At 43.6% G+C, this 72,089-nt stretch overlaps 1 protein-coding gene across 1 annotated transcript; it reads left to right on the top strand.

The window, feature by feature from the left end:
• Nucleotides 1-2,544: 2,544 nt before the first annotated feature.
• LOC139386296 (junctophilin-3-like) lies at nucleotides 2,545-33,873 on the top strand. Its single transcript, XM_071131839.1, has 5 exons — nucleotides 2,545-3,904; nucleotides 15,926-16,715; nucleotides 27,696-27,820; nucleotides 31,378-32,387; nucleotides 33,422-33,873. The coding sequence occupies exons 1-5, from the start codon at nucleotides 3,523-3,525 to the stop codon at nucleotides 33,500-33,502; spliced, it is 2,388 nt and encodes a 795-aa protein (XP_070987940.1). The 5' UTR covers nucleotides 2,545-3,522; the 3' UTR covers nucleotides 33,503-33,873.
• The last annotated feature ends 38,216 nt before the right edge of the window (nucleotides 33,874-72,089 follow it).

Consider the following 72,089-nt stretch of genomic DNA (forward strand, 5'->3'; position numbering starts at 1 on the left):
GGAAGCGGTTGTTGTCCTGGTACTAGAGTACTATACCTCTTCTCTATAGGGTGTCTAATCGTCGTCACGGATCAGACCTACCACTGTCGGGTCATCAGCAAACTTAATGATGGTGCTGGAGTCATGTGCAGCCACGCAGAAGTCTGTGAATAGGGAGTACAAGAGGGGACTAAGCGTGCACCTCTGAGGGGCCCCAGTGTTGAGGGTCAGCGTGGCGGATGTGTTGTTGCCTAACCTCACCACATGGAGGTGGTCCGTCAGGAAGTCCAGGATCCAGTTGCAGAGGGAGGCGTTCAGTCCAAGGGTCCTTAGCTTAGCGATGAGCTTGGAGGGCACTATGGTGTTGAACGCTGAGCTGTAGTCAATGAACAGCATTCTCACATAGGTGTTCCTCTTGTCCAGGTGGGAAAAGGCAGTGTGGAGTGCAATAGCGATTGCGTCATCTGTGGATCTGTTGGGGCAGTATGTGAATTGGAGTGGGATCAGGGTATCTGGGAAAAGGGTGTTGATGTGAGCCATGACCAGCTTTTCAAAGTATTTTATGGCTACCGATGTGAGTCCTATGGGGCGATAGTAATTTAGACAGGTTACCTTGGCATTCTTGGGCACAGGGACTATGGGGGTCTACTTGAAACATGTAGGTATTACACACTGGGTCAGAGAGAGGTGAAAATGTGAGTGAAGACACTTGCCAGCTGGTCAGCACATGCTCTGAGTACGCCTCCGGGTAATCCGTCTGGCCCTGTGGCCTTGTGAATGTCAACCTGTTCAAAGGTCTTGCGCACAGTCATCTGGAACAGCTAGTGCTCTCATGCATGGTTCAGTGTTGCTTACCTCAAAGCGAGCATAGAAGGCATTTAGCTCATCTGGTAGGCTCGCGTCACTGGGCAGCTCGTGGGTGTGTTTCCCTTTGTAATCTGTAATACTTTTCAAGCCCTGCCACATTCGACGAGTGTCAGAGCCAGTGTAGTAGGATTCGATCTTAGCCTTGTATTGACACTTTGCCTGTTTGATGGTTCATCAGAGGACATAGCGGTATTTCTTATAAGCATCCGGATAAGTGTCCCACTCCTTAAAAGCGGCAGTTCTAGCCTTTAGTTCAGTGCGGATGTTGCCTGTAATCCATGGTTTCTGGTTGGGATATGTACGTACTGTCACTGTGGGGACAACATCGTTGATGCACTTATTAATGAAGCTAGTGACTGATGTGGTAAACTTTTCAAGGATGAATCCGAGAACATATTCCAGTCTGTGCTAGCGATACAGTCCTGTAGCTTAGCATCCGCTTCTTCGGACCACTTCCACTGGTACATCCTGTTTGAGTTTTTGCTTGTATGCAAGAATCATGAGGATAGCATTATGGTCAGATTTGCCAAATGGAGGGCGATCTTTGTATGCATTTCTGTGTGTGGAGTAAAGGTGATTTAGAGTTTTTTTCGCCTCTAGTTTCACAGGTGACATGTGTCACACCAGCCTTCACTTGGCTCCCCCTCCTGTCCAGCTCTGGCGTTCGGTGTCGCCTGGCCTTCTAGCTGCTGCCGAACCAACTGCTGGTAAACGCCCTTCACTCATCATCCCCGGACTTGTCTCGTCATCATCACACACTCCTGGTTCCAATCCCCACTCTATCACAGTGTATATATACTCCCTCTGCCATTTGTCTTTGTTGGTCGTTGCATATGTTACTTGTTTTCCTGAGAGGAATCTCTCCTACTATTTCCTGAGTACTTTATATTTTGCACTTTGGGTTCACCCTGTGCCTTTCTTCATCTAAATTGAGGTTAGTGATCAATGTTCTGATGTCCAAAAGCTATTTTGGTCATAGGAAACATTGGCAGAAACATTATGTACAAAATATTTGATCAGCGCAAAAAAGCACACAAAATAGCAGAATTGGTCAGGAGCCCGTAAAACGGCTGCTATCCATTGCAGTGCCATTTTGAAAAGGAGAACATGACCTTGTCACTATGCCCTTGTCACTATGACCTTGTCACCTTCACCTTGTCATTACATAGAGATGTTTAACTCAGCATCCTCTTCATCTGTATCTTTCAATAATGTCTTAACTTTGGATGTAAAATGTAAATAATTTAAGTTAGGTATGTCAATGTTATTCCTCTGATATCATGTCAAACTAATGTGCATTACATTATTATTATTACAGTATTAAGAGTGTTTATGGAAGATTACCTAACATAATGATTCAACAGAACTCTGGTAAATAATATCTAATAAACAGATTTACCAGTCTCTATCTATTACCATATAATTATCTTATATAATGATTAAATATATTTTTATGCACAGACCAGCGATGGAGAGGTGAAAAGGCTAAGGCATGCAAATAGAAAAGCAATCTCTGCTCTTCAGGGCTGCAAAAGAGAGATGAGAGAGGCTTGGATGTTATGCTGCCTCTGTCTCTTTAAAAACAGGAGCATGCATGTGAGGGGGAGGGGGTGTTGGCTGCATTGGAACAGTCCTCCTCTAATGAGCAGATTTGAGAGACACCAGAGAGAGAGAGAGAGAGAAAGAGAGAGAGAGAGACCCAACCATAAGGAGAGAAGTAGGGAATAAGACAACAACCGAAAAGGCAGATAGTGATGCATAAAAATTAAGAGCATGGCGCATTAAGAGGAGGAAAAGCAGAGATAAATCTGGATTTCTCACCAGAAAGGGAACAAGAATAAAAGCATCAGCATCGCTCAACCACTTAAGGACGTAGATGAAAAAAGAGAGAGGGAAAGGGAAAAGAGAGGAGGAAAATAATCAGATCACTTGTTTTTTTCTCATGGTCCGTGTGCGCACTTGCTGTTGGTGAGAGTGTACGTATGTGTGTGTGCATATGGGAAGAGACTGCATTGCTGTTCACTAGCAGAGGCATCAGGAGAGAAGCAAGCTGAATCCCTCTTTTTTTCTTTCTCTCTCTCTCTGTTTCTGTATTGCACTGTGCGGCAGGAGCATGTTGGGTGGGTTGGGTACAGACGACAAGCTGAGCCAGCCAGAAGAGATGGATCTGTAAAGCTGGAAATGGTGTCGGATCTGCCCAGCGGCTGACTGTTAGCTGTATTACCTGGGGTTTCTAGGTGGAGCCTGGTGGTGCTCAGCTGCCAGGGAGCGCTAAAGAGCGGCTGGGAGAGTGCCGGTGGTGGGGCCCTGTGTGGAGGGAGGGGGAAAGAACCCAAAACCTGGAGAAGGAGGGTTTTCTGCATTTGTGTCATCAGGGAAGTCACATGGCTGGCATCGGCCTTTTCCTATTTGTGAGCTGCGGCTGTAGGAGATTGGACTGGGAGTGACAGTGAACCACAGCTCCAGGATAATGGTCTGAAGAGGCTCCCGCTGCTCCGGCCTCACAGGAGGGACCTTACACTCTGGGGGCAATTTTTATTTTTCTTCTTTAAGTCAACCCAGGGGATTTGTATGTGTGTCTTCCTCCCCCTCACACCTCATCATCACCAACTCCGACCTCAACTGTGTTTTTTCTTTTTTTGAGATTTGGGGGATTTGCCAAAACCTATTTCATGCATGTCCACTGGGGGCAGGTTCAACTTTGATGATGGGGGGTCATACTGTGGCGGGTGGCAGGAAGGCAAAGCCCACGGCCATGGCATCTGCACTGGGCCGAAGGGCCAAGGCGAGTACTCAGGGTCCTGGAGCCATGGTTTTGAGGTGGTGGGGGTGTACACCTGGCCCAGTGGGAACACCTACCAGGGCACCTGGGCGCAGGGCAAGCGCCATGGGATTGGGGTTGAGAACAAGGGCAAGTGGGTGTACAAGGGGGAGTGGACAAGTGGATTTAAGGGACGCTACGGCCTCAGGGAGAGCACCGGCACCAGCGGGAAGTACGAGGGAACCTGGAACAACGGTCTTCAGGACGGATACGGTACGGAGACCTACTCTGATGGAGGTAAGACCCAGACTGAGCCATGTTATGGCTGAGTAGTACCCTCTGTGTAAGGCATCAACATATGGATGCCTTACACACACACACACACACACACACACACACACACACACACACACACACAAAATTGAACTGTCTCCTGCTTCATTATTCTCCTGTTACTCAGAAACGAAGCTCTCTTTCTCCGTCCATCTGTCATTTAAGTAAGCAGTTCCACTGCTCGAGCGAGAGAGAGAAAGAGATATTCCAGATGACTTGTACAGCCATGAATAGGAAATAAGCAGTCAGGGTGAAGTTCCCATAACCAGACAGAGAAACTCATGGTAAACCTGGCTGGGCAACCTGGTCTCAGAGCATTTTGTATCCTTCTGTACGTAAATCCCAGACGTTCCATTTAGTATGATATGTTACGTTTCATATGGTATGTATTAATTTGTTTATGTCCATCACCCATTTCCTATGATATGTTACAAATTATAATGCTAAAGTTGTCTCAAAGAACTCACAATCTTTGAGTTGCTCGACTTTCGCATTATACGTCACCTATCCACCGCAACCAACAAACCTACTTTCATTTTTTGTAACCATACCAAGTGTAACATATCATACTCATTTGTTGGTCTCAGTGGAAAAGGAGGGCCCAACAGTTCCCCATTAACATCGACGGGACTGAATTGGAGAATTCGAGAGTTTCAAGTTCCTTGGTGTCCACATCACTGACAAACTTTCATGGTCCAAACATACCAAGACAGTCATGAAGAGAACACAACAACACATTTCCCCCCCAGGAGACTGAAAAGATTTGGCATGGGTACCACGTATCCTCAAAAAGTTCTACAGCTGCACCATCGAGAGCATCCTGACCGGTTGCATCACCGCCTGGTATGGCAACTGCTAGGCATTTGACTGTAAGTCGCTACAGAGGGTAGTACGGCCCAGTACATCACTGGTGCCAAGCTTCCTGACATCCAGGACCTATATACTAGGCGGTCAGAGGAAGGCCCAAAAAATTGTCAAAGACTCCAGTCACCCAAGTCATAGACTCTGCTACCATATGGCAAGTGGTACTGGGGTGCCAAGTCTAGGACCAAACTTCATCTTAACAGCTTCTACCATCAAGTCATAAGACTGCTGAACAATTTATTCTCCCTGACTATTTACATTGACCCCGCCCCCCCATTTGTTTTTACACTGATGCTACTTGCTGTTTATTATCAATGCATAGTCACTTTACAAATTACCTCGACTAACCTGTACCCCCGCACATTTACTCAGTACGGGTACTCCCTGTATATAGCTTTGTTATTGTTATGTACATTTATTGTGTTACTGTTTGACTGATACATTTTTCTTAACTTTAATTTATTTAGTAAATATTTTATTAACTATTTTTCTTGAACTGCATTGTTGGTTAAGGGCTCGTAAGTAAACATTTCATGGTAAGGTTGTTGTATTTGAGGCATGTGACAAATACAATTTGATTTGATATACGTTTACTATGTTACGGCTAGTCTATGAGACCAGGCTGGGCTGGGAGAGATCTAGTTCTAAGGCCATAAATGCTCTACACACTTTGAAGATGACAGTGATGAGAGTCTGGAAGTCCTTACTATACCCCAAATATACACATACTCTCTCCTAAGGTGGATTCCAGGTCCATCCAGATATATTCATCAAAACATTTCACATCACAAAACAAAGGTACTAAAACAATCACACAGTTAAAGGACATAACAGTCTGTAGAATAGTTTGAATTATTCTGGTGAAACCTCCTGGTGCAACACCATTGTTAAGCTTATATAACTCTCTAGCACCTTACACAATCATGCACCCAACCAGCAGCCCACCCAACACTGACTGAACGAGGAGAGAGAGCAGGCTAATGGGGACAGAATATGCAGAACAGATATGATACAGTACTATATCCACAATGATAACAGTTACAGTATCCACTCTGAAGAGAGCACTAGGCCTGTGAGGCTTTGTTATAATGAAATGAGTATGAGATGTAATAGAGAGAAATGGATTTGGAGAAGATAAACTGGTAGATAAAGATGTATGAGAATGAGGAATAGTCGATTATTGTCGTATGAGAGACACTCAGATACTTGATATCTACAGTCAGTATTCATTATGTAACACTTCACTGTGTCTATAAATCAGTCAGTGTCTTTAAAAGACACCAGTATACTCCTCGTGTCTGTAAGCTACAGCATGTTTTGCCAAACAACAACGTTAATCAGCTGATTACAGCATCCATCATCATAAATAAGAAATAGTCTTGCATTCTACCCCCCGATCTGTGATCACACATGTTGCATAACCTCCTTATCAAACCACAACTGAAAGGAGGAAAAGGATCTATGCTCTGAGCAGTTGTTTTTCTGTCTCCCTCGTGCCTCACTGCCTCTTGTCTCTGTACAGTAAGTTGCTGTGGAAACGCACAGACACGCAGCAAGTCAGCGTGTCACAGGGGACTCAGTGTTCCTTCCTCTGATTGGCTGGTTGATTTTGCTAATGGGGTTTACTTATTTGGGAACTAATCTGGCTGCTTAATCACAATCACAGTAGACAGTGACAGAGAGGAGGGAGGAGTCAAAGCTACAGAGAGGTTAAAGTAGCATTGTCTTTCCAATGTCTTACCCCTCAGATGGAGTCAGACATTCTATACTGCCAATGGCCATGGAATAAGGGACCCATCCAAGGTATCTATGGAGAACACTTCAACAGACTGTGTTAATAATTGTCATGTAGCTAATTTACAAGTGTTTCTGATGGTTGTTGACGCTCCATTGTACACCATCAGTCACATGATAATGATCAAAGTGATTGCTGATTATCACACACTATGTGATTGGGAGTAAAACACACTCACAAAACTGAAAGCTACAGGAAACTGCCCTGACAGTTGTCTATCTGGATATGAGTCAACCTGTTCAACCTTACAGTACAGTAGCCTTTATAATGTGATCCCTGACCTACATACCAACATGGTTGTTAAGAAGTGGTATGAACCATGTGGAGGGTTCTACGGTTTGTAGATCGTCAGCTGCTTTATGTTGTTATATCATCCTGCATGGTGTGTTATCGCAGTTATTAAAGAACATATCTTGTTGCTGTTGAACCAGATTATGCTATGAGGCCAAATAAATAGCATGCTCAGTTATTCAAAATTATGAGCACGATGTAAATCAATTTTGTGATGTACAGGGCAATTTTGGGAGAATTAGCGTTCAAATGATAAATCAATAGTCTGATGTTTCTATGTGTTAATAATCCTTAAATGGAAAAATCTAAGAAAGGGGCACACCATCACCTCTCTGTGACAGAAAAAGCTCAAAACCAAATCCCGGATAACATCCGTAGTCGATTTAAGCTTACTGAGAGATTTAGCTTTTAACTGCAGCTCATTTTGAATGTTGACGTTTTTGCAACCTTTTTGCTAGCTGTATTCTGTTCTGGATTGCAGTCTGTCCGTGTCTGTTCTAGCCAGAAAGCACTTTATGTCACAAAAACTTTTCCCAACTCTTTCCCTGGCAGCCACTACTCTTGCTCAACTAAAACTGTAATCTGTCTGATCTAAATGTTTTAAGTGACTTCAACAACAAAACGAGGTAAGTTGGTCGAACATTTTGTCATTTAGAAATGGTTCTATATATAATTGAATTAAGTTATCTCTATAAATTGTATATATATATATACACTATATATGCGAAAGTATGTAGACACCCCAACAAATTAGTGGATTCGCTATTTCAGCCACACCCGTTGCTGATAGGTGTATAAAATCGAGCACACAACCATGCACTCTCCATAGACAAACATAGACAGTAGAACCATTAAGTGGCACCTTTCCAACAAGTCAGTTCGTCAAATTTCTGCCCCGATCAACTCTAAGTGCTGTAATTGTGAAGAGGAAACATCTAGGAGCCACAACTGCTCAGCCGTGAAGTGGTAGGCCACATAATCTCACAGAACGGGTCTACCGAGAGCTGAGGCGCATAGCACGTAAAAATTGCCTATCCTCGGTTGCAACACTCACTCCAGAGTTCCAAACTGCCTCTGGAAGATACGTCAGCACAATAACTGTTTTTTTCGGGAGCTTCATGAAATGGGTTTCCAGTGGTGTAAAGCTTGCCGCCATTGGATTCCTGAGCAGTGGAAATGCGTTTTCTGGAGTGATAAATCACGCTTCACCACCTGGCAGTCCGACAGACTAATCTATGTTTAGCGGATGCCATGACAACTGTAAAGTTTGATGGAGGAGGAATAATGGTCTGTGGCTGTTTTTCATGGTTAGACCTATGCACCATAGTTCCAGTGAAGGGAAAACTTAACGCTACAGTATTCAATTACATTCTAGATGATTCTGTGCTTCCAATTTTGTGGCAACAGTTTGGGGAAGGCGCTTTCCTGTTTCAGCATGACAATGCCCCCATGCATAAAGCAAGGTCCATACAGAAATGGTTTGTCGAGATCGGTGTGGAAGAACTTGACTGGCCTGCACAGAGCCCTAACCTCAACCCCTTCGAACACCTTTGGGATCAATTGGAACGCAGACGGCGAGCCAGGTCTGATCGCCCAACATCAGTGCCTGACCTCACTAATGCTCTTGTGGCTGAATGGAAGCAAGTCCCAGCAGCAATGTTCCAACATCTAGTGGAAAGCCTTCCCAGAATAGTGGAGGCCATTATAGCAGCAAAGGGGGGACCAACTCCATATTAATGCCCATGATTTTGGAATGAGATGTTCAACAAGCAGGTGTCCACATACTTCTGGTCATATAGTGTACAATTAGGAGAGCCTAAAGATAAATAATCCACTTGTTTAGAGATCATTTGAAATCCGTTTTTAATAAAGCAGTCAAATTTAAGGTGTGTGTTGCAAGTCAATGGTACCTAAATTAGCATTTTCCAAATCATGTCCAAATCATTTATAAGTAACTTCATTGAGTTAAACAGGCCGTTTTAAGATACATTAGGATGCTTTGGACATGATTTGGCGCAATAATGAAAAGAGGGACATTACATCAAACCCCCATAATAGTGGGGATATTAATAGTGAGATGTGTAATGCCATTTTGTTTCAATATTTATACATTTAATTAAAATAATAAAATCATTTTTTTAAATACTAAAAAATGTACCTGATAGATGGGCAAAATGCCCAATTTCTATTTTCCTTCATAGTTTGTTTGCCTAAGCATAACCATCACCAGATTTTTTATATATATATATATATATATATATATATATACAGTGCCTTGCGAAAGTATTCGGCCCCCTTGAACTTTGCAACCTTTTGCCACATTTCAGGCTTCAAACATAAAGATATAAACCTGTATTTTTTTATGAAGAATCAACAACAAGTGGGACACAATCATGAAGTGGAACGACATTTATTGGATATTTCAAACTTTTTTAACAAATCAAAAACTGAAAAATTGGGCGTGCAAAATGATTCAGCCCCTTTACTTTCAGTGCAGCAAACTCTCTCCAGAAGTTCAGAGGGGATCTCTGAATGATCCAATGTTGACCTAAATGACTAATGATGATAAATACAATCCACCTGTGTGTAATCAAGTCTCCGTATAAATGCACCTGCACTGTGATAGTCTCAGAGGTCCGTTAAAAGCGCAGAGAGCATCATGAAGAACAAGGAACACACCAGGCAGGTCCGAGATACTGTTGTGAAGAAGTTTAAAGCCGGATTTGGATACAAAAAGATTTCCCAAGCTTTAAACATCCCAAGGAGCACTGTGCAAGCGATAATATTGAAATGGAAGGAGTATCAGACCACTGCAAATCTACCAAGACCTGGCCGTCCCTCTAAACTTTCAGCTCAAACAAGGAGAAGACTGATCAGAGATGCAGCCAAGAGGCCCATGATCACTCTGGATGAACTGCAGAGATCTACAGCTGAGGTGGGAGACTCTGTCCATAGGACAACAATCAGTCGTATATTGCACAAATCTGGCCTTTATGGAAGAGTGGCAAGAAGAAAGCCATTTCTTAAAGATATCCATAAAAGTGTTGTTTAAAGTTTGCCACAAGCCACCTGGGAGACACACCAAACATGTGGAAGAAGGTGCTCTGGTCAGATGAAACCAAAATGGAACTTTTTGGCAACAATGCAAAACGTTATGTTTGGCGTAAAAGCAACACAGCTGAACACACCATCCCCACTGTCAAACATGGTGGTGGCGGCATCATGGTTTGGGCCTGCTTTTCTTCAGCAGGGACAGGAAAGATGGTTAAAATTGATGGGAAGATGGATGGAGCCAAATACAGGACCATTCTGGAAGAAAACCTGATGGAGTCTGCAAAAGACCTGAGACTAGGACGGAGATTTGTCTTCCAACAAGACAATGATCCAAAACATAAAGCAAAATCTACAATGGAATGGTTCAAAAATAAACATATCCAGGTGTTAGAATGGCCAAGTCAAAGTCCAGACCTGAATCCAATCGAGAATCTGTGGAAAGAACTGAAAACTGCTGTTCACAAATGCTCTCCATCCAACCTCACTGAGCTCGAGCTGTTTTGCAAGGAGGAATGGGAAACAATTTCAGTCTCTCGATGTGCAAAACTGATAGAGACATACCCCAAGCGACTTACAGCTGTAATCGCAGCAAAAGGTGGCGCTACAAAGTATTAACTTAAGGGGGCTGAATAATTTTGCACGCCCAATTTTTCAGTTTTTGATTTGTTAAAAAAGTTCGAAATATCCAATAAATGTCGTTCCACTTCATGATTGTGTCCCACTTGTTGTTGATTCTTCACAAACATAAATATCTTTATGTTTGAAGCCTGAAATGTGGCAAAAGGTCGCAAAGTTCAAGGGGGCCGAATACTTTCACAAGGCACTGTATATATATATATATTTCACTTTCTCTGTCTGTCTCTTTCACTTTCTCTCTCACACACAAACATACAAGTCTGAAGTGCAAGTGCTGACTTTGTAAAATATGAATAATTCATGAAAGAGACAATCCAAACACACTTTCTGCCATCCTTCTCAATTTCCTGTCATGAATTTAACTCACAATGCGGCCTAAAATATCAAAATGAGATTCATCATTTGATTACAGATTTAGTAGGCCTAAACTTTGAAAAAGACGCGCCATCTCTGTTGGAGTGAATATACAACAGACAAGTTTAACCTAGAAACAGAAGAACACATAACTATCATGGTTGGCGCGTGATCTAATCAGAGTTTCTCTGATGTTTCCGCGTCTTTGATCTTTCCACGTTTAACCATTTCCATGCTGTCCCCTGTACTGCTGTTGCAAAACCCATCTCGCAGCCCTTCAGCGGAAAACCTCCACCGGATTCGTTTTAACATCTGAGTTGCATAGTCCATAGAAAACCAATACGCAAATAAACGACAGAGGATTATTGTAGTCAGGCTACATGCATCACATACTAGGCCGAATCTGAACGCCGGCAGCATGTGACACGTTGTGAATTAAAATATATTTTCAGAAGCCTAGATGTTTTCATAGCTGTGTGGAAATTGAATAATATGCTTGCCTCACTAATTATTAACACGACTGAGAGATGCCTCCACGACGCAGAGTTTTCTACCACAGCCAAATTAACTGATGAAACTAGCTTCGATCTGAATTGAAATAGGCTTTCCGACTTCCTGGTAGAGCTGTAAGGGCACCTACAAGCGTGGGAAACTGTTCAGGCAAACCAATGATGAACGTGCATCCATCCACCCCCACAGAGAGAATGCTATCATTTCAGCACCTTGGAGAGCTCCGATGACAATAGGCCTACACTTTGGGTCACGATGCAGCATATTAAAACATTCCTAAAGTCTATAAGGCTACACAAGGATGACACAACTCAAGTAAGCATGTAATATGTTTTGCTTGATGTGGAATGATTCATGGCATGTGTAATGACAGGATGTTTATGTCAATGTCAAAATTAAGCCAGAAGGAAAATGTCACTGACATTTCAGGAGCACTTGATACTTTGAATTCAATTAACACATATTTGTTAAACGTATATTCAGGTAGACTACTGCATTTTTCTCTGCTAGATGTGGCATTGTATTTATTTTGCCTCATAATTAATGTTAATGTGTGCAAACTTGCATCAGGAATTAGCCTAGCTATGCTTTACTAATGGCTGTAGTGAGATACAAGTAATGGTGAGATGATGATCCCATGACTATGTCAATGGATTGCCAAAGAATCAGAGTTTACGTTCGCTGCTCTCTCATGGGAGAGAGACGTCCCTTCTCAACTCTTTTAAAGCTTCACCTCCTTCACTGAGAAGTGTTCTGCTGTTGCAGGTCGGGGACACACCAGTCTTTATTTGTATTGTTAGTGTTTTTTTTGTGTGTGTGTGGGGGGGAGGGGGGGGGGGTACACACAAGTCTTTCATTATGATCTGATTCTAGCTAATGTGTCTGAAAACTATAATAACAACTTAATATGCTGTGGTCTGATCCAAAATGGACCTAATCAAACTGTCAAGAGAGGATAAGTCACTTCTCTGTGTATATGGACTCTGGTGAAACTAGACATAACCCAAGTTATTTCAGTCTGGACCTTATTTCAGCTGTGTCGCAAAAGCTAACAATTAAAAAAAGAAGAAGAAGCACTCATACATCCTCCCTCCCTCTCTCTCTCTATTTCTGGAGTGTCTGTGCTGGGATCAATTAAATCAAATCAAATCAAGAGCTGGAAAACAGGAAGTGATCCTAGATAGATAGATGTGCCAGAGCAATGCTGGAAGGCCCTAGCTAATTCTCTTTTTTTTTCTCTCTCTCTCTCTCTCTCTCTCTCTCTCTCTCTCTCTCTCTCTCTCTCTCTCTCTCTCTCTCTCTCTCTCTCTCTCTCTCTCTCTCTCTCTCTCTCTCTCTCTCTCTCTCTCTCTCTCTCTCTCTCTCTCTCTCTCTCTCTGTCTATGGGAATATCAGTGTAATCCTATCAATTGAGGCCTGTGTTTGATCCATCATAAGGCACACAGCTGTTGACTGATAGGATCGGGCGGGTGTGCCCAGATGTCGGCCAGCTGTCTCTGTGACGGTCAGACGTATGTGGAACGGGGGGAGGTATGACAATGATTAATACCTCCACATGAGAGATATGTTAGAGCTTGGTCTTAGTCTTGCCCTCTCCCTCTTTCTCTCTTCTCTGTCTACCTATTTCACTCTCCCCCCGCACACACTCAAACGCACAGAAATATTCAATGCCCACCCAGACTGCCAGGCCTGTTTTGAAGAGTAGTAGGTTTCAGTAGGTTTCCATCCTACTGTGGTAGCAGCAGTAGAAGTAGCATCAGTAGCAGCAGTAGAAGTAGCAGCAGTAGAAGTAGCAGCAGCAGCAGTAGCAGCAGTAGAAGTAGCAGCAGTAGCAGCAGTAGAAGTAGCAGCAGTAGGAGTAGCAGCAGAAGCAGCAGTAGAAGTAGCAGCAGTAGCAGCAGTAGAAGTAGCAGCAGTAGAAGTAGCAGCAGTAGCAGCAGTAGAAGTAGCAGCAGTAGCAGCAGTAGAAGGAGCAGCAGTAGCAGCAGTAGAAGGAGCAGCAGTAGGAGTAGCAGCAGTAGCAGCAGTATCAGCAGTAGAAGTATCAGCAGTAGAAGTAGCAGCAGTAGAAGTAGCAGTAGCAGCAGTAGAAGTAGCAGCAGTAGGAGTAGCAGCAGTATCAGCAGTAGAAGTAGCAGCAGTAGAAGTAGCAGCAGTAGCAGCAGTAGAAGTAGCAGCAGTAGGAGTAGCAGCAGCATCAGCAGTAGAAGTAGCAGCAGTAGCAGCAGCAGCAGCAGTAGCAGCAGTAGAAGTAGCAGCAGTAGGAGTAGCAGCAGCATCAGCAGTAGAAGTAGCAGCAGTAGCAGCAGCAGCAGCAGCAGCAGCAGCAGTAGAAGTAGCAGCAGTAGGAGTAGCAGCAGCATCAGCAGTAGAAGTAGCAGCAGTAGCAGCAGCAGCAGCAGCAGCAGCAGTAGAAGTAGCAGCAGCAGTGTGTTGCTGTGGGGGTGGGGATATCCCACACTCTCTCTGCTGTTGCCTCATTGAGCCATCCAACCTTATGCATTTCACTGACACGCCAGCCCAAAGATAGCAATGAAGGCAGAGAGGAAATGGGAGAGTGTATGTGTGTGTGTGTGCGTGTGTGTGTGCATCCTTATATGGGCCTACACAGATGTAGGATCTAAATTTGATCCAGTTTGCTACAGCAGGAAAATAATCATGCAGCAAGAGGAAATATGAATTATTATGAGGATTATAATTCATGGACATTTTTGTAGGGGTTGATACATTTTAGGGGTTGATACATTGATACATTCATAAGGGAAAAATCAAGTCCGAAATGTCAATGTGAAAAATACAAACTTTAGAAGCCTTTTAAAACCTCAAATACACTACAAGTTTTCGGTACAGCTCTCCTGTAACAGGGTGATCCAATTAAGATCCTACATCTGTATGTGTGCTGATTCCACACTTAAGCAGCAAATTCTAGAAAGCTTGCTGCGATGAATCACCGAGCAAAAGAGCTGTTACATCAGAGGGTTTGCTCAGTCATTGGCAGCATGGAAAGGACAGAATATAGATAAGATAGATGAATACTTGTACAGAGATGGCTCCTATAGATCGGGCAATTAGTTCAGCAGGCCTCACAAGGATAGTAAAATACAGAAACATTTTGTCTGTCCCCACAAAGAAAAACGCTATTTTAGGCTTAGTGTTTAGGTTTAGGGTTACAATTAGGGTTAGTGTTACAATTAGGATTAGGGGTTAGAGTTAAGAGATAGGGTTAGATTTGGGGTTAGGTTTGGGGTCAAGGTTAGGGTTAGGAAAAATATGATTTTGAATGGGAATCAATTGTTTGGTCCCCACAAGGATTGTGTGTGTGTGTGTGTGTGTGTGTGTGTGTGTGTGTGTGTGTGCGCGTGCGTGCGTGCGTGCATGCATGTGAGAGAGAGACAGAGAGAGATGCAGTGAATTGTCCTAGATTTCAGCACTACAGAGATATCCAACAGATGGACCAATACTGGAATGGGAAATAGAGAAAAAGAGAGTAAAAATCCTGCGACATCTTTAAAATATAAACTACTAAGGCAGTGTACTGAACAAGTATTGGACCTATTCACAGACAAAATAGACTTAGAGTGTAGTTCACAATAGGAAACAATGCTACCTATCCCTATAGATATGTCATGTATTGCATCGGGCTGAAAATCGGGCTGAAAACCTTTGACATAATATAGCACCACTGAATTGAATTATGGAATCCAGTGCCCAGTGGAGCCTCTCCTTTGACCCTAGCCAGTCAGGGTCAGTCCTTTGATACGCTGTTCAGGTACCTAATGTCCATTTGCTACCTCTATATAGAAGCACACTGAGACATGATCAATCAGAGAGGTTGGCAGACGACATGATGACCAGCTGCCATACTGGACATTTCAGGGAAAAGAACATTACATTATTTTGTTGGCAATATGACCCCTAAATAACAGTGCTGACAGGCAACGGGATTGATATCGTGATAGATAACGGGATGGACATGTTGATAGATGTTATGAGTGCTCTTCACTTACTATCTCGCCACAGTTTCCCTCATACATATATTGATGACTGGGATACAGCCTGGGATGCAGTATTTTTACTTGATATCCTTAGTATAGTAGTGTTGGTACTGGCGGTATTAGTAGTAGTAGTAGTAGTAGTATGTTTGGTTGTTGTTATTATGGTAATACTGCATGGTTTAGTCCCTAATTGAAGCACTTGAACTTAGTGTCTCAGGTAAGATGCAGACAATGCTGGAGGGGAAGAGTGTGTGTTCAGGCAGCGAGGATTACTGTAGTAGGCTGTAATGTCATCAGCTGAGTCCCGACACAGACAAAGAGGCATTTACACATGCTAGACTCTGCAGTATGTTCATTAGCCCCCTTAGGCACATATCTCTATCTCTAGTGTTGTTGTTGTATTGTGAAATATAAAAATGAATAATTTATTGATATGCTGTTATATCATATTGGTATGCATTGTCACCATTGTCTCTCTCTTTGCAGGTACGTACCAGGGCCAGTGGCTGGGGGGGATGCGACAGGGATACGGCCTGCGGCAGAGTGTGCCGTACGGCATGGCAGCCGTCATCCGCTCTCCGCTGCGTACCTCCATAAACTCCTTGCGCTCGGAGCACAGTAACGGGATGGCTCTGCTCCCGGACCGGGCCGGCGTGGCGTGCGTGGGTGGGATGGGCTCTGCTGGCAGTCCGGCCGTGTCGCGGGGGGGCTTCGTGCTCACGGCACCCAGCGAGGCAGAGCTGCTGAAGGGCAAGAAGAAGGGTCTGTTCCGAGGTCGCTCGATCCTCAGTGGACTCAAACTGAGGAAGTCCGAGTCCAGGAGCTCTCTAGCCAGCCAGCGCTCCAAGCAGAGCTCGTTCCGCAGCGAGGCGGGCATGAGCACGGTCAGCTCAGTCAACTCCACCATCAGCCTGGGAGAAGGCGAGGCCGAACTGGCCGCTGCTGAGGATGATGTGGACGCCACGGCAACAGAGACCTACTGCGGTGAGTGGAAGAACGACAAGCGCACAGGCTTTGGCGTGAGCCGGCGGTCGGACGGCCTGCACTATGAGGGGGAGTGGGTGGGAAACAAGCGGCACGGGTACGGCTGCACTACCTTTCCTGACGGGACCAAGGAGGAGGGCAAGTACAAGCAGAATGTCCTGGTGAGCGGCAAGAGAAAGAACCTGATCCCCCTCAGAGCCAGTAAGATCAGAGAGAAGGTGGACCGGGCTGTGGACGCGGCAGAGAAGGCTGCAGACATCGCCAAGCAGAAGGCTGAGATCGCCATGTCCAGGTAAACCCCAGCAACAGGGGTTTGTGATATATGGCCAATATACCACGGCTAAGGGCTGTATGCAGGCACTCCGCGTTGCGTTGTGCTTAAGAACAGCCCTTAGCCGTGGTATATTGGCCATATACCACACCCCTTCGTGCTTTATTTCTTAATGATAGCAGTCTGTGTATAGGAGGCTGGAAGAGGGTCATCTTTGGGTCTGGCTTGATGGATAGAGGGCTTATAGTACCTCCAAATAGCAATTACTAGGGTTTAGTTTGCAGTGGCAAACTGTGACTGTTGGACATACGCCTTCAGTGTACCAAACTCAAAAATTACTATCACCAAAAGTGACAATGATGACACATCAAAGGATGTGATTGTGACTCGCTCATGTTAGTGTGGGCTATAAGCAAATACAAAATAAAAAATAATATGCCATATACCAACTTTTGTTTCAGTGGGCATTGCGCATATTCACTTTTAATTGCCATTGATGTGTATCAAAGTAGTGTAGTGGAGGTATATTATACACCATATCAATTATGTAGTACAATAGAGAAATCATGCACAAAGTGGCCTACGACATCGCAAAGCACAAATATATTGACATGCACGCAACATAGCTTAGTTTCACCAGAATATCATCTCAAGAGCAAGCAGCTCTCAACTCGTTGTTTGCCTACAACCTGTAATCAGGGGTAGACGTAACATAGTAAAATTAAAACCAGGACACTGAAAATAGTATTTTTTTAAAATCTATAATAATTCTTATTTTTTTTAACCTTTATTTAACTAGGCAAGTCAGTTAAGAACATATTCTTATTTACAATGACGGCCTACCCCGGCCAAACCCAGACGATGCCGGGCCAATTGTGCGCCACCCTATGGGACTCCCAATCACAGCCGGATGTGATACAGCCTGGATTCGAACCAGGGACTATAGTGACACCTCTTGCACTGAGCTGCAGTGCCCTAGACCGCTGCGTCACTCAGGAGTATGATCTGTTACGTTTGGTGTGGTATATAATATGTATTAATTTGTGGATGTCCCTCATCCATTTCATATGATATATTACGAATTACAATTTATATGATATGTTACGAATTACAATTCATATGATATGTTATGAATTGCAATTCATATGTTATGAATTGCAATTCATACAATATGTTAGGAATTTGCAATGTTACAAATTCCAATTTGTTGGGGCTAACATTAGCTAGATGGCTAGGTGGCTAACATTAGCTAGGCTGGGGTTAAGGTTTTGGTTAAGGTTAGGGTTAAGGTTAGCTAACATGTAAGTAGTTGCAAAGTAGCTAAAAAGTAGTAAGTAGTTGCAAAGATGCTAATTAGCTAAAATGCTAAAGTTGTCTGTGATGAGTTTCGAACACGCAACCTTTGGGACATTCGCGTGAATGCGTGATATCATGAAGATTTGTATCGGGAGGTCATTTGTTTAGCAAACTCTGCTATCACATGTAGCTTACACTGTAGGCCTACATTGTACAGTAGCATACAGAAACACCATTAGCCAAAAACATAGAGCCACTAGAAAGACAGCAGTCTCACACGGCATGACGTTAAAGGATAAGAAGCTCATTCACTCAGACATAATAAGCCAGTAGGTCCCAATCATAAGAATACAAAAACACAACCATTAGGCTAAGCATTTCTCAATCAAATTGTATAACTATTACTTTTCATCATGTTCACCACACAAAGTAACCAGTGATCAATCTAAAGTTTAAATTGCAACAATGTTTCACACACATACTGTAAGTTATTTTCAGAGACAGCTAACAACAGCAAGCGAGCTGCAATAAAAAAACACTGTTCCATTCACCAGACAATGATCATTTGAAACATAACTTCTTGTTGAAAGTTCATCTTGAAAAGGGCGAAGCCAGAGTAACAATTTAGCAACAACATCCTCTTCGATAACACATGCTGCAGCTGCTACACACTTTTAACAAGCTTACAACAAAAGCTAGCTAGGTAAACCATGGGAAAACTACTGCCTGTCCGCCTTCAAGAAGCTGGAAGTTTTCATACGTTTTTGTAAGAACCGTCCCACCCAAGTCAAAATGTGATTGGTTGATTCCACTGTTACTCCTAAATTATACCCAAATACAGTTGAATGGCAGATGCCTTCTATCTAGCTTCTGAGGGCCTAGCCAATCGCTGACATAGCTAGCTAGATTTATCTCCCCAGAGACCAACAAAGAAAAATCCTGATTGGATCTTTTTTTTGTTTCAGTGTTAAACCTTTCCTTTCCAAAACCACCTGAAGAGTTTCAATCAGAATATCCTTGAGAAGGATAATATAATCAGAATACCATTGACATATTAATATTAAAAAGATTAAATAGAAATTCAACGTGTGTATATTTTAAGTGTATAAGTGTATATTTTAAAACGACAACAATTATTTTATAAATTCTTAGGTCTTCTCTGAAGGTTTAGAAGGCCCTCACGGTTCCCCACTGTTAGTTTGTGTATCCCCTTCTGGACTGAGGAACTGAAAGAATGCAACATTGAGCTACATTAGTTATAAACTAGGGTTGGATTACATAGCTGGTTGCTCTTGAATATCACACATGCATGTGGAACTCTGCATCTCCCACTATACTGAGTTCCTCTTCCTGACCAAACCAGACTGGGGTCTGAATGAGGCTGGTATGGATTGTTTAAACACGTTGCCCGGAACCTTGATGGGTCTATATTGATGGGTGAGCAGTAGAGGCAATCAATGATGTGGGTATACACGGTCATGGTGTCATGGCTATGAACTATTACATCATTATTTGAAAGCATGTATGCATTTGTTCGGGTGTGACGTGTGTGTGGGCGTGCGTGCATGCATATGTGAATGTGTGTCCGTGCATAAGTGCATGTGTGTATGTGTTTTTGTGGTTGACAGAGAGAGATAAAGAGAAAGCCCAATTAGGCCATAAGCTATGATAACAGAATACCTGTGTGATCTGCCTGTTTCTTGACTTTCTTTTGCACTCCTGTGTTGGGCCGTTGAAGCCTTCTCCTGGAGGGAGGTGGGAGAAAGGCATGATGGGAGATAGAGAAAGAAAGAGAGAATATCAGAGATACAGAGAGAAAGAGAGAGAGAGAGCAACAGAGAGAAAGAGAGAGAGCAGAGGCAGGGAGTGATATCTGCATTGGCGGACAGCCTGAGAGAGACAAGGGAAGCTGAACTGGATGCTGGCCGCCACACACACACACACACAATTTGCACATAAATATATGTGCATGCAAACAAATGTTCAAACACCCACGCTTACAACCTTCACACCCAGCACACTCTTCCAAGATCTGCAAAGTCTTAACTATGCATATCAATTAATTATTATATCATAGGATGCAACCCCAAAGGCTATTACTCTAAAAACTATGGACTTAAGTCTTGTTTTACATAGCTGTGTTACGTTTTGTGGGCATCTGTACACTTCCATGTGTGTGTCTGTGTCTGTGTTTCTACACATACATACAGTATATGCAAGGGTATGCATTTGCTATATTTGGTTCTAAAACTCAAATCCTATTTAAGCTCATCAAACTCTTCCAGGCACACTGGCTACAGCTAAGTATCTACACAGGGCGACAGGTAGCCTGGCTGTTAAGAGCACTGGGTCAGTTACCGGAAGGTGGTTTGAATACACGAGACGACTAGGTGACAAATCTGACGATGGGCCCTTGAGAAAGGCACTTAACCCTAATCGCTCCTGTAAGTTTCTCTGGATAAGAGCGTCTGCATATTTTTCTTTTTTTAAGTATAGTAATAGGGCACACTGGCTACAGCTAACTATCTACACAGGAACACTGGCTACAGCTAACTACCTACACAAGGCACACTGGCTACAGCTAACTACCTACACAGGGCACACTGGCTACAGCTAACTACCTACACAAGGCACACTGGCTACAGCAAACTACCTACACAGGGCACATTGGCTACAGCTAACTACCTACACAGGGCACACTGGCTACAGCTAACTACCTACACAGGGCACACTGGCTACAGCTAACTACCTACACAAGGCACACTGGCTACAGCAAACTACCTACACAGGGCACACTGGCTACAGCTAACTACCTACACAGGACACACTGGCTACAGCTAACTTCCTACACAGGACACACTGGCTACAGCTAACTACCTACACAGGACACACTGGCTACAGCTAACTACCTACACAGGGACACTGGCTACAGCTAACTACCTACACAGGGACACTGGCCACAGCTAACTACCTACACAGGAACACTGGCTACAGCTAACTACCTACACAGGACACACTGGCTACAGCTAACTACCTACACAGGGACACTGGCTACAGCTAACTACCTACACAGGGACACTGGCTACAGCTAACTACCCACACAGGGACACTGGCTACAGCTAACTACCTACACAGGGACACTGGCCACAGCTAACTACCTACACAGGAACACTGGCTACAGCTAACTACCTACACAGAGACACTGGTTACAGCTAACTACCTACACAGGAACACTGGCTACAGCTAACTACCTACACAGGGCACACTGGCTACAGCTAACTACCTACACAGGGCACACTGGCTACAGCTAACTACCTACACATGGACACTAGCTACAGCTAACTACCTACACAGGGCACACTGGCTACAGCTAACTACCTACACAGGACACACTGGCTACAGCTAACTACCTACACAGGGACACTCATTATAGATGAGGGCATCTACACCTCGATGCAGCAGGATAATACATTTATCTCAACCCATGTCAACTGATTCAGTGTGGCACTGCTGTAGCACAGAGAGAGGAAAGGATGAGAGCAGGGGTATGGGGGTATCATTTTGTATACAGGAACAATAGCAGCCACTGCTTGACTTTAAAGCTGTCATAAAATACAGTAAGGAGAATGTGGGTAACATAACATAACATGTCTGTGAGGACAGGGATGCACATTTCAAGGAACACCGTGTGAGAAGAGATTGACCTCAACCGTTCTATGCTAAACATGTTAATTGCCTCTAGAGCAGTTCTCTGGTGCAAACAGTACACAGGCTAACCCAGATATTGTGAGAGGAAAGGTATTTTCCTTGTACAACTCCAAGACAAAGGTTACTCTTCGAGGTAAGATACCAAGAAATAATGCATAGTCACAGAACAATATAGGTAAACAACAACAAACACTCACACACACAGAGAGAGAGAGAGAGATAGAGACATACTCACAAACAGAGGCAGAAGGAGACCACAGTAGGACAGAAAGAGACCACAGTAGGACAGAAGGAGACCACAGTAGGACAGAAGGAGACCACAGTAGGACAGAAGGAGACCACAGTAGGACAGAAAGAGACCACAGTAGGACAGAAAGAGACCACAGTAAATCAAATCAAATTGTATTTGTCACATACACATGGTTAGCAGATGTTAATGCGAGTGTAGCAAAAATGCTTGTGCTTCTAGTTCTGACAATGCAGTAATATCCAATGAGTAATCTAACCTAACAATTTCACAACAACTACCTTATACACACAAGTATAAAGGGATGAATAAGAATATGTACATATAAATATATGAATGAGTGATGGTATAGAACGGCATAGGCAAGATGCAGTAGATGGTATAGAGTACAGTATATACATATGAGATGAGTAATGTAGGGTATGTAAACATTATATTAAGTGGCATTGTTTAAAGTGGCTAGTGATACATTTATTACATCAATGTTTCCATTATTAAAGTGGCTGGAGTTGAGTCAGTATGTTGGCAGCAGCCTCTCAATGTTAGTGGTGGCTGTTTAACAGTCTGATGGCCTTGAGATAAAAGCTGTTTTTCAGTCTCTCGGTCCCTGCTTTGATGCAACTGTACTGACCTCGCCTTCTGGATGGTAGCGGGGTGAACAGGCAGTGGCTCGGGTGGTTGTTGTCCTTGATGATCTTTTTGGCCTTCCTGTGACATCGGGTGCTGTAGGTGTCCTGGAGGGCAGGTAGTTTGCCCCTGGTGATGCGTTGTGCAGACCTCACTACCCTCTGGAGAGCCTTGCGGTCGTGGGAGGAGTAGTTGCGCTGCTGCGCCTTCTTCACCACGCTGTCTGTGTGGTTGGACCATTTCAGTTGGTCCATGATGTGTACGCCGAAGAACTTAAAACGTTCTACCCTCTCCACTACTGTCCCGTCAATGTGGATAGGGGGGTGCTCCCTCTGCTGCTTCCTGAAGTCCACAATCATCTCCTTTGTTTTGTTGACTTTGAGTGTGAGGTTATTTTCCTGACACCACACTCCAAGGGCCTTCACCTCCTCCCTGTAGGCCGTCTCGTCGTTGTTGGTAATCAAGCCTACCACTGTAGTGTCGTCTGCAAACTTGATGATTGAGTTGGAGGCGTGCATGGCCATGCAGTCGTGGGTGAACAGGGAGTACAGGAGAGAGCTGAGAACGCAACCTTGTGGGGACCCAGTGTTGAAGATCAGTGGGGTGGAGATGTTGTTACCTACCCTCACCACCTGGGGGCGGCCCGTCAGGAAGTCCAGGACCCAGTTGCACAGGGCGGGGTCGAGACCTAGGGTCTCGAGCTTGATGATGAGTTTGGAGGGTACTATGGTGTTAAATGCTGCGCTGTAGTCGATGAACAGCATTCTCACATAGGTATTCCACTTGTCCAGATGGGTTAGGGCAGTGTGCAGTGTGCAGTGTGATTGCGATTGCGTCGTCTGTGGACCTATTGGGGCGGTAAGCAAATTGGAGTGGGTCTAGGGTGTCAGGTAGGGTGGAGGTGATATGGTCCTTGACTAGTCTCTCAAAGCACTTCATGATGACGGAATTGAGTGCTATGGGGTGGTGGTCATTTAGCTCAGTTACCTTAGCTTTCTTGGGAACAGGAACAATAGTGGCCCTCTTGAAGCATGTGGGGACAGCAGTCTGGGATAAGGATTGATTGAATATGTCCGTAAACACACCAGCCAGCTGGTCTGCGCATGCTCTGAGGACGCGGCTGGGGATGCTGTCTGGGCCTGCAGCCTTGCGAGGGTTGACACGTTTAAATATTTTGCTCACATTGGCTGCAGTGAAGGAGAGCCCACAGGCTTTGGTAGCGGGCCATGTCAGTGGCACTGTATTGTCCTCAAAGCGGGCAAAGAAGTTGTTTAGTCTGTCTGGGAGCAAGACATCATGGTCCGTGACAGGGCTAGTTTTCCTTTTATAGTCCGTGATTGACTGTAGACCCCGCCACATACCTCTCGTGTCTGAGCAGTTGAATTGCGGCTCTACTTTGTCTCTATACTGAGGCTTAGCTTGTTTGATTGCTTGCGGAGGGAATAGCTACACTGTTTGTATTCGGTCATGTTTCCGGTCACCTTGCCCTGATTAAAAGCAGGGGTACGTGCTTTCAGTTTTGCACGAATGCTGCCATCAATCCACGGTTTCTGTTTTGGGAATGTTTTAATAGACGCTGTGGATACGACATCGCCGAAGCATTTGCTAATAAATCCGCTCACCAAATCAGCGTATTCATCAATGTTGTTGTTCGCCACAATGCGGAACAAATCCCAGTCCACATGATCGAAGCAATCTTGAAGCGTGGAATCCAATTGGTCAGACCAGTAGGACAGAAGGAGACCACAGTAGGACTGAAAGAGACCACAGTAGGACAGAAAGAAGACCACAGTAGGACAGAAGGAGACCACAGTAGGACTGAAAGAGACCACAGTAGGGCAGAAAGAGACCACAGTAGGACAGAAGGAGACCACAGTAGGACTGAAAGAGACCACAGTAGGACTGAAAGAGACCACAGTAGGACAGAAATAAACCACAGTAGGACAGAAAGAGACCACAGTAGGACAGAAAGAGACCACAGTAGGAGAGAAAGAGACCACAGTAGGACAGAAAGAGATGTTCATGAGATGTTAATAGGGTAAATGCGTTTATCAGAGTCCCTGCGTCATGTGCTGCTGATGAGACATTGATATCGGAAACAAGCATGAATTGTCCCAGGCTCTGTTCAACTCCATTTTGATGCAACTTATTAAAAAGAGGCTCCTTATGTGTGTCATCCTGAGGATTAGTGAGACTCTCTTTGTGTCCCAAATGGCACCCTATTCCCCAGACGGCTCGGGTCATGCCTTAGTCAGACCATTCTAGGTTACTTACGATTGTATAAGCATGGCCCCTTTCCCATTAACATACGATTAGCTAGCAGCTTCTCAAGACAAATATATTCAGTGTGAATGAATGTGTTAGATAGATAAAGGTGTGAGAGGAAGTTAATTCTCTAAATGTCTGCTAGAGTGGAGGTGGGGAGGAGGGCGTTTGTCTTTACTTGTGTGTTACAAGGTGAGTGCAGGTTGTGTGAGAAAACATATCTGTGTTTGCATGAGAAAGATGGTTCAAGAGGTCGAGACATTGTGCATTGTGAGAGTCAGAGAGCGGTGAAATAACTTCTGTTCATGTGTGCACGTGCGCACGCATGAGAGTAAGAAGGTGTATTAGGAGAGATGAGGGGCGCAGGCAAAAAGTCCTGTGTGTGTCTGATGTCATAGAATGATTAGTGTCTCTGTGAAATCAGAAGTGGTGTTCTTACTGCTGTGGCTTGGTGTGATATAAATAGACAGAGAATCAAATCCATATCTGCCTTACATGCCAGCACATGTGCTAGCGTGCGTGTGTGTGTAGGTGTGTGTGTGTGTGTGTGTGTGTGTGTGTGTCAGTGAGTGGTGGGGTGATCACTGCATTCTTTCTAAATGATGAAGCTGTAAAATAACTCATGCAGTGCTCTGGGGCACAGTAACACTGAATGGAAGATTCCTATCCCCTCCCTCTCTCTCACTATGTTTCTCACTCCCTTGCTCCTGCAGTTGCTAGGACAACGGTCCAGGAGAGGGCTGGTCCCCGGTAGAGCAGGATGAGGAGCTCTATCCCCCTCTCAGCTCACCTCAGCTTACCCCCTCGCCACACCCCTCTCTAACACCCACTAATGTGTCCCTTCCAAACACACCAGGCCAGCCAACACTGTCCACACACGGCTATCTAAAATGAACAAACAGAAACTTTTACAGACTATTACTCACACACTACTACGGACGAACGGACACACACACACACACACACACACACACACACACACACACACACACACACACACACACACACACACACACACAGTGCTGTGAGCTCTAGTGCCAGGGTGAAGAGAGACAGAAGCAAAAAGAAACACAGGCAAAAAAAATCAATAACCATCAACATGCAATACTGCACCAAGACAGTTCCTGCACAAACAAGGAGGAGAGAGGGAAATAGAAAAGGAAAGAGACAAAATAGAGGGTTCAGAGAGAGAGAGACTAGAAAGAATGGTAAAGGCAAAACGATTGGGAAAGCACCGTATGTTCTCCTCTGGACGTGGGTTTATGTCATGCGAGCTAAAACGGAATTATCCATTTGAAGGGATTGCACATTATCATCAGGCCTCTATTATTTTTATGAGACCACAGTAGTGTGACACAGAAACAGATGTCAGTATGGGGCTCTGTCACATACCAGAAGGGTATACTACGATGGAAGCTACAGATGTAGGATCTTCATTTGAGCCAGTTTGATACAGAAGGGAAATAATCCTGCAGCCACAGGAAATGTGAATTATTAAGTGGATTATAATTCATATTTTCAATTCAGCAGGCTATAGTGTGAAATGGGCTTTTAGAAGTGAGGTATTTATTTTATTACTTATCGTTAAGGTCATCTTTGGTGTGCTTATCAATGCACAAGTACCTTTTTCCCGCTCCTGTCAGCAAAATAATTGTATTGTCATACAAAGGTTTTACTGTGTGAAGTTTCAAGTGCATTCTGTCATTACTAAATGTGTAATGTGATAGGTATTTCAACATGACTATTTTTTAACACAAAACAAACTTTTAATAAAAAAATATTTATCAGTCATCTTCCTCGAATGAAGTAGATGATGACACAATCTTTGCGAGAGGGAGAGAATCTGATTTCTTTGGTCCTCAACTCGAGGCTCAGATACTCAGACACCTGCACCAGAGCAGGTTAGTTCTGAAGGATTCATTGCCATAGAAATGTACCTGGCTAAAAGGTGAGACACTTTCGTGGTACCGGTTATCCCGAGTTGAACTCAGATTTGACCAAAGTTACCTCGGTAACTCCTAAAACTTGATTCGTAGTATCGTGCTCTGGGTTCAAATACTATTTAGGTTTTTTCAAAGACAAGTAGTTGAATATTGGAATTTATTCGAAAATACACTTGGAAAGTATTTGAAAATACTGAAATACACTCCCATGCATTTAACCCAGGCATTTTAAAATAGTATTTGAAATAAGTATTTGAAAATATGTTAAAATAGTAGGCTATTTATAGGAAATGATTTGAAAATGCTCCAGCATTGGAATTGGGCAGCCCTGACTTAGAGGGTCTGACCTCACAGGAGAAATGGGAATTGGGCAGCCCTGACTTAGAGGGTCTGACCTCACAGGAGAAATGGGAATTGGGCAGCCCTGACTTAGAGGGTCTGACCTCACAGGAGAAATGGGAATTGGGCAGCCCTGACTTAGAAGGTCTGACCTCACTGGAGAAATGGGAATTGGGCAGCCCTGACTTAGAAGGTCTGACCTCACTGGAGAAATGGGAATTGGGCAGCCCTGACTTAGAGGGTCTGACCTCACAGGAGAAATGGGAATTGGGCAGCCCTGACTTAGAGGGTCTGACCTCACAGGAGAAATGGGAATTGGGCAGCCCTGACTTAGAGGGTCTGACCTCACAGGAGAAATGGGAATTGGGCAGCCCTGACTTAGAAGGTCTGACCTCACTGGAGAAATGGGAATTGGGCAGCCCTGACTTAGAGGGTCTGACCTCACAGGAGAAATGGGAATTGGCTGTCTATTATATTATACATTCCAATGCACGTACAGTACACTCACAAAGTCAGTCATGCAACTTGCTCCCTGCAGTTGCATTCTTTAATTAATGATTATTTACTCACCACCAGGACAGCCCATGCACGGGGGAAGGCAGAGGCGGCCATGGGAGCAGCCCAGAAGGCCCAGGAAGAGTGTCGCCTCGCCAGGGTCACGGCCAAAGAGTTCTCCCCCTCCTTCCAGCACCGCAAAAACGGTGAGTGTGCCACCATCCCCATAGCAACCATCAATATACCAGAAGCACCAATTTTGTCACACACGGTCTTTTTATAACCACAAATGTCAATACACTAATGCCCTGAGTCTATTTGGCACTCACAGTGTGTCACTTTATTTTATCAACTTGAAATGCTGAGAGAAAATACATACGGCATCATATATGAATAAACATACAGTATGTCTCCTGAACATGTAAATAATGGCAAGAGAGAGGAGAGAATGGCCAAGTCAATCAGGTGTCAGTGGCAGGCATGTGGGTGCTCTACTGTATGTGCTTGTGCCCCATGGGACCGGTTACCCACAGTGCAGTGCAAGTCATGAGTGATGGAGGCAGCAACAGAAAGCTGGAGGGAGGTCAACAATGAACTTTCCAACAAGCCCACGCAAGGCAGGCTGACTGACACACACTCTTAAACACACACACACTTCCTGACATATACTCTCCCTTGCTTGTTTGTTTGTTCCACGTACCTGACAATACCTTGATGGCTGTTTTGAATGTCATGACATTATAAAGACTCACAGTTACAGATTCCCTAGGAGGCTGAGTTTATCCTCAGAGCAACAACAACAGCATTTGTCTTAACTGAAACGGGTCATTTCACCAAGCTCTTATGTGCCAACAAAACCCTTTGCACACAATATCTGTGCACTTGCACATGATAAATTAGCACATTGAGCACTGTTGAGGCTCAGAGTGAGAGTGATAGTGTTGTGCTGTGCCTTGCCGTGCTGTGCTGCCTGTTGAGCAGAGTAAAGATTGTGTGAGTGCTGTGACTGGCTGGGTGCAGACGTCTGGGAGACAGCGAGGTAAGGTAGGCAATGCAGAGAGAGAAAGGAGTGTCTGGCGTAACTGAGTAGAATGCTTAACCCCCCCCCCCCCCCCCCCCTCTCTCTCTGGTGCTGCTGACTGAAAATCCTTGAAAAGAGGCAGAGTCTAGTCTAAAGACAGGACAGGAGTGGTCAGGAATAGTCTGTCTGTCTAAGAGGTATTCTATTCTATTGTGATGATTGCATAATATAATGGGCACATCAACTACACACATCTCAGGAAAGGAAATTAGGTCATTTTAAGGGCAATGGTTCCTTCCATATGCACGTCCCTTTGATTTCCTTTACATAATACTGACATCATCTGGTTGACGTTAGCAGTACAGCTGTTCATGTCATTCATGGGGTAAATTGGCCATGGCCATATCACAGAGACTGGACTTGAATATAAAGTCCAAACATGAATAGAAAACAAAGAGAACTCTAAATCATTCACTTTGAAATGGGACTATCCCAACGTAATAACTCTAAATCATTCACTTTGAAATGGGACTATCCCAACGTAATAACTCTAAATCATTCACTTTGAAATGGGACTATCCCAACGTAATAACTCTAAATCATTCACTTTGAAATGGGACTATCCCAACCTAATAACTCTAAATCATTCACTTAGAAATGGGACTATCCCAACGTAATAACTCTAAATCATTCACTTTGAAATGGGACTATCCCAACCTAATAACTCTAAATCATTCACTTTGAAATGGGACTATCCCAACGTAATAACTCTAAATCATTCACTTTGAAATGGGACTATCCCAACGTAATAACTCTAAATAATTTACTTTGAAATGGGACTATCCCAACGTAATAACTCTAAATCATTCACTTTGAAATGGGACTATCCCAACGTAATAACTCTAAATCATTCACTTTGAAATGGGACTATCCCAACGTAATAACTCTAAATAATTCACTTTGAAATGGGACTATCCCAACGTAATAACTCTAAATAATTCACATTGAAATGGGACTATCCCAACGTAATAACTCTAAATCATTCACTTTGCAATGGGACTATCCCAACGTAATAACTCTAAATCATTCACTTTGAAATGGGACTATCCCAACGTAATAACTCTAAATCCTTCACTTTGAAATGGGACTATCCCAACGTAATAACTCTAAATAATTTACTTTGAAATGGGACTATCCCAACCTAATAACTCTAAATAATTTACTTTGAAATGGGACTATCCCAACCTAATAACTCTAAATAATTTACTTTGAAATGGGACTATCCCAACCTAATAACTCTAAATCATTCTCTTTGAAAAGGTACTATGACAATGTAATAACTCTAAATCATTCACTTTGAAATGGGATCATCCCAACTTAATAACTCTAAATCATTCACTGTGAAAAAGAGACTATCCCAACTTAATAACTCTAAATCATTCACTTTGAAATGGGACCATCCCAACGTAATAACTCTAAATCATTCACTTTGAAATGGGACCATTCCAACGTAATAACTCTAAATCATTCTCTTTGAAAAGGTACTATGACAATGTAATAACTCTAAATCATTCACTTTGAAATGGGACCATCCCAACGTAATAACTCTAAATCATTCACTTTGAAATGGGACTATCCCAACCTAATAACTCTAAATCATTCACTTTGAAATGGGACCATCCCAACGTAATAACTCTAAATCATTCACTGTGAAAAAGAGACTATCCCAACGTAATAACTCTAAATAATTCACTTTGAAATGGGACCATTACAACTTAATAACTCTAAATCATTCACTGTGAAAAAGAGACTATCCCAACGTAATAACTCTAAATAATTCACTTTGAAATGGGACCATCCCAACGTAATAACTCTAAATCATTCACTGTGAAAAAGAGACTATCCCAACGTAATAACTCTAAATCATTCTCTTTGAAATGGGACCATTACAACGTAATAACTCTAAATCATTCACTTTGAAATGGGATCATCCCAACTTAATAACTCTAAATCATTCACTGTGAAAAAGAGACTATCCCAACGTAATAACTCTAAATAATTTACTTTGAAATGGGACTATCCCAACCTAATAACTCTAAATAATTTACTTTGAAATGGGACTATCCCAACCTAATAACTCTAAATCATTCTCTTTGAAAAGGTACTATGACAATGTAATAACTCTAAATCATTCACTTTGAAATGGGATCATCCCAACTTAATAACTCTAAATCATTCACTGTGAAAAAGAGACTATCCAAACTTAATAACTCTAAATCATTCACTTTGAAATGGGACCATTACAACGTAATAACTCTAAATCATTCTCTTTGAAAAGGTACTATGACAATGTAATAACTCTAAATCATTCACTTTGAAATGGGACCATCCCAACGTAATAACTCTAAATCATTGACTTTGAAATGGGACCATTCCAACGTAATAACTCTAAATCATTCATTTTGAAATGGGACTATTCCAACATTGTGTGTCATGCTGTCCTGACTCTCTGTCTCTCTGTTGTGTCTGTGTTTCTCTCTCTGTCTGTGTCTCTCTTTCTGTCTGTCTCTCTCTCGTGTCTCTGTCTGTGTCTCTGTCTGTGTCTCTCTCTCTCGTGTCCCTGTCTGTGTCTCTCTCTCTCTGTGTCTCTGTCTGTGTGTCTCTCTCTGTGTCTCTGTCTGTGTGTCTCTCTCTGTGTCTCTGTCTGTGTCTCTCTCTCTGTGTCTCTGTGCTGTTGGTCAGGAGTAGAGGTCCAAAGGCCAAAACATCAGAACTCCAGTGAGAACGACATTGAGGTGGTCTCCAGTGGCACAGGGCCAGACAGTCCTGAACTCTACATGAAGGGCACTACACCCCCAAACTTGACCCCTGACCTTAGCCCTGAGGCCAGCCACCCCTCCTCGCCCCCCTGCAGCCCTGCCACCACCAAGCCACACTGCACCAAGAACGCTCGCTTCCTGCGGCAGAGTGCTGTGGACGATGCTGGGGGTGGTGGCGGTGAGGGAGGGGGCAGTAGTGGGCAGGAGATCCAGGTGCTGATGGAGGGGCGCGGAGGGGGGGAGTACCTTAGGGCCAACAGCTGGAGCGAGGACAAGGACAAGCACTCTTATAAAGGGGGCAGCAGGAGGGGCAGCTGGGGCAGAAGTCGCTCTACCACCCCCTCTGTCCAAGAGGAAGCCAGGGGCAGCGGGCGCACAAATGGCCACGGCCACAAGCATGCCTCCTCCAATCACAAATCTCGAGAGCATGGTTCGTCCAATCACAAGGCCTCCAGGGACCGGTGGTCGGACTGCCCATCAGCATCGTGGAGGTCCCAGCGGACGCACAGCGGTGACACACGACTGCTGGAGCAGGATGAGGAGAAGCTGAGCAACTACGAGATGGAGATGAGGCCACTGCAGCCGATGGACTCCAACTCCCAGAAGCCCTATGGGCTGGGAGAGGAGGGCCATGGTCACGGGGGCGAAGCCCACTCCCACACGCTGCAGAGACAGCGGCCTAGTAAGAGCCGGGAGGCCAGGGAGGGCCGAGACATGGAGGCGGCACGTTCTTCAGGGGCACGGGAGGGTAAAGAGGGCAAGGAGGGACCGGCCCCAGACTCAATGCAAAAGATGGACAGTCTGCGCAAGGAGGACAAGCTGGAGGCTAGGCCTCTGCGCAGGGATCTCACCCTCTCCCCCCCACAGAAATCCTCACCCATTGCACTAGAACACGACGATGACAAGAAACTGACCCAGCTCAAAGCAAACTCGGTAAGGAGTCCTCCTCTCAACCACACATGCATAGTCACATTTAGTCATGTAATTTATTTATTGTGTGCACACATGCAGAAAAATACATATGCATGGGTAATCACTTCCATGCACATGTCAATTGCACTCACACAGCTCTCAGATACAACTTTACTGTATACAGACAAAATAACAGAATTAACTCTTATGTGTAAGGTAGCAAGTGGGAGCATCCCAGGCCCTGGTGTAGTCTCCTGATAGGCAGGTGCTCTACACAACACAGACACCTTGGCTGGGCTTCTAACCTCCCACAGTCCCCTCCACCGCACCACAGCCTCAGCTAGCTATCTCCCACTGTACTCCCAGCACCTTAGTAACAGCAGATTGGCAAAGTAGCTCCTTCCACAAAGCAGCCCCGCATTGGCTGCCCCACGCTCTGTTGCTAGGGAACAGGTTATGCCTTGCTTCAGCGGTAGCCAATAAGTGGGCGTGTGATGGTGACTGGAGGAGGGGGGGGGGTGTTTGCACCCGCAGTGAGGCAAGTAATGCAGCGAACTTGTGTAAGACATGAGACACAGACGTAGATTCTGCAAGTGATCACATTGTAAAACACTCTTGGACAAAGATCCCACTATGATATATTTTAACACTATGATATATTTTATTCTAAATATTTTAGATATCATACTATGGACTCAATTGCTTTGATAATTACATCGGTCATTTGTGATGCTTTCTACCTTGTACAATAGATCCAGTCCTGCACATTTTCCATGACAGTGTTACAGTACATAAGCCCATCAGTTATATTTCACTAACAGTCTGCTGTTTAGACATGCTGGCTCTCAATGACATAGAGACTCACTTGAAAATATTGTATCTCTCAAATGAACCTAATTATACAGAGTAAATACCAAAATCAAAGAAAGTACACATTAGCTGTGTATTTGCTTGTGTGGTAAGGCAGAGCTGTGTGTGTGTGTGTGTGTGTGTGTGTGTGCTTACGTTAGTGAAAGTCTGAATGAACATGTTCTATTCTCTCCCTCCCTCCACAGAGCTCCAGCTCAATTCTGGTCGTCATGGTGATTTTGCTCAACATTGGAGTCGCAATTTTGTTTATCCACTTTTTTATTTAAACATGTATTGCCTATTGATTCCTTTTATGATTATACATTATTATGAGTATTATCATGACTATCAGTAACCAGACCTTGACCATTTGACACTTCTGTAAAGAATATAGTAAGAGGATAAACAATATGGGGATACAGATGGTTCCCAATGCCCAGATTTCAGAGAAGCAGTTATCTGCAAAACATCTGCAAAACATTTTGGATTTCTCTCCCTGAAATTACCTGTTCTTCTTCTTAAATCATAGTTTAAAAACGTATAATTAAAATGATTAATTTGCTCACATATGACATGTTAATATATATGATTTTGTATTCCTTAATTGCCTTTTCTCTCTGTTGATATTGCTGATGTTCTTTTGATTGAGTTTGTTTCTGGAGGTGAGTGGTGGCACTGCCTGTATGATGGTGTAGTGGGTCAAATGAGGCAGAAGATAATGTATCTATTCTGGTTCTGACTGTGTCCACCTGACCTGGGTTCAAATACTATTTAATAATATATTTAAATACTGTATCTGTGCTTGATTGAGCTTACCTGTTGCAGTGGAAACAATAGAAAAGTCCCAAAAGTGCAAAACCATGCCTACCTGACAGTTGAGGCAGGCTAAAGCAAATGCTGAAAGTATTTGAAAGATTTCAAGTAGTATTTGAACACAGGTGTTGTCCACCCAGTAATACAAGGTTCAAAGGGATGGGAAACGGCCCCCTGTCCCCTGTCCTACCCAGTGCCCTCCGAACCCTCCTCATCCTCTACCCCTGCACATATCACCCTTCTGGCACGTTGTTCCCCTTCACAATTATAAGTTCAGCCTCTCACCACCCATCCTTCCCCTTCCCGGTAGTCCACTCATGACATCACTCCATATCTTGTTTCCCTCTTTTCCTTGTTTCATGTAACTCTCCTTTCATTTTATACCCCACCGTGCTCCCCAAATCCTAACAACCAACCATTTCCACCAAGACTTCATTTTGTTTCCTTCTTTCATGAAAATATGATTAAATAAAAATAGGGCTGCAAAAAAACTTTTGCAACTACAGAATCTGGTCAGCAACAGGACATGTTTACAATCTGAAAAACCAGGATGACCAATACAAATTTGCCTCTAACAACTATAACACCATACCTATCTATGTTAGTAAACCGTTTGTAAATTTAGCAACGTGGGTTACCAAGATTGAAACATGCACGAGGATCTACTCTTTATCAACTCTAATCCGTCCGCAACCGGAGTAGGAATAGTTCTGTCTGAAAGGACTTCATCCAGGTCTCTAATGTAAAAGATTCTCTCTATAGTCGACAACAAAAGTCTTTAATGTAAAAGATTCTCTCTATAGTCTATAACAAAAGTCTCTAATGTTAAATATTCTCTCTATAGTCTACAACAAAAGTCTCTAATGTAAAAGATTCTCTCTGTAGTCTACAACAAAAGTCTCTAATGTAAAAGATTCTCTCTGTAGTGTACAACAAAAGTCTCTAATGTTAAATATTCTCTCTGTAGTCTACAACAAAAGTCTCTAATGTTAAATATTCTCTCTGTAGTCTACAACAAAAGGAAATCATGATCTAAAGGAAAGAACTCTCAAACACACACACACTGTACAATTCCATGTACACAACAGGTACAATACTCATGCACGTCTGTCCAGTGGAGTTATTATACGCTAGATTTGTATAAAATATTGACATTCCAACCAACTTCATCAGTATCTCTCTGGTCTTTAATGTACAGGTTGAACTTCATATGAGGACTATAGGGCATGACATTCTGTCAGTTGTCATCTAACTGCCCCTTTGGCCCCAACAGAGTCTCTCTCTCTCTTTCTCTCTCTTTCTCTTTCTCATTACAGTATAACGACTAAAGGTTTCTACCCAAACCTCACCCCACACACCTGGTCTGGAGCCACTGGCTCGCCGTACAGTAAGAGACTGGTGTGCCCAAGTACAAGTTCAGAGACTGTTACGTTTCAAACTGCTGCTTTCAAAACAACGATTTCCCAAGACAGAAAAAAATCATCAACATTTTTAGCTATTTGCAAGACGTCTGAAAAAACGCCAACTGCCTTGTTTTATAAAGTAAGAAAAAAAATATATTCTAAAATGCATGGTCAAGTATGTTTTAGATTTGTATACGTTTTTTTGGAAAAAAAATAAAAAATAAAATAAAAACATTTTAAAATGTCATCCCAATGAGGAAAGGTTGTCTTTTACTGGCTTTGCCAATTTCCTCTTAGTTGTGAGCAAGCAGAACCTTTCCAGGTGTTGTCCAGTACTGTTCTGAGAAGCCGAATCTTCCATAGGATAGCCTGGGCTGGAGCTATAGTACGGTACAGTAAAGGAATCAGACAGTCTACTGCATCCCACTGCTTCTCCATGACAAAGCCCACATCTTAGACGGAACTAAACAACAGAGAAAAAAACAGACAAACTAAGAGAGAAATGTTTTGTGTATTTTTTATAGCTGGCTAACTAACTCAAAGACTCTGAGACATTTATAGCATGTCTGTAATGGGCTAGTACTCCCTCCTGATTGTATTGGTCCTCCAGTCAGTAATCATTCACAATCTACAGTATGTGTGCTCTCTTCTCTTCCTCCCATACCTCTCCGTTTCTCTATCCAGCAAAGTCAAACAGAGCTGCCGATGTGAAGGAATGAAAGCTGGGGCCAAATGCTTGGAGTTATATTTTTCAAGAACGTTTGCGCCAGTGGAGGCTGCTGAGGGGAGGACGGCTCATAATGATGGCTGTATCGGAGTAAATGGAGTTGCATCAAACACATGGAAACCATGTGTTTGATGTATTTTATGCCATTCCACTAATTCCGCTCCAGCCATTACCACGAGCCCATCCTCCCCAATTAAGGTGCCACCAACCTCCTGTGGTTTGCTCCCCCAGTCTTGACTTACTGAGGTACTGTTGGAAACTGGACTGATACTGTAAGATGGTTAAGGGATATTATGGGAAATGGTTCACTGATTCAAAGAATAACTATGAATATTGTCCAGCGGGTCTTGATGCTGAGAGGTGCAGAGGTGATGTCCCTGTTCCTGTGGTTTTTCTACCATTCCGACTGGAAGTACCCATCACCTTGAGAGCCCATCGCATGCCCAAGCATGCCCAGTTCTTTTTCTCTCTCCTCTCCTCTTTTATTTATTAACTTTTTGGGGGTCTGTTTGTTTTTGAGTTATGTGGAGAAAATAATGAAAGTGTTTGAAAGAAAACTCATTGTTTGTGGTTATTGAATCCTTGTCTTCTCCCTCTTTCTTATTCTTATTTTGCTCAGACCTTAATACAACTTTGATATTGTATTATTCACTCAATTCTTTCCATATACAGAAACAGTACTGATGATATTAGCTATAAAATGCATTGTGTGTGTGTGTGGGGCCACGTGTGTGTGTGTTTTCCAGGGTGTGTGTTTGCACATGCGCAATGCGTGTGTATGCGGGTTTACACAGCATATTGTTAAACTGTTAAGGTATACAACATGTTAGATACCAAAGTATGATAAAGATGCAGAGGGAGTAAACCAAACTGCTACTTCAAACTGCACCATTGGAGGGGGGTCACCATGGCCACCATGATTTAGTTTTCCTCTCTGTCACGTGAGGGGCGTGGTCAGACATATGGGGGTGGGGCTAGTTTCCTGGGACCCATCTTCTCAATAAAAGAGAGAGTGAGAAAAAAGGGAAAAGGCAGAGGAAAATGCTGTATCAAGCTCAACACACTTTCATTTCCATTTAATCAGTCTTGCCTCTATGCCATTTCAATGTGAACTATTCCTCTATACTCTCCCTTCTCTAGCCTTCTTCCTGTACTATCCTGCTGGATTACAATAATGCAGAGAAGAATAGCTGATGAAGCACAGACAAAAATTCCCCTTGAATAGAATTTAAATGGTACATTCCACCTTGGTTTATACTGGCTACCTGTCAATAACATGACAGTGTGTGTGTGTGTGTGTCCTATACTGTATGTTGCTACATCAGACAGCAAGACCACACAATGAAGATCAGCAGGCTGCAGCTTACATAAAAATGATATATTGTTATCTTATTATACTGGTAAATCATAACACAAGTACATAACAACAGAGCCTAGTTTGTATTGCTAGTAGTGTCGTACCCCTGTTGCAGGTCAGCGTTTTCGGTCATGAATCTTGTTCTGGAGGCAGCTCTGCAGAGTGGTTATTAGCCTGGAACAGCCACAAAGTCATACAATCTGATTTTAAACCTAACCCTAACCTTAACCACACTGCTAACCGTAATGCCTAACCTTAAATTAAGACCAAAAATATTTTTTTGTTTTGTTTTCATAAATGTTTACAATATAGCCAATTTTGACTTTGCAGCTGGCCTATCTAAGGGGAAATCGCTCAGTTCTGCCTCCAGGACATGACTCTTGACAATAAACATCAACCTGCACTGCTGTCAACTCCCAGTAAGCCCTCTCTCTGTTGCCAGACTCTGGAACCACTGTCTTGTTCTCATTGCAGCTTTCTGTATGTCTTGTTGTGTCTCTGATTGCCTCCCTGTCTGCTTGCTGTCTGAAGGGAAGCTAAGCCAATTTCACCAGAGATTACTGTAATAAAATCACTGTGTGGAGTTTAGCCGTGTCCCACCACTAGAAGAGGATTATGGGTCATTCCTCTAAATCTATTGGAGGAGGTAGAGAGGGGTTAGAGAGAGAGGTAACAGTCTGTCAAATATCTATCCAGCTGACAGTTGGGTGTATGATCACAACTATGCCCATAAAACACACACACAAATGGCTACAAAATGTGATTATTTGCCTTAACTGTGTAAGCATAATGTTTTCATGAGTCACTAATACTGGGGCTGAACAATCTTAGCGGGACAACATTGAAAAGGGCTGATAATGAGTGATGGTGAATATCATCCAGTCAGTCTGTAATCTGAAAAGAAAAACATCCAATATGGTGTAAATGATGAAACACCAACAAGATCAATATCTGATATTATACAACTAATTGATGGAGACAAACTCTATGGGTGTGAGTCTCACTTCTCACACACACAGGACTCACGAGACCACTGACTGCATGTGCCCTGACATGTCAGTGGCACTGAGCCCAAAAATGTGTATTTTTATTTATAATATCAGTCTTTTTTACAGGATTTAAAATAAATAAGGGGATTGAAGGCAGATGAGGAAGGGAGTGAGTGAAAAAAGATTGGGAAAACATCTGCAACATCCCAGTAACCTCATCCATCTCTCCATCTATTATTCATCATTCCTCTCTTCATCCCTCCCTCATTCTTTTCAGGGCTGATTTTATTTAACCTTTATTTAACTAGGCAAGCCAGTTAAGAACAAATTATTATTTACACGGACTGCCTAACCCTGATGACGCTGGACCAATTGTGTGCACCCTGTGGGACTCCCAATCAAGGCCAGTTGTGATACAGCCTGGAATCGAACCAGGGTCTGTAATGACGCCTCTAGCACTGAGATGCAGTGCCTTGGACCGCTGCACCACTCGTAAAACACATTTTTCACTGGAAATTGATGAGACTATAGCTGACTAAAGAAAAACCTATAACTAAATGAAAATTATTTTGAATTTCAATTAAATAAAAAGAGATGAGACAAAATTATCTCTGTGACTAAATCTGACTACTAAGTGAACTGGACAAGCATTTTTTGAGAGATTGAGAGCTTTTCAGTGACAAGCACAATTAATATTAGCAGCACAGATGCGTAGCACAGTTCTGTTCAGCAGTAGGAAGAATGCACCACACACAGTCTACATCAGCTGGTGAGCTGTGGGGGAGTAAGCTATGTGTGGGCAGACAGGCAGACAGGCTCCGCTCCAGCTCTGCGTCTGATTATACACATTGCACAGGCGACTCTCTTGCTTCCCCGTAGCTAACCAGTCACCACCAACCTTCTAGTTTGCTACCCTTGCCTGGTTAAGACTCTCAAGGTGCTATACGAAATGAAAAACAATAGCAGCATTGAGTTGAATAGTAGAACAACAGTCTAGCTATGTTTCTCCCTTGAGTATAGAAAAACAGGCTGTGTTTGAATTTGTAGTCTCGCTGAACCCTCCCATGTTCCCCACTGCATTTCATAGCCAGGTTCTGTAGCCAAGTCTCCCTGTTCTCCTCAGAGAAAACGGCTTGATTCTAGCTCTTAACTTTAAAAACAACCTGGGGCGCTTTCAGCAAGCATCGTTTTGGAACATTCAGATAGAAATATGCTATGTAGAACAAACATGCCTCTGACATGTTGAATAAGGAATAACGTTGGCTCTATTCATGGAATTTCTATCTGCAACGTTCAAGGACATTTTCCAGCTGAATGTCGTTCCATGTCAATTCAGCAAGCCATGACACTCATATTGTTCCGAAATCGTTTCTGTAGTTAGAAACAGATAAGATTAGCATTTCTGTAACGTAATTTTGTTGAAATATAAGTTGATCTCCAAGAATCTAAGCTAATTGATCAAATCAAATCAAATGTTATTTGTCACATACACATGGTTAGCAGATGTTAATGCGAGTGTAGCGAAATGCTTGTGCTTCTAGTTCCGACAATGCAGTAATAACAAGTAATCTAACTAACAATTCCAAAACTACTGTCTTGTACACAGTGTAAGGGGATAAAGAATATGTACATAAGGATATACGAATGAGTGATGGTACAGAGCAGCATAGGCAAGATACAGTAGATGGTATCGAGTACAGTATGTACAAATGAGATGAGTATGTAAACAAAGTGGCATAGTTTAAAGTGGCTAGTGATACATGTATTACATAAGGATACAGTCGATGATATAGAGTACAGTATATACGTATGCATATGAGATGAATAATGTAGGGTAAGTAACATTATATAAGGTAGCATTGTTTAAAGTGGCTAGTGATATATTTACATCATTTCCCATCAATTCCCATTATTAAAGTGGCTGGAGTTGAGTCAGTGTGTTGGCAGCAGCCACTCAGTGTTAGTGGTGGCTGTTTAACAGTCTGATGGCCTTGAGATAGAAGCAGTCTCTCGGTCCCAGCTTTGATGCACCTGTACTGACCTCGCCTTCTGGATGATAGCGGGGTGAACAGGCAGTGGCTCGGGTGGTTGATGTCCTTGATGATCTTTATGGCCTTCCTGTGACATCGGGTGGTGTAGGTGTCCTGGAGGGCAGGTAGTTTGCCCCCGGTGATGCGTTGTGCAGACCTCACTACCCTCTGGAGAGCCTTACGGTTGAGGGCGGTGCAGTTGCCATACCAGGCGGTGATACAGCCCGCCAGGATGCTCTCGGTTGTGCATCTGTAGAAGTTTGTGAGTGCTTTTGGTGACAAGCCAAATTTCTTCAGCCTCCTGAGGTTGAAGAGGCGCTGCTGCGCCTTCTTCACGATGCTGTCTGTGTGAGTGGACCAATTCAGTTTGTCTGTGATGTGTATGCCGAGGAACTTAAAACTTGCTACCCTCTCCACTACTGTTCCATCGATGTGGATAGGGGGGTGTTCCCTCTGCTGTTTCCTGAAGTCCACAATCATCTCCTTAGTTTTGTTGACGTTGAGTGTGAGGTTATTTTCCTGACACCACACTCCGAGGGCCCTCACCTCCTCCCTGTAGGCCGTCTCGTCGTTGTTGGTAATCAAGCCTACCACTGTTGTGTCATCCGCAAACTTGATGATTGAGTTGGAGGCGTGCGTGGCCAAGCAGTCGTGGGTGAACAGGGAGTACAGGAGAGGGCTCAGAACGCACCCTTGTGGGGCCCCAGTGTTGAGGATCAGCGGGGAGGAGATGTTGTTGCCTACCCTCACCACCTGGGGGCGGCCCGTCAGGAAGTCCAGTACCCAGTTGCACAGGGCGGGGTCGAGACCCAGGTTCTCGAGCTTGATGACGAGCTTGGAGGGTACTATGGTGTTGAATGCCGAGCTGTAGTCGATGAACAGCATTCTCACATAGGTATTCCTCTTGTCCAGATGGGTTAGGGCAGTGTGCAGTGTGGTTGAGATTGCATCGTCTGTGGACCTATTTGGGCGGTAAGCAAATTGGAGTGGGTCTAGGGTGTCAGGTAGGGTGGAGGTGATATGGTCCTTGACTAGTCTCTCAAAGCACTTCATGATGACGGATGTGAGTGCTACGGGGCGGTAGTCGTTTAGCTCAGTTACCTTAGCTTTCTTGGGAACAGGAACAATGGTGGCCCTCTTGAAGCATGTGGGAACAGCAGACTGGTATAGGGATTGATTGAATATGTCCGTAAACACACCGGCCAGCTGGTCTGCGCATGCTCTGAGGGCGCGGCTGGGGATGCCGTCTGGGCCTGCAGCCTTGCGAGGGTTAACACGTTTAAATGTCTTACTCACCTCGGCTGCAGTGAAGGAGAGACCGCATGTTTTCGTTGCAGGCCGTGTCAGTGGCACTGTATTGTCCTCAAAGCGGGCAAAAAAGTTATTTAGTCTGCCTGGGAGCAAGACATCCTGGTCCGTGACTGGGCTGGATTTCTTCCTGTAGTCCGTGATTGACTGTAGACCCTGCCACATGCCTCTTGTGTCTGAGCCGTTGAATTGAGATTCTACTTTGTCTCTGTACTGGCGCTTAGCTTGTTTGATAGCCTTGCGGAGGGAATAGCTGCACTGTTTGTATTCGGTCATGTTACCAGACACCTTGCCCTGATTAAAAGCAGTGGTTCGCGCTTTCAGTTTCACACGAATGCTGCCATCAATCCACGGTTTCTGGTTAGAGAATGTTTTAATCGTTGCTATGGGAACGACATCTTCAACGCACGTTCTAATGAACTCGCACACCGAATCAGCGTATTCGTCAATGTTGTTATCTGACGCAATACGAAACATCTCCCAGTCCACGTGATGGAAGCAGTCTTGGAGTGTGGAGTCAGCTTGGTCGGACCAGCGTTGGACAGACCTCAGCGTGGGAGCCTCTTGTTTTAGTTTCTGTCTGTAGGCAGGGATCAACAAAATGGAGTCGTGGTCAGCTTTTCCAAAAGGGGGGCGGGGCAGGGCCTTATATGCGTCGCGGAAGTTAGAGTAACAATGATCCAAGGTCTTTCCACCCCTGGTTGCGCAATCGATATGCTGATAAAATTTAGGGAGTCTTGTTTTCAGATTAGCCTTGTTAAAATCCCCAGCTACAATGAATGCAGCCTCCGGATAAATTGTTTCCAGTTTGCAGAGAGTTAATTAAAGTTCATTCAGAGCCATCGATGTGTCTGCTTGGGGGGGGATATATACGGCTGTGATTATAATCGAAGAGAATTCTCTTGGTAGATAATGCGGTCTACATTTGATTGTGAGGAATTCTAAATCAGGTGAACAGAAGGATTTGAGTTCCTGTATGTTTCTTTCATCACACCATGTCACGTTGGCCATGAGGCATACGCCCCCGCCCCTCTTCTTACCAGAAAGATGTTTGTTTCTGTCAGCGCGATGCGTGGAGAAACCCGTTGGCTGCACCGCTTCGGATAGAGTCTCTCCAGTGAGCCATGTTTCAGTGAAGCAAAGGACGTTACAGTCTCTGATGTCCCTCTGGAATGCTACCCTTGCTCGGATTTCATCAACCTTGTTGTCAAGAGACTGGACATTGGCAAGAAGAATGCTAGGGAGTGGTGCACGGTGTGCCCGTCTCCGGAGTCTGACCAGAAGACCGCCTCGTTTCCCTCTCTTTCGGAGTCGTTTTTTTGGGTCGCTGCATAGGATCCACTCCGTTGTCCTGTTTGTAAGGCAGAACACAGGATCCGCGTCGCGAAAAACATATTATTGGTCGTACTGATGGTGAGTTGACGCTGATCTTATATTCAGTAGTTCTTCTCGACTGTATGTAATGAAACCTAAGATGACCTGGGGTACTAATGTAAGAAATAACACGTAAAAAAACAAAAAACTGCATAGTTTCCTAGGAACGCGAAGCGAGGCGGCGAGGCGGAAGAGGCGCCGACAGATTGCACCCAAATTGGACATATGAATTGATCGGATTCATAGAATATTGAAAAAAGTCATCTTGATTAACAATTAACTTACTTTCTCAGAGATCAAATTACATTTCAACAAAAATGTTGCAAAATCTGTTTCTAACTACAGAAACAATTTCAGTGCATCTGAGTAGCCTATATGCAAACATTTGTTGGCATAGAAGGAAAGGATAATGGATAGCAAACAATTTGACTAAATTTATCTTGCCACTACACTATATATGACTGTGTAAATAACTTTATTTGGAATGAATGTGGACCCAGTGAATCAGACTTGAGCAGTTGGACCAGGACTTGAACATGAGCACAGTGGACTTATGGCTCGATTCGGACTCAAGTTTTAATGAATCGACAACATCACAGTCATAGCTCCTGTTCAAAGTCATTCCCCCGTTCTACTTTTGGACATCAATGTGGCTGCGGCGTCTGTGGAACTGTGATTACAATGATGCGACCGAGTGACTTTGTCAATACTTTGCGGCACTATCTGGTGATTGAGCTACGCTCTCTCTCTTTGCAATTGTGAGTCTGTTTTGTATATAATGTACAATATCTAATGTCGGCTGAATTAGGAATTTATATGGCCAGATAATTCTTATACAGTGTATGTTTGTCATATCTCTGCTGTTGGGAAAATAGGATGGTATGCAGAAAAATATGTTTGTGCACATGGAAGCCAGTCATTTATGTTTACTTTAGTGTAATGAGGCAATACAAATGTGATGTGACTAAAATGAAAGGGTATTTAGTTGACTAAAATGGCCCACTTTTCATCATTTTGACAAAATCATTACTCAAAGGACACAATAGTGACTAAGACAATAATTTAGTCAAAATCTTAAAGAGTGACAAAATGAACACTGAATAAAATAGGTCACTCTGAGATAGTTACATGTAACTAGGTTGCGTTTCATTTGGAGGCACTGAATTCCTCCCTGGCTCTGGCGCTTGTCTGACCAGAGGTGTCATGCCCATAGGGGGCACGGGGCACGTGCCCCTTCAGATTTGTCCATTTTGTTGTCGTTTCTGTGTAATACTAGTAGCAACTTTATGAAGTTCGCTTTAGCTAGCCCAGATAGGTTCCTAACCTCAACTACAGTAGCTATCAAGAAGCCATGAAGTTAGAGTAGCTAACTAGCATGCCTGCTGGTGACATTGATAAACTTTAGAAAAGCAAGAATTACTAAATGCACTGATTAAGACTCACATTCCTTTCAATCATTTACCCAGATTTTAACAGATATGCATATTTAGCTTATTTAAACAAAATAAAACAGTCAGGAGGATATAGACAGCTCAAGTGGTATGCTTAGATATGCATAAAAATATGAGAATGCTAAATTCTCTAACTTCGGGACAGGCGACAGAGACCCCCTCCTAGCCTAGTCGCGATCCAGGCTTCCCTAAAACATGAAGCCTGGGGAAGTTCCCTGGCAGAAATCAGCTAACAAGGGATTGGAAACTGTGCAAATCAGTGAAACCTCACAACACTTCTGTCACGTTGGTATGAAGGGTCGGGATATAGGCGCAGGAATGCATAATAGTTTTATTTAAATTTTTATTTCTTACCCAAATAAAGGCGCAGGGACGAAGACCAAACAAACACTATACACAACACAGGGTTGAAACCCAAACAAAAGAGCGAGGAGTACCTCAAATAAATCACACAAGCGCACAATGATTAACACACGGGATGAGACCAGTATCGACCAGTACCATCATCTGCGCAATTCACAATGGCACGAAAGCCAAAACACACAGCACAGGTACACACACAAACCAACGGACATTGTAACCAACAATCAACAGGACACTGTAAACCAAGGGCACACGTATACAATTACTAATCACTGGGAATTGGGGCCAGGTGTGCATAATGAAAGTTCCGGAGGGATCAGTGACAACTTCAAACCAATCAAATGCCTTGCTCGGGCGGAACTCAAAGGTGCTCACTAGATTAATGTCGTAGGAGCAACAGTGTGTGAGGACTAAAAAGGACAACGAAACAAGCACTGGTGACAAAACATTTTGGAATGTTTGCAGCACGCTGGTTTTTACATCATTTCTCTGTTATCTCTAGATAAGCTAAAGCTGCAGTAATAGGGGAGAAATGGTCTACAATGCTGGCCATATCAATATTTTACATTTTGACGTTTCTGGCATGATCCAAAAACCATTCCTTAGCCCAGGACACTTCAACTGGTGACTATCCAGAAAATAAAGACAAAGGAGCACTCTGTTTCTGCGTAAATCTGATAGATTTATTGACGGAACAAACAAATAACAGTTTCTGAAGTGATATTTGGCTGTAAAGGCTAGCATGAGGGACAAGAACTAGCCAGCCACAACGAGGTTCGTTTGAGACTAGCTAGCCAACCTTGCTTCACTGATACCTGACCTATTGGGTGAGCAGACTTCTAATCCAGCCCAGCAATAGCACACTTGATTATCTACTCATTAGGTTTGATAAGTTGAGTTAGGTGTGTTATTGCTGGGCTGAAACAGAACCCTGCATACCCAGCAGACCTCCAGTAGGGTTGGCCTGCTCCAATTGTAATAGGTTTATACAGTACATTGTGTGTGATGATTAACTGTATTTCTTTATACATTTGCTAAAATAGGTAGGCTTACATATATAACCCATGGCATATAGGATATACCCTTATTCTCTTGGGTCATTCATTGGGACCTCTCTCTTCATCTGCAATCAGTATTTCACAGGATTCCATATCTAAGGACAGAAAACATCACAAAGAAACAGGCTTCATTATACTAAAATTAGACATTGTTGAATATTATGTTGCTCTTATCTCTCTGTCCTCAAACTTTTTCCCTCTAGGTACTGGAACTGGAGAATGTTTTCATAATGACCACAAAATGGCCTGCCCTATCCAGTAACCTACACTCTCCCTTTACTGACAGCTGGAGCTGTAATGTCAACCTCTTTCATGGATGTTATTTACAAATGCATTTAGAGACTGTTTTTAATTTACAATGATCACATCAAGATAGCCAGCTACAGTAATAAGAAGTTAAGTAGCTGATTACATTTAATTAACTTAGCTAAACAGTGTGTAAAGCTAGCTAGCAGATCAGTTGAGTTATCCTACAAAATGGCCTACTGTAGCCAGCTAGTTAATAATACATTGTTTTTTTTTACATAAGAAACATGTATTTACTTAAGTGAATAGGTTCTACCACTGCTTTAGTGTTTTGGGGTCCTTACGAAATAATGGACAATGTTTCCGATTTTTCGGATGGTAGCAAAGCGCAGCCAGCAACCACGTAGACAAATTGAGACAAGGCAAAAAGTGTGTTTGTCACAGAGTGAAAAAATGTATAAATTGCAGACTGTGGGACAGACTGTGTAACTAGCTTGCACTTGAAACTAGCATGTGCAACAACTCAGTACAATTTTTTTTAACCTTTATTTAGCTAGGCAAGTCAGTTAAGAATAAATTCTTATTTTCAATGATGGCCTAGGAACAGTGGGTTAACTGCCTTGTTCAGAGGTAGAACAACAGATTTGTACCTTGTCAGCTCAGGGTTTTGAATTTGCAACCTTTCGGTTACTAGTCCAACACTCTAACCACTAGTGATGCATATAACACACAGCACCCAGAGCTATAATACAGATTGAACAATGAGCTAGATGTTTCGCTGGGTGTATAAATCTGTAGCATCCAGTTGGCATTTCCACTCACCACCAAATATGGTATGATGATGAGAGGAAGCCCAGTGGCCAGCAGTGGGTGAAGATGGAGCCAGATGGATTTTGGCCGACATCCTGCAAATTTGATCTCAATTCAGTTTTCTGTTCCCAAAACTTAAATCTGTTTTGTTGCTAAACAACCAACCCCTCCATATATTCAGGCAAAGCTTTGGCCCAAATCAGCAGCACCCAGTTTTTCATAAATTATCTATCTGGATTTTGCCTATCGGATAGGATTAAATGCATAGAAATAGAATTGAATAGAACGGATGAATTTCTGACTTGAATGGAGACTCCCATTCTATTTCTATTTATTTAATCCTATCCAATAGGCTAAATCAAGATAGATAACTTTTGAAAAACTGGGCCCAGGGTAGAGCAGTGTATTCCATAAATCCCACCCGTAGTCTCAATAGCCAATAACAGACTCATTGTCAGCCAGATACTTTTTTCCACTTTTTACTTTTTGTGCGCTCTGGTTGGCTGCAGTCAAATTTATTTACGCATACATTTTTTTCAGGGAGGAGGGAGAGCATGATGCTTCTTCATTGTCTCCTGTGAGTGAATTTAGATGTCCAGTGTAATGTAAGTGGTAACAATGAATTGAAATCCACTGAATTGTTTTGTGGCGCATCCATTTATTTTATTTTGTCTGTTTCATAGGCCTACTATAGTCGGGGCACATGGGCTATTTATGATGCTTTGATATACGACCTAACAGCAGCAAGTGGTGACTAGTTTTTAAAATGTGTTGAATTGAATGAATAAAGTCAATCTCCTATCCCTTTGCTACAGGGGTCGATTTGGGCCCTATTTTCATCACTATTTATATAAATAACATGTTTCTGTTAAAACCTGTAACATTCATCTCTACGTGGATGATACAGTTATTTACTCCTGTGCCCCGTCAGAACAGCAGGCCATTTATGACCTTCAGCATGGTTTACTGCTGATCCTAAACTAGTGCTAAATGCTAATGAAACTAAGCCAACCCTGTCTGTTTTGCCCAATAGTTGGGCACACGTCAGTTCTGTTGCTAAACAACCATCCCTTCTCATAACATTGACCCTGAGGACCTGCATATTTGCACATTGAAGGGAGCCAATTATAAGTACTTGGGTATTTGGATTGATGATAAACTCTTTTTAAAAAAACATTGAAAAACACAAAAAACGTTCAAAAAGTTTATAGAAATAAATCCTGCCTCACTTTTGAAAATAGAAGGAAGATTGTTCAAGAAACACTTCTCCCAGTACTTAATATGGTGATATAATGAACAAAAATACTATATAAAACGCAACATGTAAAGTGTTGGTCCCATGTTTCTTGAGCTGAAATAAAAGATCCCAGAAATGTTCCATATGCACAAAAAAACTTTGATCTTTGCCAAGATAATCCATCCACCTGACAGGTGTGGCATATCAAGAAGCTGATTAAACAGCACGATCATTACACAGGTGCACCTTGTGCTGGGGGCAATAAAAGGCCACTCTAAAATTTACCGTTTTGTCACACAGCACAATGCCACAGATTCCACAGATTTGCGTGAGTGTGCAATTGGCATGCTGACTGCAGGAATGTCCACCAGAGATGTTTCTAGATAATTGAATGTTAATTTCTCTATTATAAGCTGCCTCCAATGTCGTTTTAGAAAATTTGGCAGTACGACCAACCGGCCTCACAACCGCAGACCGTGTGTAACCACGCCAGCCCAGGACCTCCACATTCGGCTTCTTCCGATGCGAGATGGTCTGAGACCAGCCACCTGGACAGCTGATGAAACTGTAATTACACAACTCAGGGAAGCTCATCTGCATGCTTGTCGTCCTCACCAGGGTCTTGACCTGACAGCAGTTTGCCATTCATCACCTCACGCTTCAGCGTGATAATGCACAGCCCCATGTCGCAAGGATCTGTACAAAATTCCTGGGAGTTGAAAATGTCCCAGCTCTTCATGGCCTGCATACTCACCAGACATATCACAGATTGAGCATGTTTGGGATGCTCTGGATCAATGTGTAATCAGCATGTTCCAGTTCCCGCCAATGCCCAGCAACTGTCACGCTGCATGAGGCAAACGGTGGTCACACCAGATACTGACTAGTTTTATGATCCACGCCTGTAACTTTTTTTAAAAGGTATCTGTGACCAACAGATGCATATCTCTATTCCCTGTCATGTGAAATCCATAGATTAGGGCCTAATGAATTTATTTCAATTGACTGATTTCCTTATATAAACTGTAACTCAATAAAATCTTTGAAATTGTTGCATGTTGCTTTGGCTCATGGAATAGCCTTCAGGTCACTTTAAAATTAGACTCTCTGGTCTCCATTGGAAAGTTTATATTGAGTTTAATTTTTATTTTTTTATTTCACCTTTATTTAGCCAGGTAGGCTAGTTGAGAACAAGTTCTCATTTGCAACTGCGACCTGGCCAAGATAAAGCATAGCAGTGTGAACAGACAACGCAGAGTTACACATGGAGTAAACAATTAACAAGTCAATAATACAGTAGAAAAAAGTCTATATACATTTTGTGCAAAAGGCATGAGGAGGTAGGCGAATAATTACAATTTTGCAGATTAACACTGGAGTGATAAATGATCAGATGGTCATGTACAGGTAGAGAGATATTGGTGTGCAAAAGAGCAGAAAATAAAATAAATAAAAACAGTATGGGGATGAGGTAGGTAAAAATGGGTGGGCTATTTACCGATAGACTATGTACAGCTGCAGCGATCGGTTAGCTGCTCAGATAGCAGATGTTTGAAGTTGGTGAGGGAGATAAAAGTCTCCAACTTCAGCGATTTTTGCAATTCGTTCCAGTCACAGGCAGCAGAGAACTGGAACGAAAGGCGGCCAAATGAGGTGTTGGCTTTAGGGATGATCAGTGAGATACACCTGCAGGAGCGCGTGTTACGGGTTGGTGTTGCCATCGTGACCAGTGAACTGAGAAAAGGCGGAGCCTTACCTAGCATGGACTTGTAGATGACCTGGAGCCAGTGGGTCTGGCAACGAATATGTAGCGAGGGCCAGCCGACTAGAGCATACAGGTCGCAGTGGTGGGTGGTATAAGGTGCTTTAGTGACAAAACAGATGGCACTGTGATAAACTGCATCCAGTTTGCTGAGTAGAGTGTTGGAAGCAATTTTGTAGATGACATCGTCGAAGTCGAGGATCGGTAGGATAGTCAGTTTTACTAGGGTAAGTTTGGCGGCGTGAGTGAAGGAGGCTTTGTTGCAGAATAGAAAGCCGACTCTAGATTTGATTTTCGATTGGAGATGTTTGATATGAGTCTGGAAGGAGAGTTTACAGTCTAGCCAGACACCTAGGTACTTATAGATGTCCACATATTCAAGGTCAGAACCATCCAGGGTGGTGATGCTAGTCAGGCGTGCGGGTGCAGGCAGCGAACGGTTGAAAAGCATGCATTTGGTTTTACTAGCGTTTAAGAGCAGTTGGAGGCCACGGAAGGAGTGTTGTATGTGAGAGTTGTTTGTTTTGATTCATATTTTTGTATTTATTGTATTGATATTATTTATTGTATGTTCATAGGGCTTACTTGCAAATGAGACCCTGGTCTCAATGGTGACCCACCCTGTATTAAAAAAAGTCAACAAATAAAACTAAAATAATTATACATCATAGTTATACAGTGGGGCAAAAAAGTATTTAGTCAGCCACCAATTGTGCAAGTTCTCCCACTTAAAAAGATGAGAGGCCTGTAATTTTCATCATCATAGGTAAACTTCAACTATGACAGACAAAATGAGAAAAAAAAGAAACAAAAAATCACATTGTAGGATTTTTAATGAATTAATAAGTATTTGGTCAATAACAAAAGTTTCTCAATACTTTGTCATTGCCAACAAAGGGTATATAACAGAGGTCAAACGTAAGGTTTTCACACACTGTTGCTGGTATTTTGGCCCATTCCTCCATGCAGATCTTCTCTAGTGCAGTGATGTTTTGGGGCTGTTGCCCGGGCAACAGACTTTCAACTCCCTCCAAAGATTTTCTAGGGGGTTGAGATCTGGAGACTAGCTAGGCCACTCCAGGACTTTGAAATGCTTCTTACGAAGCCACTCCTTCATTGCCCGGGCGGTGTGTTTGGGATCATTGTCATGCTGAAAGACCCAGCCACGTTTCATCTTCAATGCCTTGCTGATGGAAGGAGGTTTTCACTCAAAATCTCACGATACATGGCCCCATTCATTCTTTCCTTTACACGGATCAGTCGTCCTGGTCCCTTTGCAGAAAAACAGCCCCAAAGCATGATGTTTCCACCCCCATGCTTCACAGTAGGTATGGTGTTCTTTGGATGCAACTCAGCATTCTTTGTCCTCCAAACACGAGTTTAGTTTTTACCAAAAAGTTATATTTTGGTTTCATCTGACCATATGACATTCTCCCAATCTTCTTCTGGATCATCCAAATGCTCTCTAGCAAACTTCAGACGGGCCTGGACATGTACTGGCTTAAGCAGGGGGACACATCTGGCACTGCAGGATTTGAGTCCCTGGCGGCGTAGTGTGTTACTGATGGTAGGCTTTGTTACTTTTGTCCCAGCTCTCTGCAGGTCATTCAGTAGGTGCCCCCGTGTGGTTCTGGGATTTTTGCTCACCATTCTTGTGATCATTTTGACCCCACGGGGTGAGATCTTGCGTGGAGCCCCAGATCGAGGGAGATTATCAGTGGTCTTGTATGTCTTCCATTTCCTAATAATTGCTCCCACAGTTGATTTCTTCAAACCAAGCTGCTTACCTATTGCATATTCAGTCTTCCCAGCCTGGTGCAGGTCTACAATTTTGTTTCTGGTGTCCTTTGACAGCTCTTTGGTCTTGGCCATAGTGGAGTTTGGAGTGTGACTGTTTGAGGTTGTGGACAGGTGTCTTTTATACTGATAAAAAGTTCAAACAGGTGCCATTAATACAAGTAATGAGTGGAGGACAGAGGAGCCTCTTAAAGAAGTTACAGGTCTGTGAGAGCCAGAAATCTTGCTTGTTTGTAGGTGACCAAATACTTATTTTCCACCATAATTTGCAAATAAATTCATTAAAAATCCTACAATGTGATTTTCTGGAAAAAAACATCTCTCATTTTGGCTGTCATAGTTGAAGTGTACCTATGATGAAAATTACAGGCCTCTCTCATCTTTTTAAGTGGGAGAACTTGCACAATTGGTGGCTGACTAAATACTTTTTTGCCCCACTGTATATACTGTGTTTTATACCATCTACTGCACCTTGCCTATGCCTCGGCCATCGCTCATCCATATATTTATATGTACATATTCTCATTCACCCCTTTAGATTTGTGTGTATTAGGTAGAAGTTGGAATTGTTCGATTATTTGTTCGATTTTACTGTACTGTTGGAACTAGAAGCGCAATCATTTGGCTACACTCGCATTAACATCTGCTAACCATGTGAATGTGACCAATAACATTTGATTTGAGAATCAGGATGTTAGATTTACTCAGTGAATTTATTTTTATTAAAATGTTAAAAGAATACAAAATAAATCAGCCCCTAATAATTTCTGCATACTTTTAACTTGGATCTCATACTTGCGTACATGGACAGAGCATTGCGTAGTTGGTACGCAAAATGTGTGTATGTTGGCAGGTCTGTGTTATTGAAGACACTTGCCAGTTGGTCCGGGCATGCTCTGAGTACATGTCCTGGTAATCCGCCTTGTGAATGTTGACCTGTTTATAGGTCTTGCTCACATCGACTATGGAGAGCGTGATCAAACAGTTGTCCGGAACAGATGGTGCGCTCATGCATGCTTCAGTGTTACTTGCCTCGAAGTGAGCATAAAAGGCATTTAGCCCGTCTGGTTGTAACTCCTGCTATAAAGAGAAGCAATGTGCTTAATATTAGGAAAGTTATTAGTTAAAAAATAAAGTTATTAGGCCTAGCCTATAGAAAGCTGATGGGATCCTCTTTTTAATAGAGGGTATCACTGTTTTCTCACGCAATTGCATAGCCTATAGAAATGGTGTGCAACATGAGCTCATGGGCTCTCATGAAGTGTTTGATTAGATTTTTGATTACATTTATCATACTGGTAGAGGCCGTTGTAGAATTCCCCCTCCTGAGTCTCATTTTCACATTGTCTCTCTGTCCTGCGTTTTATATGTCCAAGCTAGTCTGTAGTCAATAGTATAGGGTTAACTCATACAGTGCATTTGGAAAGTATTCAGACCGGTAGATTTTCTCCACATTTTGTTACGTTACATAATGACAAAGCGAAAACGGGTTTTTTAGAAATATATTATAAATAAAAAACAGAAATACCTTACCTTATAAGTATTCAGACCCTTTGCTATGAGACTGGAAATTAAGCTCAGGTCAGTGGCGACCCATCATTCTGGGCAGGTGGGGCTTGCCTGTTTTGCATGTTATTTTGACATTAATACGTGTCACATATCAGTTTGCAAACAATGTAAGAAAATATATATATATCATTGAGTTAATAAAGCCGCATACAAATAGGCAGCTCCAAAATGCAGGTGTTTCAGCCTAGCTCAGTGCTTTCTGTGGTGGTGGGGCAGGCCAGCAGAAAATAAGAGCATTGCACCATGATTGGCTCAAGCATTGCACCGTGATTGTCTCAGTGTTCTCATGTGGACACTACGTCACTCACCTTTAGCAAGGGTAGACATCAAGAATGTGAGCCCTTTAGGTGCTGCCATAGAGTTACATTAGAAGTGCCCATCCAATAGGGCTCAAGGTCAGTGGCCAAAGATTAATTACAGATAAAATGTATCGTACTCATCGGCTGTTGGACATAAACACAAGTTGGAAATCGCAATTTTGAACAATGAGTTGTTTGGAAGGAATCGTGACAGTGGCTAACCGCTAGCATTGCAACTGGGAAGACTGGGAAAATATGTTTTGAAAGGTCAACCAATTCAGAATTGTAAATGTTTTTCTTTGATGACAAAATTTGCCAACGAAGGACTGCCGCACACAACAAGTTGAGTCCAAAAATGTCTTATATGCTGCTGCATAAATGATGTAATATGCCAGGGAGATATGGTATGTTATGCCAGCCATATCAGCTATGTTTTATAAAAAGGCAGTAAATGAGGCTGAATGAATTGTATCGCCGCCAGACAAGACCCCGCTGATAGCCTGGTGTAGCGGTGGTAAGGATTCACTCCATTGTGCTGGAAAGAAAGCTCTGCTGTTGGGACAGCTTTATGTAGGCGCTAACAGTTTGTGGGCACCGCTTGTCGTCGTTATAATGTATTGTTTAGTGCATATACATTGTTTAATGTATATGCAATTAATGTATTGTTTAGTGTTATGTTGTGTTGTGGCTTTGCTGGCATGCATCTAAAAAAAATAACTTTGTGCGTTTTCCCCACCAAGATTAACATGCTAAAATTGCCACTGGCTCAGGTGCATTCTGTTTCCATTGATCATCCTTGAAATGTTTCTACAACTTGAGCTGAGTCCACCTGTGGTAAATTCAAGTGATTGGACATGATTTGGAAAGGCACACACATGTCTATATAAGGTCCCACAAGTGACAGTGCATGTCAGAGCAAAAACCAAGCAATGAAGTTGAAGGAATTGTCCGTACAACTCTGAGACAGGATTGTGTCGAGGCACAGATCTGGGGAAGGGTACCAAAAAATGTCTGCAGCATTGAAGGTCCCCAAGAACACAGTGGCCTTCATCATTCTTAAATGGAAGAAGTTTGGAAACACCAAGACTCTTCCTAGAGCTGGCCGCCCGGCCAAACTGAGCAATCAGGGGAGAAGGGCCTTGGTCAGGGAGGTCATATGGTCACTGACAGAGCTCCAGAGTTCCTCTGGGAGATGGGAGAACCTTCCCGAAGGACAACCATCTCTTCAGCACTCCACCAATCAGGCCTTTATAGTAGAGTGTCCAGACGGAAGTCACTCAAAGACACGTTGCATAACTCTCAATATCATAATGCTTAAATGAACATGCACAGACTTAAGACCCTCTTGCGCGCGCACACACACACACGCACAAACACACACAACTTTGGAGTAACCGCCGTAGATGATGACCCCGGAGCCATCAGGGGCAGAGGTAATCTGGCAGGCAGAGTGAGGGGAGAGGGGGGTACCAGAGGGGAAGAGGCGACTAAAGGTGAAGGAGTCCAGACTGAAGCTGTGCACGTCGTTGTAGTAGATAAAACCCCTGCAGGAAAATAAATTGACTAACAGAAGTGTAATCTAGTAATCTAGAGTTCATACCTTCAGATTATCATACACTTTCCATATTTCAATAACAGCGGCAGGCCGAAAGCTTCTAAAAAATATTGTGAAATTATATTTTTGCCTCAGCCATAAACTATCCAGAACTATTTTCTCTCCTCTTATTTCCTACAAGGGGCGGCAGGGTAGCCTAGTGGTTAGAGCGTTGGACTAGTAACCGGAAGGTTGCGAGTTCAAACCCCCGAGCTGACAAGGTACAAATCTGTCGTTCTGCCCCTGAACAGGCAGTTAACCCACTGTTCCCAGGCCGTCATTGAAAATAAGAATTTGTTCTTAACTGACTTGCCTGGTTAAATAAAGGTAAAATAAATAAAAAAAATAAAAATAAAAAAATTACAATTAGTCCTCCTGTCATTACCTGTCATTACCTGAAACAATAGCTCCTCCCATCATCTCTCCTTACCTGGCACCTTTGTGGAAACCTCCAAACACCAGCAGCTGTCTCTTACTCAGGACCATACGATGGCCACTCCTACCAGAGGGAGCACCTGGAACCCTTGGTTACAGACACACACTGACAAGGTTCACCTACTGTAGTAGCACCTCAAACACAAACCCAGTCTACTACTACAGTAACAGCATGGCACGCAAAGACACCTGGCCACTCACTTGATCTGTTCCCAGGTGTTTGTGGAAAGATGAAGCCCCAAGAGGTCTTTGAACTGCTCCACTTCAGGGGAAGCAAACCCCCCCCCCAAACACCAACAGCTACCCCTTGCCTGGGGAACTACCACAGCCTGCAGGAGGGAGAGAGAGAGAAATAAAGAGAGTTAGAGGGCGGGATAGTGATCAGATCGATACCATCTACCCTGGCTATCTCTCAAATCTCTTCATAGTTGTATCAGAGCATAGTCTGCCCCTTGGTGTCCAAATGGGAGAATGACAGAACAATGGGCAGGCTGCCAATGTAGCCGGTGCTATACTACACCGCTGTAACTCTGCGTTGTGTGTGGTTGATAGCGACCATAAACGTGGACTTTGGAGATCAGGTAGTTTTAATCAAGCAGAACTGACTCTCTGCATCTTGCATCTGCATCCAAAAGGAAATAAAACATTTGTAGAGCACATCTGTTCTGAGAATCGTCGCCTCTTTCTCTCTCAGTGCATCAAAATGATTTTTGGAATACAAAAATTAATACACTCTCTCCTTATTATACATAACATATTTTACATTGATAAAACCACATACCTGCATCCAAAAGGAAATAAAACATTTGTAGAGCACATCTGTTCTGAGAATCGTCGCCTCTTTCTACAACAGATGCACAATAGGAGGGACTGGGATCATTCGAGGAGCTACGTTCACACATACAATAGCCTGCTAATACCTTAGCTAGCTATTAACCACATGTTGAATTCAGAATGTTGATATCATCCTAAAAAGTACAATTACAAGTGCATCTTAACAATACCATCCACTTATGAGTAACCTCTAAATATACATCATTATTCATGAACAAAACATTGTGTGTATGACTTTGTACTTAAAAGAATCAAACTTTTCTGAAGACAGAAAAAGCGTGCCTACCTCTCTCAGTACATCAAAATGATTTGAGCACGAGCACGCCGGGCAAAACGTAAGTACACACTCCCCTTCTCCCAGGATGCAAGCATGCATAACAAATCAACACAACCTATTGATATATGAACCTGGTGAAATTCACATAGTACTTTAACAACTGTTACACCAACAGAGACCCGCAGTGAGAGGAATCATTGTTGTGGACTGGAATCACCAGTCCACAACAATAGAGAAAAGTAGAACAAAGGTGTGAAAAAATGGTGAGCTCCCCAACAACGTTCTTAGCTGTCTAAGTAACTATAGAGGGTATAGATAGGTTCCTGGCATAAGGTGGGGGGTGGGGGTGTCGTGTCTTTGGCTATGCCTGTTACGGTTTTCTTTAGGTGAAGGAGAGTCGGACCAAAATGCAGCGTGGTATTCTTGATACATATTTAATAAAGAAGAAAACACGAACAATACAAAAACAACAAACGTAACGCGAAACCCTATACAGCCTATCTGGTGCAAACAAACACAGAGACAGGAACAATCACCCACGAAACACTCAAAGAATATGGCTGCCTAAATATGGTTCCCAATCAGAGACAACGATAAACACCTGCCTCTGATTGAGAAACACTCCAGACAGCCATAGACTTTGCTAGAGAACCCCACTAAGCCACAATCCCAAAACCTACGAAAACCCCAAGACAAAACACACCAGATAAATAAACCCATGTCACACCCTGGCCTGACCAAAATAATAAAGAAAACACAAAATACTAAGACCAGAATCCCCCCCCCCCCAAGGTGCGGACTCCCGACCGCACAACTAAACCCATAGGTTAGGGTCCGGGTGGGCATCTGTCCACGGTGGCGGCTCCGGCTCGGGACGTGGACCCCACTCCAACCAAGTCTTAGTCCCCTTGTAACGAGTCCTTTGATTGGCGACCCTCGCCGCCGACCTTGGCCTAATAACCCTCACCAAGGACCCCACTGGACTGAGGGGCAGCTCGGGACTGAGGAAGCTCGGGACTGAGGGGAAGCTCGGGACTGAGGGGAAGCTCGGGACTGAGGGGGAGCTCGGGACTGAGGGGGAGCTCAGGCAGGTAGTTGGATCTGGCAGATCCTGGCTGGCTGGTGGTTCTGGCAGATCCTGGCTGACTGGCGGATCCTGGCTGACTGGCGGATTCTGGCTGAATGGCGGATCCTGGCTGAATGGCGGATCTGGAAGATTCTGGCTGACTGGCGGATCCTGGCTGAATGGCGGATCTGGAAGATTCTGGCTGAATGGCGGCTCTGGCTGCTCTATGCAGACTGGCAGCTCTGGCTGCTCCATGCAGACTGGCAGCTCTGGCTGCTCCATGCAGACTGGCAGCTCTGGCTGCTCCATGCAGATTGGCAGCTCTGGCTGCTCCATGCAGACTGGCAGCTCTATGCAGACTGGCAGCTCGATGCAGACTGGCAGCTCTGGCTGCTCCATGCAGACTGGCAGCTCTGGCTGCTCCATGCAGACTGGCAGCTCTGGCTGCTCCATGCAGACTGGCAGCTCTGGCTGCTCCTTGCAGACTGGCAGCTCCTTGCAGACTGGCAGCTCCTTGCAGACTGGCAGCTCCTTGCAGACTGGCAGCTCTGGCTGCTCCTTGCAGACTGGCAGCTCTGGCTGCTCCATGCAGACTGGCAGCTCTATGCAGACTGGCAGCTCCATGCAGACTGGCAGCTCTGGCTGCTCCATACAGACTGGCAGCTCTGGCTGCTCCATGCAGACTGGCAGCTCTGGCTGCTCCATGCAGACTGGCAGCTCTGGCTGCTCCATGCAGACTGGCAGCTCTGGCTGCTCCATGCAGACTGGCAGCTCTGGCTGCTCCTTGCAGACTGGCAGCTCCTTGCAGACTGGCAGCTCCTTGCAGACTGGCAGCTCCTTGCAGACTGGCAGCTCCTTGTAGACTGGCAGCTCTGGCTGCTCCTTGCAGACTGGCAGCGCTGAACAGGCAGGAGACTCCGGCAGCGCTGTAATGGCGGAAGGCTCTAGCAGCGCTAAACAGGCGGGAGACTCCGGCAGCACTGGAGAGGAGGAAGGCTCTGACTGCGCTGAACAGGCGGGAGACTCCGGCAGCGCTGGAGAGGAGGAAGGCTCTGACTGCGCTGAACAGGCGGGAGACTCCGGCAGCGCTGTATAGGAGGAAGGCTCTGGCAGCGCTAGATAGGCGGGAGACTCCGGCAGCGCTAGAGAGGAGGAAGGCTCTGGCAGCGCTGGACAGGCGAGGCGCACTGTAGGCCTGATGCGTGGTGCTGGCACTGGTGGTACTGGGCCGAGAACACGCACAGGAAGCCTAGTGCGGGGAGCTGCCACCGGAGGGCTGATGCGTGGAGGTGGTACTGGATAGACCGGACCGTGCAGGCGCACTGGAGCTCTTGAGCACCGAGCCTGCCCATCCTTACCTGGTTGAATGCTCCCGGTCGCCCTGCCAGTGCGGCGAGGTGGAACAGCCCGTGGAACGAGGTGGAACAACCCCCCTGGAGTTGCGCCATGTAGGACCGGCCATTTTCGGAGTAGTGTGCAGGCCACCATCAACCAGACCATGGCAAGCCATTAGCCCGGTGATGGCGCCTGCACTGCTATCCCCCCCTATTCCTAAATCTGTATTAAAATCCCCCCCATCACTAATTTCCTATTTGTGACACACAGGGGCGCCAGACAGTCCACCATCTCCCTCCTGTCTGCCACCACCCGTGGCCCATACACCACCACTAATCTAAATTTACAATCCCTTATCGTAACATCCACCCCTATAACCCTCCCCTGCATCACCACAAAAGAACCCTCCACTTTTACCTCCCTGTGCCCACACAAAATCCCTACCCCCGATGAGTGCACCCCCCCAATACCCCAAACCGACTCCGCTTTGTCCCACTCCTTCTTAAACCTACTAACATCCCCTCCATCCCTCAGGTGAACCTCCTGTAAAAAACAAAAATCAAACCCCACACCCTCCAAATAACTAAAAACCACCCTCCTCTTAACATACTCCCTTAAACCCCTTACATTTAAACTAACAAAAGTAAAATTAGACCCCATGAAAGAATAAAATAAAAACATGTAATACACTCAAATAATAAACCTGCTCCATATCTACCGGTGATAACACCATCCGTACTCTCGACGTCCCCCCTTCTTCCTCCATCTCACCAACCCAGGATGCAGGAATAGTGTTTGGCTCCGGGGTGCCCTGCACCCTGGGTCTACCCCCACACTCCTCCCCAGTGCTGCAGCTGTTTTGGAAAAAAATAGGGGAGGCTGAGTCCCCAAACAAAAAACTCCCCACCTCCTCCTGCACCCAGTCCTGAGACTTGTTAGGTGTGTCCCCACCCAACAGAAGTTGAGGGCCTGGGGAAACCAGCAGCAACCCAGAGGTTTCTCCCACCCCCATCAACTCTCTTGACCATCCCCTCCCTCTCACTGTCGGCCAATCGCACCCTTCTCTTCATTCTCTTCTTTGGTGATGGCGGCAGTGGAGAGATACCACCCCCCCCCCCCCCCCGCCAGTTCCTCCACCATACCCCTCATCACTTCCACCAGGGCACTTTCCCCCCACTCCACTTGCTCTTCCACCATCTCCTTCTCCACCACTCCTCCCTCACTTTCTTCTCTCTCATGCTCCTCCACTCGCTTGCCTTCTTCCGCCACTTTTCCTGGTTCTCCTACTCCCGTGCCTTCCGTTTCCTTCTCTCTTCCATCCGCCGCTTCTTGCTCCTCCTCCTTCCTTGCGACCCTCCCCTCTGGACCTGTACTCTGGTCATGAGGCATTCTTCCTTCCCCTCCTTCCCCCATTCCCCGCTCCTGCTCCCCCCCCAGCCACAGACACGTATGACCCCTGACGAGCCGGGCACCCCCGCCACAGGTGTGCTAACGAGCCACACCCGTGGCACGCCTTAGGCTCGACACAATCCTTCGCCTCGTGCTCCCCAGATCCACAAAATCTGCATTTTCTTGCGCTGCACGAGGCGAAGATGTGGCCATAGGCCATACAGCGCCTGCAAAATGGAGGCTGACGTGCATAAAACAACGTCCCCCTGTCAGCCCCCAGGGAGAACATAGCAGGAGGATGGAGCTGCCACCATGTCCCTTTGGGTCCTCCCTGAGGAGGGCCTGGAAGCCTCTCCTCCCATTCCAAAACCCAAGGGAGTCTTTGAGGTGCCTTGCTGAGGAGACGTTATCCATGCATCTCCCCAGAAAGGCCCTCACCTCTTCGTCCTTAACGTATGGGTTGTATATGTTGACAGTTACAACCCTAAAGTTGTTCCTCGCCAGGCTTGTTATTTCATAGTGGCTCATCGGCCTCTCACCTCCCACTGCTCTTGCCCTTCTCAGGATATCATCGTGTTTCTCCTCTGTATGTAGTGCCACGTCGTATGCTCCCTCCAACGAGTTGCCTTGGAAACAAAACACGTCCTTCACCGTCAGCTTTAGAATCCCCATCAATATTATCCTTCCAAAAGTTTCCCGTCCTAAAGGCTCCATCTCCTTTTCCTTCCAAGCAAACCGAATCACGTTGGCCAGCCCAATCCCAGGGACCGACCGTGTTGATGTATTTTGCACCATCTCCGCAAGGAGAATGGCGCACCCAGCTCACGTTCTCTTCTCTTCCAAAACAAGGAAAAAAGAAAGAACCAAAGTGACTGAGCCTTATCTGGTGCAAACAAACACAGAGACAGGAACAATCACCCCGAAACACTCAAAGAATATGGCTGCCTAAATATGGTTCCCAATCAGAGACAACGATAAACACCTGCCTCTGATTGAGAACCACTCCAGACAGCCATAGACTTTGCTAGAGAACCCCACTAAGCCACCTACGAAAACCCCAAGACAAAACACACCACATAAATAAACCCATGTCACACCCTGGCCTGACCAAAATAATAAATAAAACACAAAATACTAAGACCAGGGCGTGACAATGCCAGGTCAAGTGATATGACATGCTATTCTATAAAATAATTTATCCGTAATTAAGATTACCTGATTGAGCCGATCATGTAAATGTAATTAACTAGAGAGTCGGGCACCACAAAATAATATTTATAGAGCTGTTATCTTCTGAATAAACTCTTAAAGACCTAGTAATATTTTACATCAATAGCAGTCAATATTAATCGTCATCTTAATTAAGTCTCATCTGAAAGTTGTAAATTCTTGTTTATCTGCATGAACCCTGGCTAACAAGTTGAACCAGCAATACAAAATTGGGTTTAATTCTTTATTTACTAAATACCTAACTAATCACACGGAATTACACATACACATAATTAAATCATAACTTGATTACAAATGACGTCCTAAAGGAAAACGTCCCTAGCGGGCGGAACAGATATGACAGCTTGTTACACAAAAGAAAAGGGGTTGGGTTTGAGTGAAAGAGCGGGAAGACTGAGGAACAAAGGGCGAAGCTGTGCTATCGTAAATACAGTATCTATGTATTCTCAATTACCACCCATTTTGAAAAGTAAAATGCAATAAATATTTACTCTGAGCTGCGCTTCGGTAGGTTGGTGGTAGATGGAAGGCTGTTTTGCCCAACCGAGTCCTTTGTTCTTTTGAAGAATGTCTCTGCTGGTAAATTGAATACGTTGTAGTAACGTCGTTGTGTGGTAGACGGGATACTCTGTCTGTTCCTTCCTAACCCTCGTTTGCAGCGGCTGTTGCTAACTGAACGGCTAGGAGGTATCACTTCTGTAGTGAATAAGATTTCAAAGTTCATACCATTCGCAACCAAAGCTCACGCTGATGTTGCCTTCGTTCTGTAGTTATTATCTGAACCATTCTGACATCAGACCGTCGTCCTCACGTCCTCAGAACAGGAGGTTATATTGTCATCAAGGGCTTATATAGGAAGGGAGAGGAGGGCGTGTTTAAAAAGTTTTATAGCCCATGTCCCTTCACAGGGGCTGGCCACTGATTGAGCAGAGCCCTATCTTATGAAAACCAAAATCTCACATTTTAGAAGCTAAAATCAAATTTCATCCCATCACCAATAATTTCATATTTAAACATTTAAATTGAACAAAAATTCCATGTGAATCCGATAACTCTGATATGTAGACTTTCCACTGTAGAGTCATCTTTATGTCATCTTATCATTGATGACAATGTCTCAGATGACAACCGAACTGACATCATATTCATTAAGTACCACCGCATATGTTCAATTGGTCGGGTTACCAGAATATAGTTCATTTCCCCCCACCTTCTGATGTTCCCAGAATCTCTATGTTAACCAAGGGTTTTGCAAATGTCAGTAGGGTAGAGAGAGGAAAAAGGGGGGAAGAGGTATTTATGACTGTCATAAACCTACCCCAGGCCAACGTCATGACAGGGGAATATGGTGAGCTCTGTAGAGTAACGAGGATGGAGGTAGAGATGATGGTTGGAGGTTCAGTGTTTCCCCTAGGATTTCTTTCAGCAGCGTTTGTATGCCGGGACATTTGTTTTTTTGTTTTTTTTTTGGGGGGGGGGGGCTTAGAAAGGCATTCTACTCCAAAATGCATGAATATTTAATTATGTGGACACAATCTGAAATATAACTAATTCGTGCCACTGCACTGTAGGGAAATGAGGAGCAAGCTTGCGACCATGCTCACTCGGTTTCCTACAAGTATACATTGTAACTTGTCACTCTAATTTTAAAGGGATAGTGCGAGATTTTGGCAATTCATTAATTTTGGCCTGACCTGTGGGCGAAAACAGCTCGTTGATGAGAGAGGTCGAAAATGGCAAGAATTGCGCAAGCTAACAGGCGGGTCGCAAACAGACCAATAAGGGCGCACTACAACAGTAGTTGTAGCACAACTCGTCCATCCTTGTCAAGCATGGGTTACTGCAGCAGAAGACCACACCTGGTTCCACTCCTTCCAGCTAAAAAAAGAAGAAGCGGCTCCAGTGGGCACACGATCACCAACATTGGACAATTGAAGAGTGGAAAAATGTTGCCTAATCAGACGAATCCCGGTTGCTGTTGCATCATTCCGAAGGCAGAGTCAGGATTTGGCATAAGCAGCATGAGTCCATGGCCCCATCCTGCCTGGTGTCAACGGCACAGGCTGGTGAAGGTGGTTTAATGATGTGGGGAATGTTTTCATAGCACACATTAGGTCCCTTGATACCAATTGAGCAATGTTTGAACGCCACACCTTGTAGAATCCATGCCATGAAGAATCCAGGTTATTCTGGAGGCAAAGGGGGGTCCGACCTGGTACTAGATGGGTGTACCTTATAAACTGGCACCTGAGTATATATTCAGTCAATAAAAACAAGATCCATTTGAGAACCCTTCATTGAAACCATAATGAGCTGTGTTAACTGCTCGGGTCTGGCAGGGTCTACAGAGGCGCTTTGCAGTGGCAAAAGATGTGATGCGAGATTGCTGCTGCTTGTTCCATTCCAATAACGTTTCTTTGCGATAAGCATATGATTTGTCAAGAAGCTAGTTATACTATGATAGGAGAGCTTAAAAGTGATAGGGGACATATTTAGCATAATCCTGGTGTGCAGGTCAGGCAGCCTACATTTCTGCGTACTCATGCGTTCACACATCAGTGACAAGACAGAGAAACCAGACATGTGCTCCAAACGAAAGACAATGAAGAAATGTAAATACAACTGGTAATTAAATAAACCACAACTTCATTATCACAAGTATTGTGCCGTTCGTGAGCTCCCCAAACAAGGTCCACTAAGAGAATGAGAATGGTATGCAGTATTAATACATTTAATGAACAGAAAGGACCTTAACCAAACATTCTAGAAACGGCAATGATTAACGGTAGCCTACATATACTACTGGTGAAACTTTTGCTATATAGTGGGGAATTCATGAAAACTGGCAAGCAATTAAAACCATGAAAACTATGAATGCACACAAATCTGTGGGAGTCGGTGCGCATGGAGAGAGACGTGCCTGGCATGGAGAGAGACGTGCCTGGCATGGAGAGAGACGTGCCTGGCATGGAGAGAGACGTGCCTAAGAGCTTTGTCGCCACAAAGTACTTGAAAAAAATTGCACCTCTTGAAATTTTCCGGATTGACTGACCTTCATGTCTTAAAGTATTATGGACTGTTGTTTCTCTTTGCTTATTTGAGCTGTTCTTGCCATAATATGTACCTGGTCTTTAACCAAACTGGGCTATCTGTTGTATAATAACCCTACTTTGTCACAACACAACTAATTGGCTCAACACATTAAGAAGGAAATAAATTCCACAAATGAACTTTTAACAAGGCACACCTGTTAATTGAAATGCATTCCAGGTGATTACCTCATGAAGATGGTTGAGGGAATTCCAAGAGTGTGCAAAGCTGTCATCAAGGCAAAGGGTGGCTACTTTGAAGAATCTCAAATATAAAATATATTTTGATTTGTTTAACACTTTTTTGGCTACTACATGATTCCATATGTGTTATTTTATAGTTTTGTTGTCTTCGCCATTATTGTACAATGTAGAAAATAATAAAAATAAAGAAAAACCCTTGAATGAGTAGGTGTGTCCAAACCTTTGACTGTTACTGTATGTAAATGTAATATTTCATTTATTTTTTTAAATACATTTTCAAACCTGTTTTTGCTTTGTCATTATTGGGTATTGATGAGGGATATTTTTTAAATCCATTTTAAAATAAGGCTGTAACGTAACAAAACGTGGAAAAAGTCAAGGAGTCTGAATACTTTCTGAAGGCACTGTATATTCGGCAATGATTTACCAGTGGCGGCACGCCTCTGCTTAATGACTGTAGTGGAAGCACTGAGGTTTATAGGAGGTACATAGTTACCCGATGACCCAGGTGTTCTGCTTTATGTTATAGAAGAACAGGTCATTGTAAAGGTAAGACTGAAAGGAAGGAAATAAACCCACTGTCAACTAAAAACCTATTCATCCAAAGTCAACAAGGATTTGTCCAAAACATTTGTGTAAGGATATAATGATGTTCAAGGTATATCAATCTTACCTTTTTGAGGTTGAAGAATTCGCCCCCAAACAAGATCAGTTCTTCCTTGTCGGGGTATGCTGACAGAGAGGAATTCAACCTGAGGAGTGATGAGACCAACAGGATACTGACACTGGATATTAATATCCCCTGACACATGGTCTGGATCAATATGGGTATGACCATCTGAAATCGCAAAACTCGGGCAAAACACCATATGGTAATTGGTCTGGGCCACCATTATCACGTTTTTTCAACTGGTCGTTCAGTACAGTACCGTTTCTATTGAATTCAATGTTGCACACCGTTTTTTTTTTCATACTAAATGCAACCCAGGTTTCAAAACACTTTCCCCCATTTTGTGCCTATTGAACACAGACCAGGGGTGTATTGATTACATCAATGGAAACTGTCTACCGTTTCATGTTTTGTAACAGAATCAGCGTAATGAATACACACCAGGTCAATGTCCAGGACTTACAGGTCCAATGCAGTCATTTTTTCTCAATATCAAATCATTTCTGGGTAACAATTAAAGCTGCAATATGTAACTTTTTGGACGATCCCAATAAATTCTCATTGAAATCAAGTCTAAGAAGTGGTAGATCTGTTCTGTGTGTGCTATTTTGATACTTCCTGTTCTTAAGTTTTGTTTTTGCGTCTTTTACTTTCAGTTTTGTACAATATTTTTATTTATGGAAAATATATTTCACTGCGGTTTAGATGGTACAATGATTCTCTACATTATACTTGCTTATTTTGTTACATAAACTGAAATTAGGCGAACTATTTGAATTTTTGCAACCAGGAAATGACAGAGTGATTTCTGCATAGTGCATCTTTAAGTACCTTACTGTGATTGTTTTCAATTAAAATGGTTAAAAAAAATGTATAAAAAAAAAGAGCTTATCAAAGAGCAATTTCTCAGGCATGAATTTTGCTGGGACTGTCTGCGAGTGGTCTGAGTGGGAAAGAAAAACAAGATGTGTCAGGAGAAGTGCAGGATCATCATAAGGAGACATATATTAGGAATACAGAAGAGGAATAGAGGGAAAAAGAGAGGCAGAGGAGGTCTACAAGAGAGAGGGAGGAAGATGGTGAGCTTGAGTCTTAAAAATGGAGGAAAAAAGGGAGATGGTTTGTTAAAGAAGGTAGAAAGTATAAGCAGAGTGAGCTGAAGACAGGAGGAGAAATAGAAGTGAAAGAGGGCTAAGTTCTCGGAGCGCGAGGATTGCATCGAGTGTCAGAATAAAGATGAGTCTGTGGAAAAAGTGGACCCTTGCCTTTTGGCTGATCCATTTGTGGTTTCAGGGTGGGTGAAAACAGAGTTGGGTACTGTGGAATCGGTGAGGGTAACCAGAAGTAGTCTTGTGATAATTGTTTGTGTTTCTGCTGGTCAGAGGGAGAAGGCACTCGGTGTTAAACAAATGGGTGCAAGAAATGTGAATTGTTTTGCTCTCAAGAAATGGGCGCCATTGAAAGGAGTGATTACTGGGGTAGCAGTAAATGTTAAAGTTCACCAACTGAAGGGGAAGATTCCCGGTATTTGTGATGCTCTTCATTTGGTGCAAACGCAGACAAGGTGGCGAGAGTGGTGAAACAGAAAAGTAATTGTCTGTTCTTTTGAGTTTTGATGTTGGGTCCTTGCCTGACAAAGTGATGTTAGGATATATAAGTTATCCTGTACAAGCTTTTGTGCCGAATACATTACGTTGTTACAGGTGTCAAGCTTATGGGCATGTGGCAGCAGTGTGTAGGAGGGAGGTTCCTAGGTGTGAGACGTGTGCAAAAGGCCATGAGATAAAGGAATGTGTAGCATTGGGGATAGTAGTGGTATGTGTTTATTGTAGGGGTGCCCATGAGGATGGGGATAAGAAGGTTGTGGTGGCAGCTGCAGAGAAGTATTTGGGTGTGCGAGACTTGACATCAGAAGAGTTACAGGATGTGTTAAGTGGGGATTTCCCATCCTTTCAGGTTGTCGGCATGAAGTAGGATTAAATATATTTAAATAGTGTAGTAGGGTGGTATTATTTTAATTACATTTCTTTTTAGAATTGTATGTTTTTTGTTTGTGTGTGTGTAGTGTTAGGTGGTAGGGTATTTGTTTACTTTTAATTATTTTCAAGCAAATGTCACCAGGCAGACCAAAACTCCATCCCACCAAACAGGCTGATATTTATTTTCAAACAGCTCTTACATTAAAAGGCCATCATAATCATAATATCATAATTTTTTATATATCATAATTTTTCAACCTCATAGTGTGGAAATATATATAAAACACAAGTATATCACGTTTTTGACTGTACTGAGCCTTTAAATGGGTCACCTGAGTGAGAGCAGGCAGTCTCCACAACTGTTGTCTTCTTGGCATCCATGGACTGATACTCAGGTATCAGTGTCGCCAGGCCAAATGCCAGAGGAAATTGTTCACTGTGTACAGTGTTGGTAATGTGTACTGTAGACAATGGCATTCTGTGATTGATTTGCCATTTCACACATGCCAAAGTTAAGCCATAAAGACATATTTCTCGACTTTAAAGTTTAAACTGTAAGTAGTAGCTAGCAGTTGGTAGAGGTGACAATGACATGCAAAGCCTAGCTAGGTACCTCTTCTCATTTAAACATCTGAAACCTTTGTATCAATTTTCGCAGCTGTCTCATTGGCTCCTTTCAGTTTGTGTATTGTCAGCTAAACCAATCACTTCCGGGTAGACATTTTCAAAATAAAAGTCCACGACATAATAGTAGAAAAGTGTCAATAACCTGTTTTCATTCATGATATCAAAAATGATTAGATAAATATTAACAATGATTCATATTTAAGTGACATCTGCATTACATTTGGGTTTTAAAACATGTTCAGAGGTCAAATAAAAAACAAAATGTCTGTATGCAGCACATATAGCTAGCATGGACAGGAAAAATGATTAAAATCAAAATCAAATCAAATGTATTTATATAGCCCTTCGTACATCAGCTGATATCTCAAAGTGCTGTACAGCCTAAAACCCCAAACAACAAGCAATGCAGGTGCAGAAGCACGGTGGCTAGGAAAAACTCCCTAGAAAGGCCAAAACCTAGGAAGAAACCTAGAGAATAAACAGGCTATGAGGGGGGGGCAGTCCTCTTCTGGCTGTGCCGGGTGGAGATTATAACAGAACATGGCCAAGATGTTCAAATGTTCATAAATGACCAGCATGGTCAAATAATAATAATCACAGTAGTTGTCGAGGGTGCAGCAAGTCAGCACCTCAGAAGTAAATGTCAGTTGGCTTTTCGTAGCCAATCATTAAGAGTATCTCTACCACTCCTGCTGTCTCTAGAGATTTGAAAACAGCAGGTCTGGGACAGGTAGCATGTCCGGTGAACAGGTCAGGATTCCATAGCCGCAGGCAGAACAGTTGAAACTGGAGCAGCAACACGGCCAGGTGGACTGGGGACAGCAAGGAGTCATCATGCCAGGTGTTCCTAGGGCTCAGGTCCTCCGAGAGAGAGAAAGAAAGAGAGAATTAGAGAGAGCATACTCAAATTCACACAGGACACCGGATAAGACAGGAGAAGTACTCCAGATATAACAAACTGACCCTAGCCCCCTGACACATAAACTACTGCAGCATAAATACTGGAGGCTGAGACAGGAGGGGTCAGGAGACACTGTGGCCCCATCCGATGATATCCCCGGACAGGGCCAAACAGAAAGTATATAACCCCACCCACTTTGCCAAAGCACAGCCCACACACCACTAGAGGGATATCTTCAACCACCAACTTACCATCCTGAGACAAGGCCGAGTATAGCCCACAAAGATCTCCGCCACGGCACAACCCAAGGGGGGGCGCCAACCCGATTGATTGCAGGTCCATAAAACCACGATCCAGTCCCTAGAATACAAAGCAGGTGAGTTTGAACCAAAAGCTACGCCATAGGCAGTTTTCCTGGACTTTTACTGTGTTCGAAAAGCTTAAAGTGGGGCACCTGAACACTATACTGTACAAAAATAGCGCTGCACAGGAAAAGCGATTGTATGTGTGCCACGGCCAAACAGGTGTTAGTTTGTTTGGAAGTGTAAATAAGAAATCCCAGATATGTTCTAACGAAAAAGGTTTTTAAGTCTTAAGTTAAAAACATTTTCATTCATGAAATGCAATTTCTGACATGTTGTGGTTTACTTATTGTTTAATCATTCAAGACTCCCATTGTTATATCATTTTCAAACAAAACTGCTTGACTGTAGCCTATTTAAAGCAAAATTGATAACAAATAAAAACATTATTATTAAAAAATCCCTATCTGTTCTAACAAAAATTTTATTTTAACTATTACAGCTGTCACGAACCGGCTCAAAGCCCGTAACAAAAGGGAGACAACGTGGAGATAAGGAGTAACAAAACATATATTTATTAAATAAAGTAAACTAAGTACAATATACAATGGTGTGTGTAATCAGTAATCAGAAGTGTAAGTGAGTGTTTTGCATGCATGAATGTGATAATGCAGGGTGTTGAAAGGTGCCAAAGCAAACAACCAAAAACCACCAAGATACACAACAAAATCTATAAAGGTGTCTGCATGGAGAGTATCTTCCATGAATGGGGAAGTGGTGTATTTATCCTGGGACACACCAGGCCCAGGTGTTTCCCATGTAGCTGACGACCCTCCCAACTCCGCCCACCGGCATCCTAATAAGGAAACAAGAACAAAGAGAGAATACGGCAGACAGAGTAGGAGGGTCGTCACACAGCATGGCAAAGAACTTTCAACATTTAATTTATGTAATTGCTTTATCGGAAATATATGTTGTGGTTGCGTGAGGCTTGGAGCACACGGAATCAGTAGTCTATTAAACAAACACAAAAAAACAGGCAACAGAAGCATGATCTAATTTCTGAAGATAACGCAGAACAAAAATATAAACACAACATGTAAAGTGTTGGTTCCATGCTTCATAAGCTGAAGTAAAATATAATTTCACGTGCACAAAATGCTTAATTGAGTCACATTTTATGCACAAATGTGTTTAAATCCCTATTAGACTGAAGTTTTCCTTTGCCTAGATAATCCCTCCACTTGACAAGTGTGGCATATCAAGAAGCTGATTAAACAGCATGATCATTACACAGGTGCATCTTGTGCTGGGGACAAAAGGCCACTCTAAAATGTGCAGTTTTGTCACACAACACAATGCCACATATGTCTCAAGTTGTGGGAGCGTGGAATTGGCATGCTAACTGCAGGAATGTCCACCAGAGCTGTTGACAGATAATTTAATATTAATTTCTCTACCATAAGCCGCCTCCAATGTTGCTATAGAGAATTTGGCAGTATGTCCTCACACCCGCAGACCACGTGTTACCATGCCAGCCCAGAATCTCCACATCTGGCTTTTTCACTGGCGGGATGGTCTGAGACCAGCCACCCGGACAGCTGATGAAACTGTGGGTTTTCACAACTGAATCATTTCTGTACAAACTGTCAGAAATGTCTCAGGGAAGCTCATCTAAGGACTCGTTGACCTCACCAGGGACTTGACCTGACTGCAGTTTGGCGTCGTAACCGACTTCAGTGGGAAAATGCTTACCTTCGATGGCCACTGGCACGCTGGAGAAGTGTGCCCTTTACAGATGAATACCAGTTTCAACTGTACCAGGCAGATAGCTTGTATGGCGTTGTGTGGGTGAGCGGTTTGCTGATGTCAACATTGTGAAGAAAATGCCCCAAGGTGGCGTTGGGTTTTGGGATGGGCAGGCATTTGCTACGGACAACGAACACAATTGCATTTTATCGATGGCAAATTTAATTTCAGATACTGTGACGACATCCTCAGGCCCACTGTCGTGCCATTCATCCGCCGCCATAATATCATTTTTCAGCATGTCGCAAGGATCTGTGCATAACTCCTGGAATTCCTGGAAGCTGAAAATGTCCCAGTTCTTCCATGGCCTGCATACTCAGACATGTCACCCATTGAGCATGTTTGGGATGCTCTGGATCGACGTGTACGACAGTGTTCCAGTTCCCACCAATATCCAGAAACTTTGCACAGCTATTGAAGAGGAGTGGAACAACATTCCACAGGCCACAATCAATAGCCTGATCAACTATGTGAAGATGTCGCTCTGCATGAGGCAAATGGTGGTCACACCAGATACGGACTGGTTTTCTGATCCACGCC

This window comes from Oncorhynchus clarkii, chromosome 1 (genome assembly GCF_045791955.1).
Source record: "Oncorhynchus clarkii lewisi isolate Uvic-CL-2024 chromosome 1, UVic_Ocla_1.0, whole genome shotgun sequence".
NCBI lineage: Eukaryota > Metazoa > Chordata > Actinopteri > Salmoniformes > Salmonidae > Oncorhynchus > Oncorhynchus clarkii.

Excerpts from the sequence above, each read along its gene's own strand:
- LOC139386296 (XM_071131839.1), top strand. The coding sequence starts at position 3,523 with ATGTCCACTGGGGGCAGGTTCAACTTTGATGATGGGGGGTCATACTGT. Across the intron at positions 3,905-15,925 it reads GGAGACCTACTCTGATGGAG|GTACGTACCAGGGCCAGTGG; the intron begins GTAAGACCCAGA and ends CTCTCTTTGCAG. Across the intron at positions 27,821-31,377 it reads CTTCCAGCACCGCAAAAACG|GAGTAGAGGTCCAAAGGCCA; the intron begins GTGAGTGTGCCA and ends GCTGTTGGTCAG.